The following is a 67906-nucleotide window of genomic DNA, read 5'->3' on the forward strand; positions in this document are numbered from 1 at the left end:
CTAAAATACAGCTAGGCTGGAAGCTTGGCCTCGCCCACTTATGAGGCACGCGCACAGCTAGCAAGACCATATCAGACTACTAACCTCTAGCCAGTAATTTCGACATAGTTGCAGTTTCATCTATCAGTGGACCTCTTCCATTTTGAGTAACAGAAAGTAATCGACTTCTTTTGGTTATATTAGAGGTTCAGTTTGAATTACAGAGAAGGATCCGGTTCTTCTAAAGTTAAACTAACTGAATTCTACTTTGTCGCGATTGATGGCTTCCTACATATTCCTTTCCGTAAGTACGGTTCTAAAGACAAATTACCGATCAGTAATACCATGCCCTACAATGTGAGTACGTACTGCTGTACTCATTGCATTTCGCTTGGCCTTTAAGCCTGCTGGAAAATGAAGAAAGTATGTAACAATACCAAGCAACAGAATGGTGGGGTCACGGTATTTGTATACAAGCTACAATTACAAGTATGTTGCCATCATCTCCATGTTAAATATTAAGCACCTAATCGCATGATAATCACCCGTCTCTGGAAATTATTGCCTCCTTGGCTCGGTTTAGGGCGAAATATGTACGCCCTAAACCAAAGCCAAGTTACTATACTGTGTAACTGTAAGTGTTTGAAAGTTGAAAACGAAGCCGAGTTACCATACTAACTTAGAGTGTTTGAAAGTTGAAAACGTAGCCAAGTTACCATACTAACTTAAGTGTTTGAAAGTTGAAATGTAACTGGATATAATTGAACCTTTTTTCTGAAGTGTCCAGCTATGGAATCGGAAATGATCATTTGAACCGAGGGACCAAATGCTCAGCCACTCAGGACCGCAGCAAAGTGCATGTGACTGTTGCCTTCCATCATGGCAACATAGAGATCAACAGAGTGATGCTAAAATATTATTGCAACAGAAATGTAATGATGCTGAGCTCAAAACCAGAAGCTATAATGTATCAGAATTTGGTGGTCACGAGGCTTAGTCTCCAAGACTCGTCCTGTTTCCATAAAACTAATACAAGTATGCCAAAATTTGTTTGAGAAGACTTATCACTTGCCTTATCAAATAACAAACAGGTGAGGTGGGGGTGTCGTTTCTCATCATCACCCACAAAATAGACCTTCCACCAGTGCCATTTCTATACCTCAATTAATTTCAATACAGAAATTAAACAGTTCATTCCTATACAGATGAAGGAAAATAAATCAAATTAGAACACAAAAGAACTAGGAAGAAGGGATGGAACTGGAAATGGTAACATGGCGAAAACTATGTGCCAGCCGAGCTGTTTTGTTCCTGGGGTGTGTTATCTTCTGTATTTTCTTTTCTGAAAACAGGGTAGTAAGACTCAAGTTCAAGCAGCTCCAAGATCTGTTTCGTCTTCCAAAGATAGGATGAGTGGCCTTCTACAAATTGCGTTACATCAACCTGCAAAGCCAATGGGAAAGTAATGATCAGTTTAAGAGTAAAAATACAAAACCACAATTGCAAATATAAAAAGGGATTTGGAATTAGAGGACTTGCATTTTCGATGCCAGGAACATTGACAGCTTGAATTCCAGCCAAACCTTGAGATAGCAAACTGTACATGGTAAACCACTTAGTTCTATCAGATTCATATCTAGCTTAATCATTTTATGGCCATAAGTAGCAACCTGATTACATATCTTTAATGCAGAACATTTTATGAATCAATAACGTTAATACCTTGCACGAAAGGCAACTCCTAGTGTCCAATCATTTGTAGAAAAAGCATTCACAAATCTCCCTGCCACCATCTGTGAATAAACCTTTAGTTACTTGTAAAAGTAGTACCAAAGAAGATTTGCATAGAAAACCAATCAAAAGTTGGAAAAGAATACAAAAAGTGAAACAGAAATAGGTATAGTGGTATTTGTAAGAATAGTACTATAGTATCAGCACAGACACAACTTACAGCAGAAACCAACTAAAATCTGGAAACATAAAAACAGATAAGTCTACCTTCCGTGCATCTTCCCAATTTTCATCTTCAATTGACACTGGTGCTCCAAGCAGGACAACCCTTTCTACCAGACCAGCTGCAGAAGTGCAGAATCAAAAGTATATTTAAATACACACCAACTAAAATTGCACACAGTAACATGAAGTCATGAATCAGATGGTGATGGTTACCATTGTTCCCTTCTGATTCAGCTAAACATTCTAGACATTTAAAAATCACTCTGCCCCCAAGTGAGAATCCTATGAGCGTCACAGGCCTGGACCAACAATGGGGAATCTAAGTGAAATGATACATATAATGTCTCAATGAGAGATGGGACATATCTTTTACCTGTTGCCTTGCAGTCCCTTCAACAATACTTCAGCAAGCATCTTCCCAGCTTTATCTGATCTGGCCAGAAAAAAGGAAACAAAAATTTAATATTTTTGTCTCCCGCTCCAAGTACTAAAAGCTCAAATTGACAATTTCAAGTGCATGATATGAATCCCACGGTCTCACCTTGGAAGCTGATTATATACTGATTATATAAGAAACACAAGATAACCATAACAACTTAAGCTAAACAAAAATTTGCAAAGGGACAGATAGCACCAGGAAGAATTTGGCACTTAAATTTATTGTGAAACTGAAACTGGAAAAGGAAAAATTACCTGTCAACTGCAATCGCCCATTTGCTATCTATAAGATCAGATGCAGTAACCAAGGTTGCTGGCATAGCGAACGCTGCTACTAGTGTGTTTAATACAGTCAGCATGGCACCTTCTTTCATCAACTCGAGGGCAATTCCTGCGACAGGATGCAATAGTATTGGTGGTGGATATGCTGATAGTCAGTTAAAAAAGGTACAGATATGAGGTTATGGAAGTACTTGAAGTAAGCCAGTCTTGAATTGCAGTGCTCAATGCAACCAAATTCTTAGACTCCCACCACAGTGCATACCTAAAAGTTCACTACATCAATACCAATTACTTAGCCAGCGATGATAACTCAGATCCTAAGGCTTCAAAAGGACAAGACACTTTCAAGTGAAAAATCAGCTAATTAATAGAAGGGTCAATTATAGCATTGGCCGTCAACCTTCCAATAGTCAGCTAGAAAAGATGACTTTTATAAGGTTATGAAAGTACATGAGGTAAGCCAGTCTTGCATTGCAGTGCCCAGTGCAACAATACTCTTACACATCGACCATATAAATACCTATATATTCACTACATTAATGTCAATGACACTGTGCACACTGTCTAAGCCATCCCAAAAGCATCCACTTTAAAGTACAACAGCCATATAAAAGGTTGGACTAAGAATGATTTAATGTATACGCCCCACTGGTATGAGCATGTCCAGTATATCAAGTTGCATTATTGAGAGTCTAAACATAACCAAGCATTAGACATGAGAAGAGACCACTATTATAGACAAAAATGAGCTCACTTAAAATATAGTTTCAACTAAAAAGCACCAGCCAAAACCTACTTCTGGATACATGATTCACAGTCTCCTTGAGGAATGAAAGATACAGAAAAATAACTATACTAAGGTTTATCATGGTCCTTGATGCACATAATATGATACATTTCTTACCTCTCCAAGTGGTCATTGTAGCCTTCCCAAGGCCTCATAAAATCTTCATCCTCAAAAACAAGTCCTGAAACCACTATTCCCACTGCTAGCCGCTGAACAGGTTTACTGAAATCGGTAAGCATTTCATTCATAGAAGAAGAGGTTATGCCGTATAAAACTCTCAATTTATTTTTACAATATCATACGAATCCCTCACAACTCCCTGGCCCCCAAAAATTTCAAAGTAATTGATAAAATGACTTGAACTCACTCCTTGGTTATAAGTTCCTTCAACTGCTTTGAACTCAAATTCTTCAATGTTGCCGATTCTTCTAGCCATTTTAGTTCCCGTAAGTCCAGCCCCAGCAGCTGAGATTACCAAAAAAAAAAAAGTAAGGTAAGTATCAATTCCATGCCTTTTCGTTTTATTTTTATTTCTTTAGATGAAAGATATAGAATCTCTCCATTGCCGCCCCAAAAGCTTGAATTATGTGTAAAAAAGACCAAGCTTTATACAAACATCAAAACCTAAGACAAAAGGTACTCGCTAACACAAACGTTGAGATAACATATCCATAACCTGCCAATCTTCAAAGGGCTGGTTGCTCTAACAATGGACAGGAATTTTCTAATCTGAAATTTAGTGTAGAGTGTCCCTATGCCTAGCTTGCATTTCAGGCAGACACGACTCACTAAGAACAAGCTGGAAAAAAGAGATCCAAGATCTTCCAATAAAGTGAAAAAAAACAAAAACAAAAAAAAACAAAATCACTTTTGCACCTCCAAATGATGCAGCAACAGCAAGAGAACCAGTAACAGACCCCGTGGCAGTTGCTGCAGCAGCGAAGCCAGTTGCTCCTATTGCAGGAACAATGCCACCCAATACAGGAGCTAGAGCACTCAATCCCTGCGCAATTGCAGGAGCAGCTAGACCTGTGAAATGATCAAAGACAAAAACAGAATAAGTCTACTGCTTCTGTCCTAAGATTGGATCGCAAGAGAGCTCTGAGATCATTACAGATTGACAGATCTCATACCACCAGTGATAGCCATCAAAGTTCCTCCTGTTAAAGCAGCTGCACCAATTAGACCTCCCCGTTTCCATTTTTCCACTGAGGTATCATCATTTTGTTTTTTCTCTCCATCAACACCTTCTGTCTTCTCTTTATTAACAACCTCTTTTAACGAAGCCATGAAAGAACAAGCAACCATCGTCTCCATAACTTCCTGCAAAATAAGAATATTCATCATAAATGACTCAATTCACACAGAAATGAATGACCACTAAAAAAGAAGAAGAAGAAGAAGAAGAAGAAGAGAACTTCTTAGTTCATATAGAGACGCACCACTTTCAGCCATTCAACCCCAAGCCAAGTTGCCAGCAACCTCAATGCGACGCGGTGTCGAGCATCATAACCGTTCCTTACTTTATCGCCACTTTCACTATTGTGTGCCACACAGGCTGACAGAATTGCATAAAGAACTGTTATTTTCTTCTCATAACTGAGCCGCCTTCCCTCTTCAACAGGCACCTCAAGGCGTTTAGATTCATTTGGATCTTTTATTTCAGTGGATATCACAGAAACTGTCCTCTTTGGGGCCTCATAAGCCTTGTCAGAGACCTCAGACGCTATTTCCGTTTCAGTATTGGAAAATTTTTCACGACATTTAGCTTCATATTCATAATTCTCACTCCTATCCACTGCATGAGCATCGGCGCTTTCCTCACTACGAACCATGGTATCAACAGTTTTTGTCAGAGCAACTTCCTTCTCAGTTTTCTCAGCAGAAGCCACCTCATCAGCTCCCTCCTTTAGTAAGGTCAAGAACTGAACAAAAATAGCTAAATTAATACAACACCACATAAAAAGTGGTGGTGGAAGCAAAATGAAACTTGTGAGCCAAAAAGTCAATAAAATCCGTATTCCTCTTCCAAGCAAACAATTGAAATCAAATAAACAGCGGCAACCTTCAAGCTGCAATACATTAATCATACTAATGCCAACAATATTCTTATTACCAGTTTCAATAGTTCGAAATTCAAAGAAAAAAAAAAACGAGGAGGGAAGAAGAAAACTCACCGCTCCTACATGATGCCTAACTTGTGAAGAAGATCCTGCAGTTTCCTTCAGCCCCTTCCACGATTTGTCCTCCACTCCTAGAAACCTAAAATTCAACCAAAACGTACAACTACGAAATCAAAACTGTCCAATCCGCATTAACTAAAACCAATTACAAGCGTAACTTAAATACCTGAGAACAGGATAAAGCAAACCAGAACTCTCGTGGATCCAATTGCCGGGATCATCCGAAACCGAAATGGTCCTGCCAACGCTGGCACCATCCCCGATCGTCTCCTCCTCAAGAGGGAGCAAAGCATTCAACGGCCGAGTCTGGTGGATCTGAGTCTGGTGAAGCGCCAGCGCAAACAGAGCTCCGGCGGCGTATCTCTGAGTCTGTGTGAGTACTCCCTTGGCCTCCATAACCGGCGCTGCTTCGGGTTTAACGGTCACACAGCATCGAAAACGCAAGAGGTTAGAATTCGGTAACGGAAGTAGGGGTTTCAATTTAGCGAACCTATAGATTTTCATTCAGAATTGAAGTGACATGAACTCCACAAGTTTACCCAAAACGAAGTCTCATCATGTAACTAATTCTCCCGCCCCGCCTATATTTGTGAGCTTGAGACTCGTTAAGGCGGCCTTTACCTTTTCAACCAGACACCCGCATTCGCCACGTGGCATTAATAGTGAAAAGCCTGTAACTGCTACGTGTAGAAGTGGTAATGCCGACCTCTAAAATTGATATTTGGACCTGAAAAAAGTTCAATTATTAATAGACTCTGTCAAGTTATATGAAAAAGACACACCCCTAATTACTTAATACACCACCCATTTAATTTCTCATTCTAATAATTTACTAAATACACAACCCAAAGTACCTAAAATACCTTTAATCTCAAAAATCATGAAATATCCTACTTTTTAACTATGTTAAGGTTTACTATTTAATAGGGCCATTAAGTTTTTTTTTTCCAAGAAAGTAAGGAAAAGGAGACCTAGGGTTTTTTCCAGTTTTCCATCTCTGCGTCTCGTCCGGCGGCTCCCGTCCGAGGCAAGCCTCTGGCCTTGTCGAGGTATGGTGAGTGCAGCCGGACGGGGCTTCTCTTGAGGCTATGGCTCTGCAGGTTTTCGTGGGAAGGTTGCTGCTCTATCTCTCGGCATGGTGGTTGGGGCGGAGTTCTTGACACCTAATCTCTGATGCGCGGGGCTGTGGTGTACGGTGGTGGAGCTTCGGCGCTAGTATTCAAGACTCGTTGGCGATGAGATTTGGATCTGGCAGGTCGTGAAGACGATGAGCATGACGGTGCAAATGGCGGCGCAGGAGTGGCGGCGCGGTCGTGTCGGCATGGTCGTGGGGCCTTGATTGATCGGAAGTGATGAGGCGGCTGTGCGTACAATCGTCGTGCAGAGGAGCTTGGTTTCTGGGCTTGGGTCAGACCATGCTTATTGGGCTGGGATGGTGACTTTTCTGGGGTCTGTTTTGTTGGGCTTTTCTAATAGTTAGTTTTTACTTTCTAATAATTTCCTTTGTTTTAGGAAGCTATGCTTCTAGGTTTTTAGTAGTGTCATCGAGTCTTGTTTACTCTGTCTATTTACTATGTAGTAGTTAATAGTCTATAGGCTCCCTTTCTGAGCATGGAACCGTCAAATTATTGGACCTAATCTATGTATCACTGTGCTACTACCACAAACTCTTTATCTACCCCATGTTGGTAGAGGGAGGATATGTAATGGCCCTTTCTGGCTTTCGATGAATGACAGTCACCCTATTTGGGTTTATTCAAAAAAAAAAAGGTTTACTATTTAATATGATTAGTATATTGACATTTATTACTTGTGTTAGTTATTGAGAAATCCATAAAGATTTATTATTGTTCCCTTTAAATAGATGCATATAAATAGGCTTTGTGTTATTTGAGCTCTCATCCACCAAACACTATGTTAATCAAGTATAAAATTATGAGTTGAACATTCAACCAAAACTATACCATTAGTTTCTCCATAGTGACGGAAATAAATAGTTGTCATTAGAGGGGTCAAACAAATTAACAATTACAAAGTTATTTCACCTGTGATGTTTTATATTAGAAAATAAATTGATTAATCATAACTCTTAGAATTTTTCAACGGCAACTTACAACAAGCTCCAAAAAACTCGGACGGCTTGGGTCTAGGGTTTGCAAATTCCTCCTCGTCCGGCGGCGCTCCTATTCGGCGTGGGTCTGCCTCGTCGTCAATGGATTGCTGCCGGACGGGTGTTTGAACACTAGTTGCCTGACAGTCTCTTGGTTTTGGCTTACGGTTTGGCTGGATGGTGTGACAAGAGCTCCGAACGAAGTCTTTAGCACAGTGGACGGTGGTTCAACGCTGGTCGCGCTTCGTCGAGGCACCTTCAAGATCGGCGACGTGATAGCGGGGGCTGGATCGGCTGCATCTTGGGAGGCTAGTTTCGACGCGGCGTGGCTCAGTCGTGCCTTGACGATGGATTGCGGTGGTCTGGTCCGACGTGGGCGTGTGAAGGCAAGGTCGGCGTTTGGATTGGCGGTGTGGTCTGGCGTTAACTTGGGGCGCGAAATCCGGTGATGAGTTTTGGCGACGAGATCCTGCGATGGGTTTCGGCAGCAAGATCTGGCGCTGGGGGCGGTGGTCGACGACCAGTGTGATGAAGATAGACTTTAGGCTTGGGTCAAGCTTTCTTTGTTGGGCCTGAGTTGGATCTTTCTTAGGGCTGTGGGGCTGCGATTTTGGGCTGGCTACTTTTAGTTTGTCTTTTGTTCAATTTTCCCTTTGTTTAGGGAACTCTATTTCCTTTGTTTTTAGGGTAGCTATAAGTTTTTATCTTTAGGCTTGCTTATTTACTATGTTACTTCATAGTCTATAGGCTTGCTTGAATAAGTGAGCATGGGTACCGTCAAATGATCGGACCTAATCTATGTATCGCTGTGGTTTTCCACAAACTCTTTATCTACCCAGAGATGGTAGAGGGAGGATATGTAATGGTCCTTTCTGGCCTGAGTATTATTATATATCGACATGATATTCTTCAAAAAAAAATCATAACTCTTAGAACAAAAAAGGAAATTAACTAAAAAATGGGAGTAAAGCGATATGTTTTAAAAATATGTAATGCCATTGATTTTGAAATTCTAAATATTATGGTCTCTAACCTCATCTAATTACAATTTAATAAATTAGATAGTTTCTAACTTTATTCTTGTATTAAATTGGGACGCCATGTATATAAATTTGTTGTGTTTATCTAACTATTTATACATAAATAGAATAATATAAGGAAAATATGACTATTTTTTTCTTCTTCTAATGCATAGATGTCTGTTTTGGTCATTTAACCTACCTACAAAATCTAATTTGAAATAGAAAATAATAGGGATGTGTATTAAGTGATTAGGGGTGTGTATTTAAAATTTCTCTATATGAAAAGACAAATAAGGGCAAAGAGATAAAAATGAGAGAAAAAAAAAAATAAATACTCTTCTTACCTTCCCAAATATAACATTCAATACACATTCTTTAGATTATTTGTGATAACTGAGAAAAGAAGAGTTCTCTCTAGCGACTGCCGTCTTCTTCCAACCTAGGGTTTCATTCCTTTCATCTTAGTCTCGTCCGGCGGCTCCCGCACCGAGCAGGGCCTTTGGTCTCGTCGGAATGCGGTGAGTATTGAGTTTGTCAATGGAGCTGAGTGACTCTTGCAAGCTTGAGTTTCTCTAGGATTGTCGGGATTGGGGTTTCCGGTGGGAGGTCGGTGTCGGATTCTAGATTGCAGCTTTGAGGCTATGGAGGTCGCGGCACATGTCCCATACGGCGGCGGCGTGAAGGGGGAGATCGACAGCTTGGGGTGCTGCGGATCCACATCTGGTGGGATTTGGGTTTGTGTTCGGTACGCCGGGTCTCATTCGGATTTCTTGGAGCGTCGTTGAGGTGGCAAAACGATGGAGTATGCTTGGACGGGTGGTGGCGGTTGTGGCAGGGGTGGTGGTCGTGTTTGCAGCTGTGTAGCGTCTGCCTTAGCAGAGGAGGTGGTGTCTGGGCCTGAGATGGGCTGTTCCTTTTGGACCTTGGGCTGGCTTTTCTTTTGGGCTCAACTATTGCTTTATGGTTTATGTTTTTACTTTTCCAATAACTTCCTATTTTTGGGCAGATAGTGGGCTTTGGCCCAAGAAAGGCTGGCTAGGCTTAGTCAGCATAAGTCTGCACGATTATGGTTTCTTTTTACATCAAGTTAATGAATCTTCTGGAGTACCACAATTGAGTGCATTGACGAATGGAGATTCAAGATAGTTTTCTTAGTGTCAGCTGAGATTTGTAGTTGTGTAGGCTCTTGAATATAAGTGAGCTTCATTGTACTAGTGGATGGTACCCGTATTCCCTTAACTGCTTGACCACTGATTTAGGGTACAAGCATATAGGGCTTATTTGTATGTGCCGTTCTGGCTTTGGGATTAAATGAAATCTCTATTACTCTGTCAAAAAAAAAAATATATATATAACATTCAATTAATTTTTTTTCCGGAATTTCCTTATATTGCCTATATAGTTTTATAATTTACCTAAAACAATTAAGTAAAAATAATAATTTTCATTTAATATAAAATTAAACTCAAAACATTCTGATTTGGAATTTCCTTAAACTAAATTTATTGAATATTATGATATAATTATTACTCAACCTTCCAACTTGAAATCCTTCTTTTAGCAAATTTAAAGGGATTCCAGCATAATCAAGATTGAGAACCAACGCTCTGATTAATTTTGGTGGAGGAGAGACCTACTCATAAGAGAGCAATATCATGTGATTTTGATTTATTTTTCTTCTCGTGGTTAAAGATTCAGATAACAGATTGTTGTATCTCATGGTCAAGGGTGTTTTGGTAAAAATAAGGAGGTCTACTTAGCCTTTCAAGTATTCTAAAAAGCAAATTAGAGGTGTACTAAGTATGAGAGGTCCAAATATAAAATTTAGAGGTCTAACTAAAACCGCCCAATTTGGCATTTTTTTGTTTTTTTGAACAATAAAGTTTAGGTTCAGAAAGAAGTTGCTCCCTAACATTGAATCACCACTTGGCACACGATAATACGATATGTAAGAGTCTTAACTTCCAATCTAGCAATTAAGCGCGAGTAAATAATGAGAGTTGACAGGCTCCGTTGGTCCTGAGATTTTCCCATCTTGAAGAACTTGTAAGGCATCCAATGATGACTGCTTCTGGATTGTATTGCTCCATTCTGTTTATCAGCATACTAGTGGATCCATGGATCCCACCGTATTCCCGATGGTGGCTGCACAAATATTGACTCGATTATCTACTAATATGGACTTTTTGAAATTGTTGGGGCTTGAACTTGGGTGAAAATTCCACCCAAGCTCAAGCCTTGCCAATCTTGCCAACCCTTATTGGTAAATTTGGCTATTTTTAGATGATGTTAGTTGGTAGCCTTTATACTACGTTTGATTCAGCTTGTTTTCTTAAATTTTCTAATGTCTCATTCCCTCAAATTCAAGCAATCTCATGACTATATACTAGCTGAACTCAGGGGCGGCCCTGAGGGTGTTCAAATGGAGCAGCCGCACAAGGCCTCCGGTTTTCGAAGGCCTCTGAATTCAATTTTGTAATGGCTTTAGATAAATATATAGGTCAAGAATGTTGAGAGTTATTGAATTATTGTTCAGTTCAGTTGGCCACTTTACCTGAAGTTGTTAGGCTTGATTGGTCTTGGGTTCAAAACCCATGGGTGCTTAGCTCTGTTTAATTTTTTCTTTGCCTATTTTGAGATCTTCTCTATTCTTTTAATACATATTTTTTTTCTTTTCATTCCTAAGGCCTCTCAACTTTCTTCTTCAATCTTCTGTTATGTTTCTTGACTCTCTTTTTTTCTCTATTTTTCCTTGTTGATGTTTTTAGGCGTCCACTATTTTCTTCTTCTATTTATACCAATCATTTTTTCTTAGTTCTTCTAATTGAGATCGTGATTAATAATGCATCATTTAAATTTTCGCACTAGGCCTCTTAATTTTCAGGACCGGCCCTGGCTGAACTTTACGAGCTGAACATATGAGAGTTTAAATTTAACTTGTTTTATTTATGTACCAAACTGAAACAAGCTAAAATCAAACCGATCTTAGTACAAACTCGAGTTTGCATCCCTAAATCTAATTACAACACTACCAATATGGATACATAGTTATGAACTCAGAGGCACTTGTGTTGCGGTTAAGCCCAACTAAATGGGTTTTTTTTTTTTTTTTTTTTTTTTTTTTTTGTGAATTGGGGCTTCGATTTTGTTAGCGAGTTAATAACATACCCACTTAGTCAGTATTTCTAATTGAGATCCATGAGGTATATATCCTAATAAAACCAGACTAATTTTCCATTACAGGCTCACGAGCTTAAAGACCCTTCAAAATTGCTAGCCACAAACTGATGGGAATTGAGACTCGAACACTAGACATGAAAGTTTCGTGTTAGACCGCTCGATCAACCTTACCACATCGGGCGGTTCACGACGAAAAATATTGATTTGAAGAAATAAATAAAAAATGATTTGAAGAAATAAATAAAAAATAAAAAATATTCGTTCGACGACGTCGTTTCGAAGGCTAAGGCTACAAATGTAGGCCTGTAGGGTTCTGTGGGTAAGGGTTCTGTAGCGATTCTTCATCTCTGGTTCTCTCCATCCTCAATATCTATTAGCACCTATTCACAGATTCCTAGGAAACCCTCTCTGATTCATTCATTATGGGGAGAAAGAAGAAGTTCATTGACAAGAAAAAGTCGTCTACTTTCCAATTAGTCGCCCGAGACTCCTCCGACCCCAACTACGACGACTCACCCGGTGGCGACCGTGTCTTCATCCAAGTCTCCGGCCGACCTAACGACGATCCCGATTCTATCTTCGCCGACGCGCCTGAGGACGAAGAAGGTGACCACTATTACGACCAGGCTTTCGGAAACTCTGAGGCGGCGGCTCAGCCCCTGCCTGAGAAACTGAGGAAGGAGATTCTGGACCTCGGGTTTCCCGACGACGGTTACAACTATTTGAACCATTTGAGGGAGATTAAGAACACCGGCGGTGGCTCCGCCTATTACTCCAACCCCAAGGCTAAGCTCGAGCAGCTTCCGCATGACGTCAAGGTGAGCTCATATTCTGTTTGCCAAAATTTTCAGTTATAATAACAAACTTGTTGCTGTACAGTTTAATTAATTGAGTTGTTTTCAGGCATATGATGCTTCAAGATTGCGAATTTCGGAGAATGAGGCTCCGGATGAGAATGCTATTTACAATGTGGCGTCTAAGACAGTCAATGTGAGGGTTAAGAAAGCTGTTGATCCGGAAGTTTCTGCGTTGCTTGATGCTGATAGCGATGCTTCGCGGTTCGGTTCTGATGATGAGGATTTGGAAGAGGATTTTGTGGTTAAGGCTAACCTTGCTGATGGAGATGAAGAGGAGGATGATGGGCCAAGTTTTGTTGAGCAGTCGGAGAACAACAATGCAAGGAATGAAGTTGGTGTGGTTGGAAGAAATTGCGTGGAGAGAGGAAAGGGTGACTTTGTGGTAGATGATCCACGAGCTCGTCGGGATGTGGATGAAGAATTTGATATGGTGAGTTGTTTTTCCTGTTATCTTTTCAGTTATGTCGTCTGCTTAAGCTCTACAGTTTTGAGTTTTATCAAGATATATTTGGGTTAATGTATGTATTATCTCACATTTTGTTTATATAAAAAACAGGTTTTAAGTCGGGAATATGACAATGACGATGATGATGACGACTATGAAGGTGTTGATCATGACGATGATTATTTTTATGGAGATGAAGTGGATGAATCCATTGAGGAGAAGCTCAAGAACGTCAAACTTAATGACTGCGTGAAGGATGACTTTGAGCTTAATGAATATGAGGTTCCGGGAGATGATGAGGAGAAACAGAAAACGAAGCAGCTTGGGAAGATATATGAGGATGAAGATCAAGAGGACAAGGTGGTAATTGTAGAGGAATCTAGTGATGAATCAGAAAAATGGGACTGTGAGACTGTTATTACTACATATTCAAATCTTGAGAACCATCCTGCGAAAATCGGAGCTCCAGAGCTAAGTAGAAAGAAGAAGCAGCTTTCAGAAACCGTTTTTGGAGGCTTGGATGCCTCCAATAATTTGATAAAGCTTGGGGGAAGACAAAGGCTGCCTGTGGACTTCTTGCCTCGTAATAGAAGACCTGCTGCTACAGAGAGGGCGACAGAGAAGGTGGAAGATATAGGTAGCTTGAAAACTGAGCAGCAGAAAAGGAAGCAACATGGTCAGGAGCCAAAGGAGGAGAAGAAAGAGCGGAAGGTATGGGTCTGCTATTTGTTTTAGCTCATCCTGGAGATGATATTTCATTCATCTTGCCTTACCATGAAAGATTAATATGCCCGCTTATGATAATGAAAATCCAGAAACTGTCATTGTAAGAGTAAACTGGGAGCATATAACTTGCATTCAAATATCTCATAGCTTGAGATTTTGGGTAAATTTCTGTTGGTTCTTCGTTGATAACTTGAATATATCTGAGTGCAGGCGGCTGTCAAGGAGGAAAGACGTGAGGCACGGCGCGCTAAAAAGGAATTGAAGGAACTTTACAAGGGTGAAGCGCAGCATGCTCAGAGAGTAGCTGCTATATCTGGTCCTTCTTCCAAACGTCTGATGTGATTGTGCTGATCATCAAATGGTAATTGGAATAGATACACCGTTGCTTTAAAATCAGATTGGTAATTGAATATGCTAGTATGGTATATATTGATTGGCTTGTTTACATGTTTTCTTCTAGGTGAGACTTAAGAATGCACTGGATTTTTGTCAAGACACTGTGGCATCCCCGATGTTTCTGATGTTGTGGACATGTCATAATATATAGGATATGAGTTGAGGTTCTTTGGAAGCTTTCATGGTTTGAAGCACGTATATGTCATCGGTTTTGAGAGAATGGATGCTAGTTGGTTTAAAACAACATATCATCGAGTCATATCGATGTTTCTGATGTTGTGGACATGTCATAATATATAGGATATGAGTTGAGGTTCTTTGGAATCATATGTTATGTGACTGGAGCTTGAAGATAATAAACTGTCTCCAACTTTCCGACATATTTCATTTCTTTTTGTCTGGAAATTTCTAATGTATTCATCAGGTTTTTTTGTTCTCTTTTCGTTTTCACAATGATACTAGTTAAATGACAGTTGGACTTCTATTTCTTTACTCCTGCACTTCTATTCTATGTATTTGCCTCCTCCGTCAAAGTAGGTTGGTGTTTCCTCAGCTTGGATGCTTGCCTTGGTATGAGAAAAGTAGGAACTCCCCGACTATTCCAATATCTATGCTACATGGATATGCATGATGAACCAAACAAATATTCATTGATGATGTGAAACAACTGGTTGTATTTATTTGTTTCCAAGACACCATATTAGAAAGTAATTACAAGAATATTCTGCCTAATGAGGAATTGGAGCCATATTGCCTCTACCAAAACAGGGTGTGGGATTCCAGAGGTCATAGTCTTCCAGAGCTATTTCCGACGGCTGTGTCTTGTAGTCTTCCTTCCGTAACTGTACCTGGTTTTTCAGATGGTGGGAGGGAAGAGATGATGGTGCTGGTGCTGGGGCTGGAGCTGGTGATATCAACGACGGAGGTAAAGTTGTCGCTCTTGGCATAATCCCCAATATAGACATTATCATCATCATGGCGCATAAAATGTGCTTCGCTGAGCTTACTGCTGTTGGCATGATGATTCTGCAGTAGCTATGGTTATGGTTTGAATATCTAATCTCAGAGATGCATTTGGCATTGTCAGCAACAAATCCTTATATTATATATGAAGTATTATTAAGTATGGAAGGAATTCATTCTTTCTTTCTCATACCTGATGGATGACTTACCATGTTTCTTGCATGCGTCAAGTGCTTTCAACAGAATGGATGCTCTGCTCCAAGATTCTCGCCCAAAATTTTAGAAAACCTAATATGAATGCCGTTCTTTACCAAAGACGATATCTAAACTTACCAGCAAGAGCGCTTCAATGCATTTCAACTCCTGTTTATTTATCTTTTAGTATGGGCGGCTTTTCGCGACAAAGCTTTCCTCAGCAAAGGTATTTATACCGATGGAGTTTCGAGGGTAAATGTGTTTATGTCGACGGAATTTCGTTGACAAGTGTGTTTACATTGATGAAATTTTGTCAGCAATTGTGTATTCACCAACGAAATTTAGTCAGTTATTGTGTTTTTATTTTTGATAAACTTTTACTATGGGTGGTTCTTACCGACGAATTATTCATTCGTAAAAGTGTGTTTACTGACGAAATTTTGTAACAAGCATATTTTTCATTTTATTTATTGTTGAATATGAATGAATTTTTACTACGTATAATTCATTGATAAAAGCGTGTTTTTTTTTTTTTTTCCTTGTACTTTTATGGGAGGTTTTTGCTGCTAGCTTTCTTCATGCTCATCATTTCAAAGCTGTACTTGTACTTGATTCCCCCCTGTGGCTTGTAGAGCTCAGAAGTCGCAACCACAGATTTATAACCCTAAATTTGTATCAAATCTTGGAATGATACGAACACTAATAATTCTTGGAAACAATCATGTCCTCTTGTAAAATAATGACATGATTGTGATGTGTAACTAGAGTGAATAAAGATGAACAATAACCAACGTCCTCTTGTCCCAATCAGCAATCATATGGTTTAGTAACGAGCATCCTGTAACACAAGGTCTACAATAGTCATAATTGTAAATACAGAAAACTGAAAGCAGAAATTCATATCTCCAATTCTCCACAAAACACTGATAAACTTCAATCTACAAGAACATGCAACTGGATTAAGCAACGAAAGATCCTCCCAGAAAGTGTTACAAAAGAAAAAGCATCCCCATACAAGTTTGAATTGTACAGATGATATCAGTAGAGAAGGACAACAGAGGCGCAGACAGAATCCATGGAAACAAATGTATTATACAAGGGCATGATTCCCACATAACACATTCATGACATGAGCTATATATTTCACACTGAACAGCTAGAACATCAAGAAGGATTATACAGAATAAACAGAAACAGAAAACTGAATCTAGCTACGGGTCATTATGGGCTTGCAATGTAAAGCACTTGCACTTGTCTTTCATGGCTTCGCCCTCAGTTCCATATTCTCTGAACTTGTACTCTTCCTGCTTATAGGCAGGAGGAACTTTTCCCTCGCTGTAGCATTGATTGCACAAACTGAAATGAGATTTTATCTCCTTAAAGCGAGACCCAATAATTGGATAGCGGCAAACTGAACAGACATGATTACCATGGCGATTCCTGTCCCCAGTTTCAAGCTTCAACAGCGTGGACATGATACCAAAACCCCAATCAGGGTCGTTAAACATGACAAGAAACTCTGTGTAAGACATTGTTGAAGGATCTGTTTCTCCATGGAGTTCCAGCATCTCACTAACCCCATGGGAAGGGACATATATAGCTCTCAACAGTTTGATATATTTAGTGGCGTCATCTTTTCTTATCTGAGAACCACCACCTTCATTCACAGGGCGCCACAAGAGCGCATCAAAAGCAATTCGCTTGCGCTTTTCTGGCGGGCCACTGCAAATAGGGGCTAGAACAGCTAAAAACATGCCCAAGTCCACCCTACCTGCACCTGTATCATCAAAAACAGAGAGTATTCTCTCGTTTATGGCTTTCACAGCTCCTTGAAAAGTCTCAGGCTTTAGGAAATTAAGCAACCTGCGGAGAATTTCTTCCAAGTTAGGCTTGCGTATGGACCTCTGCGGGACACCAGTACCTGAATATGACACTGGTACATCACCATCACTCATCTCCCTTTTAAGGAGATCCACATCACAACGACTCAACCTGGTAATCCTCTGAAAAGCCCTAATCTCAAGTGCAATGGCTAAGTCTTGCCTCAATGTTGTTTTCTCCCCAACGGCCTTAAATTTTGTAGATTCCACAGTGACAAAGGAACCTTCCCCATTGGCACCCCCATTTGGCTTGACCTTCTTCTTCTGCAGCTGCTTCAAATGTGCAATGGCATCATGCAATTCAACCCTGTTGGTCATTTTCAATGCTTCCTTCAAAGCTTTCTTAGCATCCTCAGTTTCCCTAGCTCCCAACAAGGACACAGCCCTGTTAAGCTGAGCGCGCCAATGGTTTGGCCACACAGCTAAAACCCTAGTATACATCTCAGAAGCTCTCTGGAACCTTCCCAAGTCCATATAAAGGCCACCCAAATTGTACAAGGCATCAACATGGCCGGGTTTCAAATCAATGGCTTTCTGAAAAACCTCGATTGCCCTCTCATCCTCACCCAAAGCATGCAGAGCCGAAGCCAAATCACAATGTGCATCGGCATAGTCTGGTTTCATGAAAATGGCCTCTTCCAAGGCCTTAACAGCGGCCCTATATTCCCCAACCCCAAACAAGGCACTCCCCAAAAGTTTCAAGGCTCTAAAATGAGTTGGACAAAGTATAGCAGCTTCCCTATAATACTCACAAGCACTTAAAACCATACCTTCACCTTCAAGAGCAATCCCAAGATTCACATAAATCTGTGGAAGCAAATACGCCCACTGATTCCCACCGGCCTCGGCGGCCTCGAGAGCCAGCAGAAACTCCTCTTTAGACTCTTTGTACCTGGCAAGAACATACAAGCAATTCCCAGCCCTGAAATGTGGCCTAACATCCACCGGTTGCAACTCGCAGGCTCGCTTGAAACTAACCAAAGCTTCCTTAAACAGCTGGTGCTCATACAAAACCCTCCCAATTGCCATGTGTCCATCGAAAGCTTGCTCCCTCGACCTTGCTCCGTCGGCACGGCTCCTGAGCACCCCCAATTCCTTGACAAACAGAGCATAGTCATGCCCAGACTCTTCCCAAAACACCCTCTTCTCCGAAATCTCCGAAGAAGGCCCCAATTCTCTAGACCACCCAGCCTCCGAATACGAGTCCAGATTCTCACCCTTCACCTTGCCATTATTATTCCCCGCCTGCTTCACCTTCAACCTCTTCACCAGAATCTCCAAATCGTCCACAATCTTCCACGTGTCGTCGAACACGATCCCGTGGTTCGGCGACACCGCCCAGGCCGCCGTCCGCTGCTTCTTCTGCGACTCCGCGATGCGCTCGTCCACTATCGACGACGACGACGCCTCGGAGGCCATGGAAGCCCCTCCTCCTCCTCTGGCCTCATCCAGACTCAGCTCCAACCCAAGCGCGTCGAAGTCACGGTCCACGTCGCCGGCTCCGTCGTCATACGTCCGCAACAGGCCCTCATACGTCAGCCCCTTGTCGCCGTCGATGAAGTCGCCGTAGGTCCGAAACACCTCGTCCAAAATGGCATTGATCTGCTCGTCGCTGAACTTGACCCTAGGGTTTACGGCCACCACGAGCGCGGCCATTTCCTCCCGGTTAAGCCCTCCGTCATGGTTGGCGTCAAATTGGTAGAAAATCCTCTTCACCTTCTCTGATCTGCTCCCTCTCGTCGCCATTATTACCCCGTAATTTCTTGGTAGGGTTTTAAAGAAGAAGAAGAAGAAGAGGAAATTGGGACAGGCTGTAATGTGATTGATTGGTATAAATGGAGAAAAAAGGAGTGAGGGACCGAAAAAGGGAAATCTAATTCATCGGGGGGGTTTTAAATTTCTTTGAATATGAAAATTACAGAGGGAGTTGGGTTTTTTCTCATTCCATTATCCATTGGATCTGGGCCATCTGGCTTTCTGGATAAGCCAAAAAAAAAAAAAAAAAGACTCTGACTATTGTTTTCTCTCGTTCTTTTTCTCAATCTCTCTGTCTCTTTATAATTCTTTTTTCAATTTTTTTATATTTATTATCTTGTTCGTTGTTACTTCTGGTGAATGAAATGAGTGAAAGTTATGATGATGATGATGGGAGGCTGTCATTTTATTATTTTTTGTTTCTTTATTGTTTATGTTTATGTGCTGTACTTTGCCCATCGTCTGGGCTGTCGTAGAGCTCTAGGTTTTGTGGCTAGAAGGGGTAATTTTGTATAAAAAAAGAGAAATATGCTGCCGACGGATGATCCAAAATCGAGAAATAGTTCCAAAATTCCAAAATCATCGGTAAAAGACTTAAATCAAGGTCTATGAAAGAGAAAAAAATTAATGATTTTTGTGTTACCAACACAGTAAAGCAACACAGAGATCATAATTCGAACATAAATGAAATGAAAATAAAATGAAGAATTTTCGCGCTAGCGCGAACGAGGATGAATATTGGCGGGGGCGGGAATACAGAAGGCGGCACGTGACTCATTTGCTAATGTTGGCAGTGTCCAAAATGGAAATGAAGAACTGTGGTGGTGCGGGAATGCGGTAACCTAATGCCGTAAGTTTTGATGTTATTTCAAAAGTTTTTTTTGTGTAACTTCTGAAAAGTCCTCGATATGAATAAATTTGATATCTCGATATGAAAATTTTTCATCCAAAAAGTGACAATAGAATCTACAATATATAAGTTAGTCCTAAATCACTTAATGCAATAAAACCTGAATGACCGTTCCTATACGTTGCAAACAACATTAGTGATATACCTATACCAATTTATGTTAGACTACGCTTGTTGTTATTTTTTTTCTTATCCGATGCGCTTATCGTTGTTTAACAAATGATTTATGGTAGAAGATTTAGTTAACCTTCACTAGGGATGAGTGAGTCGCGTGAATTGGGCTTTCTTCGCAGCCCAACGACGGGAGGGGGCATCTACTTCAGTTGTAGCCCACATCTTTAGACATACAACTGTACTGTAGATGCTATCCGAATTGGCGAGCTGGACGTTAAAATAGTAAGTTCGATTTTGGTTTTGGACTTTTTTGTTAGCTTTAGGCGGTTGGTTGTATATCTGGGGTTGTTAGTAACTCAAACTCAAATAGGAGCGTGAGACAGGGAAGCAAAACGGTTATCGGCCACCGTTGCTATTCCTCCTCTCGTTGCCTTCATTTTCAGGCCGGCAGCAACCCCTCTGGTCTTCACGGTTCGGCCAAAACCAACATCTTGCTCTCATTTCCTGATTCCGAGTTTCGTTCTAGAGCGTGTTTTGGCCGTTCCGTCCAGAAACGAAAAGCAAGGATAAAATCAAAGGGGTTCTGTTCTGATACATATCATTTTGTTTTTGTTAGTCTAATCTGCGTGGCTTCGCTGTTAAAAGGCGCTTGACATTCTGTTCCAAACTGCATAGCCGATTTTCAATCTCAAGATGCTTTTATTTTGAAGTTAATTGATCACACAACAAGGAAAGCCTGGAAAATAGAAGAAAAAGAAAAAGAAAAAAGAAGAAGAAACTAGAAGACGATCAGATAAGGATTTCGAATGCGAATTGAAAGTAGAGGACCTGCGCATTGGGAGAAGATCATCTGTTTGAGCATTTTGACTGCTGGGGTTGCATTCTCTCCTACGTCTACCAGGGAGAGGAAAACTGGGAAATCTGAAGCTGCTAGGGCTTTATATACTGTTTCTTGTTTGTTCCGAAAGAAGAACCCGAGAGACAATGGCGACGGAGGAGGCTGTGAATGAAGAGAAGATTCTTGTTTCGGTTAGGGTGAGACCATTGAATGACAAGGAAAAGGCAAAGAATGACGTTTCCGATTGGGAATGCTTCAACAACACCGTCATGTACAGCAGCAACCAACCTGATCGGGCCTCGTCTCCCTCTGCTTATTCCTTTGGTAATTACACACATGCACTTTCTTCCTCATCTGCATTTTGTGAAAGTGAAATTTTTGTTTTTTCATTAACACTGTTTTTCATGTCCCTTCATAGATAGAGTATTTGGTTACGACTCTTCTACGAAGCAGGTGTATGAAGAGGCAGCTAAGGAGGTTGCTCTTTCAGTCGTTAACGGCATCAACTGTCAGTGATCATTTTCTAATCCTTGTTTTCTGATGATACTAAAGTGTAACCAAGCAGAATCTATATAGTTTGACTGAAATATCATCATCTGCAGCAACCATTTTCGCCTATGGACAAACAAGCAGCGGAAAGACGTATACCATGAATGGGGTGACCGAATTTGCTGTTACAGATATATATGATCACATGGAGAGAGTAAGTGTACTGTTTACTAACATTTTAATTGCGTCATATTATCTGACTATGTTTCTAGGACCTGGCATAATTTGAACATCTGTGTTTCAGCAAAGTGACCGTGAATTCGTGTTGAAGTTCTCTGCCATGGAGATATATAATGAAGCTGTCAGAGATCTCCTCAGCTCCGAGAATGTTCAACTTAGGCTGCTAGATGATCCAGAGGTGAGTCATTTATACCTTTGAGTAGACGTAATTCATTGAATGACAAATTCTTTTACTAATACTACTTCAACGTACAGAAAGGTACAGTTGTCGAGAAGCTTTCAGAGGAGGTACTGAGAGACCGGAACCACATGGAGGAGCTTCTTTCCCTCTGCGCAGGTAAAGTCACTTGTGTTAGTTTAGTCTCACTGGATTAAATGGAGTGCATGTTAACCAAGTGAACTCTTAATATGGTAACTTATTCATGCAGCACAAAGGAAGATAGGAGAGACCTCTTTGAATGAAACTAGTTCAAGATCTCATCAAATTTTGCGACTGGTATGCTTGGCTTGTCATTTTTTCAAATAGTTACTTTCGTATTTGGCATGAGAACTTTGTTTTGAAGTCTTTTGTTGGAATTAACAGACAATTGAAAGTACTGCCAAACAATTAGAAGGCCTTCAAAGTTCAGGCACTCTTGCTGCTACTGTGGTATGGAAGTACTTATCTTGCTTCACTAGGAAACTTGTTCAATATTGTTCATATTAATAGGAATGAAAATGAAATTCTTTGTGCAGAATTTTGTTGATCTTGCGGGCAGCGAGCGTGTCGCTCAGGCATTATCAGCTGGTGCAAGATTGAAAGAAGGTTGTCACATAAATAGAAGTTTACTGACCCTGGGAACTGTAATACGCAAATTAAGGTTTAGTTGTTCTTCCATTTACTCAACAAAGTTCTTGGGTCATTTATAAAATCTCTACACGTTTTAACATGCATCTTTATGAATTTAATTTCATTAATGGATGCAGCACGGGAAGAAATGGACACATACCTTACAGAGATTCCAAGCTAACACGCATACTGCAAAATTCTTTGGGAGGTAACGCTAGGACAGCCATCATTTGCACCATGAGCCCTGCACGAAGTCATGTTGAGCAATCAAAAAACACCCTGTTCTTTGCAAGTTGTGCAAAAGAGGTTACTACAAATGCAAAGGTCAATGTGGTAAGGTCAGATAAGGCATTGGTAAAGCAATTGCAGCAACAATTGGCTAAAATGGAAAACGCATTGAAGAGCTTAGCAACAAATTCTATGAAAGAGAAGGAACTTTTGTTGCAACAGGTGAGGGGATGACTTCTGTGACTAACTTTATACATGTACTTCTGTTAGTACCCAGAAAAACTTCAATGTGTATTCTGATAGAGTTTTAAACTTACGACGAGTTTGCTGTTGCGTTGTACTTTCTTCTTTTGGATGCTAATGCTTTTGTTGTTTTTTTTCAATGTTACATTATGCAGATGGACAAAGAAATAAAAGAATTGACTAAGCAACGTGATTTTGCTCAATCTCGGGTTCAAAATTTGCTACAATCAGTTGAAGAAGGCCGGGCTAGAATAGTTGAAAATTCAGGATTGGAGTCATCAGACAAGGGTGTAAAAGCATGCAATCCACTAGATAGTACTGACAGACCTAGTTGTTCCTCGAATTCCAGCAAGCACTTCCAACGGCTTTCTGAGATTTCTGAGGAAAATTTTCTGCTGGATGGTAGCGCTCCAAAGTTTGAAGTTTGGGAGGATATTGCAGAAAGATCTCAAGCAGAAGACAAAGATATTGCACAAAGCTCTCATGCAGAACCTGAAGACAATGCACGAAGATCTCACGTAAAAGCTCAAGATATTGCTTTGTGCAATGACACTGCACAAGAGCATCTTACAGAACCTGAAGATGTCTGCAAGGAGATTAGATGCATTGATCAAATGGAAGAACCAAGCATGGACAAGAGTAAAATGTCAATGGATGAAGAAGCAGGTTCATCATTGCAGCAGAAGGAAGATGCCGAGTTGAGAAATGCTAGTGAAGAGTATGAAGCGTTGCAGAGGAAAATACATGATTTGCAAATGACAATTAACACTCTTGTGACTCTTAATGGCCCTCTGGATCAATCTCCTTGTTCCACTGAATCCAGCCCTGTAAGCTTAAGCTTCTCCAGAAGTAGAAGTGCCAGGGCAGTTCTCCTAAGTTCTCTATCTCCAGGTAAGGAGACGGTACAAAACGAGCCTGCAACGCCTACGTTCAAATCAAAGCATGGTATCAACATTGAAAGGTTACACAGAGAAGATGTTCAAGCTCCTGTCGTGAGAGCTACCACGAATACAGATGAAACTAGAGAACCTGAGGCAGAGGAGGACTTACCTGATAAAACACAAGAAGTCTCTCAGCACAAGGTGTCTAGACCGAAGCATGGAATGCTTACCCAAAAAGATTCTGTCGTGAGAGCTTCCACAAATACAGATGAAACTAGAAAGCCTGAGGTAGAGGACTTACCTGATAAAAGACAAGAAGTCTCTCAGCGCAAGGTGTCTAAACTGAAGCATAGAAAGCTTACCCGAAGAGATTCTGGTCGAGAATCTCTTTTGAGTGTTCAAGTGGAGGCAGAGGACCGAGAGCCTGATGAGGAGGATGTTGTGGAGGAGTTACCTAGAGGTTCAACAGGCTTGCGATGGAAGCTCTTCAAATCAAAGCAGCCTGGTTCTAAATCAGTGATGAGTTCATCAGTGATGAGTTCTAAATCAGCTTCTGTTTTGAGTGCTCCGGTGGCTTGGAAAGTTATCCAGAACTATTCGGAGTCAGATTTGGAGGATAATGTCAGTGTTCTCAATTTTGATGAGGAACATAAGAAAGACAGATATGAAAAGCACGGACAATCATCGAGGAGGCCTGGCCGTATGGATACATCAGTACAACGAGCATTGAGAAACAACTCTGACTGGCGGTCTGAATTTGAAAGACAGAGGGGATTAATAATCGAACTCTGGGATGCTTGCTATGTGCCATTGGTCCACAGATCCCATTTCTTCCTCCTTTACAAAGGAGATCCATCTGACTTTCTGTACTTGGAGGTAGAGCTTAGAAGAATGACCGCTTTAAAGGAGACATTCTCCGATGGAAGTAATCGAAGTACTGTGAGTGATCGTCAGGCTCTCACGCCAGCTTCAAGGTAATCTTTCAGATCTCAACAAACAAACCCACAAGGAACTTAAACTTTGGAACACAACACTTCACACGCGCGAGCGCGCGCACACATAAACACCCATATTTGAATTTTTATACTCTGAGCTTAACCCTTTTCGATATAGACCGTATTCTCGAACTTTGACAGCTAAATCTCATCTTTTTTCTTATATGAAATGGGAAACAGTATGAAGGCTCTTAAGAAAGAGAGGGAAATGTTAAGTAAGAAAGTGCATAAGAGATTCCCAAGAAAAGATAGAGAGAGGCTTTACCAGAAGTGGGGGATTAGACTGAACACGAAGGAAAGGAGCCTACAGTTGACAAACTACCTATGGACGAGCACAATGGACATGAGACACATAAGGGAGAGTGCTGCACTTGTTGCAAAGTTGATTGACCTTGCAGAGCCACTTCAGGCTCCCAAGGAGATACTTGGACTCAGCTTCTTATCCCGACCAGTTCCCAAGAAATCTTCTTTCTGGGACTCCATGTCTACCCTATAGAACTATTTGCTCCACGTAGAACAAGATGACTGTAGACATAGCTCAGCTCGAACAGAGACTCTGATTGTAAACTACATGGCAATCTATAATTTTACTATGATTATTTGATACCTCAACCTCCCTATGTTTGATGTATCTATGCTGCTACATTGGACAAAAAAGACATGTGACCAGAGGTGTATGTTTATGTGATATGCCTATGGACATGCATTAGTGAACTCCATATAGAAGCAAAGAGAGGAGTCAGGGGTCTCTCCGGGCAATGTGGTAAGCTGTATACAAGCGTACAGTCATCTCCACTTATTGCAGACCTACAAAGAACGGTCAATTTCTAGGAGGGTGCCTTGCCGTTTAAAAATAATTATAATAAAAACCAAGAAAAAGAGAGAGGATAAATTGTTGCAATATTTTGACTGATATTCATAATAATTTACTGGTAATTCTTATGTTCTTCCTTTGTCATCTCTACATATTCTCTTCCGAACTACTGTATACAGAAAAAAAAGGAGGGAAAGTGAGGGGGGAGAAGGGATGGAGTGAATATTTATTTATATATATCTTGATACTGACAACGACTCAAATTTTTGACAAAATTACACCTTAGATATATAAACATGTTCAAAACAAAAGATACCATTTACATTAAGCATATCAAATCTTACATCATTGTTCATGATTGGAGGACAGCTCCTTCAGTGATTTTCCATCCTGAGCTTGAACAAGACATCTCATATCTTGTAGTGTATGTTCTGCTATTCGAGGCATCGTGCTCTGGATGGAGCACATCAGTTAATTGGGCTAATTCTTCAAGAGTTGCTTCCACCACAGCACGCTGCCCATCTAGCGACACTGTTACACTGTCAATGCTCAAGTTCAAAAGGGTGTAATCATAGGACCAATTTAACTGTGCAATTTCAGTTGCACGATCTGTCCATATCTTCAACATCTCACCATCCAATACCTGCCAGTTTTTGCAATGTCAGGACAAGCATAAAGACATTGAAACATTTTTTTGCTGATACATCATGATTAATTGGAATTTCATTAGATGTAATTAACAGGCCTTAAATACAGCAAATTAAATCAACAATTGAATTAACAAGTTATCTACATCCTCAGACTCCTGTCTCCCAAACAGCTGTATATAAAAGTAAGTATTGATAGTGTGATGTAGATTGTATGATCAAGAGATTCAGACTTTGATGTGCAATATATAGAACTATGTAGTGATATACCAAATCACTAGATGTTTATAAGAAATCAAAAGAAGTTTTCTGATGAGGCCTTAAATGATTTAAAGATATGGTATTTCATCCACAAAAACTAAGGAATTCTCACCTCTGACAATTTATCCACGGAATGCCCAGGTCCAAAAGCCTGAGATTTTATGTTCTGCCATTTCCGAACTAGACCTTCGGCAATTTGTGCGTCCATTTTGGGTAATTCCTCTGCAGACTTAACATCTACTGGTAACCCTGCATAATTATACAGTAGCTTCTACAGTGAGCTTTTACTTCATATAAATTGGCATATGAAACACCATATGGATCTAAAATGTCATAAACATAAAAAATATACCAAACATCTTTTATCATGTTGGAATTAGGAATAAGGAATTCTGGGTGCATTCGCATCGCTGTGAAAAAGAGGGGTTACAAGGTGTAATTCGAATATGAATAGCTTGTCAGAGAACCAATGGTCAAGGTGTAGGTGTTTGTGATTTGAAGGAGAATTCATCAGCTGTGAAACTGTTTGCTTATGGTGTGAAATCGACTCAGATAGCCCAATCAGAAATCAGCCCTTACTGCTAGCAAGTGGCTATCAAAAGATTCATGTGGATGCTTGTTTTTATCAGTTGGCTGAAATAGCGTGTTTCATTAACTAAATGGAAGCAGAAAGAGTCAAGAGACCAAAAGTATTTATGTTTCAGACCTTAGTAGGTGAAAGCAAGGCTTCGTTAATGGTTTGATTATGCTATAACGCATGATTATAATCATACCTGAACTAGTGACATCAGATGCAGTCACTGAACTAAGTTCTTTACGTAGATTGGATGAGCTATTCCTGCCGGGTAAATACTTCAATCCAACAAAAGTCAGTAGTCCAATTACCACACCAGCACACATAATCTTCACACTTGCATCTTTGATTTGCTCAGTAATTGATTCTTCTTTAAGTGTATCAACAGAACCATCTCTTCCAGAAACCTCAGCAACACGAATAGAATCATCTTCATAGGATTCTTCCAAAGGGTCTCCACTGTCTTCAGGAAGAAGAGAATAATTCACCTCATGATCTTCTTGAGGTGTCATATTCTTATCTCTTTGACCCAGAGGAAACACCTTCCACAGGGCCTGAATTGCACTGGCCTTGACATTATCAAGAACTGCAGTAGCTTCAGCACCGATCCTTACTATGGCTGCTGCTGCAGCTAAGGGTGAGCCATTAGTTCCATCCAGCCTTTCTAAGTATCTCAAGACTGTAGGATCATCATAATAATCACCAAGGCTGAACTCAATATCTTTGGTGTCTCTAAATCTGGGGAATACCACCTCCATCAACCATGTCTCCAACAGCTTACAAAGTCCGGGAAGATCATTGTCATCATCATCCTTAGCATTCTCCAAGACAAAATCGACTACAGATGGATTTCTATACGGTGAATTATTATTGTCTAGGCCCAACCATGAGCGACACTCATCAAGATCCCCCAGAAGAAGTGAACAGAGTCCCCTCTCCAAAGCAAAGTCTATCTCACTATTTTCATTGGTTATATAGGTGTTAACAGAGTGTCCTACAGCTGATACCTTATTCTGCTGAAGTTCCCAGAACAGGTTATCAGCATCTTGAATGTGATTAGGTTTTTTACCAACAAAGGCTTGAGCAACAAGCGCAAGCGCCACTCCATAAACTTCAAAGCTTTCGGCTGGGATGTTTTTTGGTGTTGATACGTATAGTTCCACCTTTCAACAACAACAACAATAAATGGAAACAAAGATAAAAAAAAAAAAAAAAAAGATTAGACAATTTAGCAAGAAGCATATAGATCATGGGAAGAAATTAACAGAGAGAATGAGGCTACCTGTTCAGCTGCAGTCATTCGTAAAAAGACCTCGTTCAGGAAACTGTCACGGGTGAATCCCCCAGCAAGAGCAACTGCTCCGCCTCCTCCAACAGACCACAATATGTTGCGGACACCACGGAGGCCCTCTTCCCTTCTTGATTGGTACTCCTCATCAAGGGGTAAACCTAGAAGTTCCAAAATGCAACGTGGGGTGATCTCTTCCAGTGTCTCGTCAATTTGTGCTTGAAGATCAGGTGCAAGGCTGCTAGCACCTTCCTCCTACATGTTGAATGTGAGTGTTGATCAAGCATCAGACTAGGCAAAACTAGACATTATCATGCATATAAACAAAAACTAAGAGACTTGCAAATGAGGGCTTTACCTGCAAGAGCTTCAAAGCCCTCTCGAGCACTTCACAACCCTGAATAAAATCCGGTGGGGACAATGCCATTGCGTCCCTCGACATGTCGACATAAGCAAGTGCCATCACCAAAACCACATCTTGCTTGAACGATTTCGGCAGCCTCTCCCTCAGCAAACTCTGCCCAATTTGAAGAACCAGCTCCGTCTTTCCAGCTTCTTGCAACACACAAAGAGCTCCAGGAACCTACAAATTAATTTCTTCATTAATTTCACACCGATCAAATGTAATTGAGACACGAGACTGCAATTTACCTTATCAAAAGGAACGTCGGTAAGAATTGTTCCGTCTTCGTCTTCAACGAGGGACTGATTGTACTCTCTTCTGGAGGTAGGGTCGGCTAGGGTTTCGCAGGCGGCCTGGAGAATCTGTCTCCGGCTGACCAAAGCATCTTGGGTGAACCCGTACTGAGGCGGCTTCGAAGCCCTAGCCTCGTAAGCTCGCCTAATCCCGTCGCCGAGGAAATGCGACTGGGTGCCGAGTGCCTGGTAGAAGTCGAGGGGGATGGACACGTGGCGCTCGGGAGGAGCGAGTGGGGGAGGAGGAGGAGGAGGAGGAGCGAGAGTGGCCGTGGTGGAATGGTGGTCTGAGGAGGAGTCGCCGAGGAATTGGAAGTCGGCGAGGAGGCGGTCGGCCCATTTGCTGGCGGAGCATAATGCGGGCCTGAGCTTTTGGGGTTTTCTTCTTGAGTGTGGGAAAGGGGCGGAGAGTCTTGGGGTGTAGAAGCCAATGGCCAAGTGTTTCAAGGTCTCCATTGGTCCCTCCGCCTTAAACCCTCAGCCTCAGGTACCTTCTTTCTGGGTTTGACACTATCATTTCCTCTTGGCTTTTCAATTTTTACTCTTGACATTCATCAATGAGTCACAGTATAACACGTACTATGACCTATAATCCTAAACATTAGTTATTGTTGCTTGATTAATAATCCGTTGTAGTCTAGTTGGTCAGGATATTCGGCTCTCACCCGAAAGACCCGGGTTCAAGTCCCGGCAACGGAAATTGTTTTTCTTCTATGCCACTTTTTTTCAACACATGAATTGGGCTGCCGCTGCTCAGCCCAATTACCTTTGAAAACGGTTTCAATCAAAAGGCTCAGCCTATTTTCTTTTAACAAATGAATTCCAGTTGTACCGCTGCTCAGCCCAATTAACTGAAAATGGTTTCAATCAATAGGCTCCCCCAATTATTATTTTTCTTCAATAGGCTCCCCCAATTATTTTCCAATCGAACGGCTAGCCTCTAGGTTCATAGATATTATTTAGTGGGTTCAGATATATTATTTAGACTTCGCCTTGATAATGCATAATTGGTCTATGTATCTTCTTTTATTACTCTAAGCATGTATGTATCAGCATTTTTGTAACCACGTTACAAAATCTCTGTGTGTATGTATCGACATGCTAATAATCAGGTAACGAACACGTGATAGTTTCACACCACCCAATAATTACTTAAAAATTCGAGATGATCTGAGACTATCAAGATGAAGATGATACAAATCAATAGATCATGAAGCCCCATATTTCCAACATTTCTTCATCAATCAAGTCTCATTTTTTATTTTTCCATAATTTCTTCATCAACAAGGTATAAAAGTCTCATATTTTCAGGAAACTCATTATTTTCAGCGAATTTCATACCAATCTGCTAATAAAATACAACTACGTAAGAAATGGGAGAGATGACACAGCAAATTGCTCTTTTGTCCACTACTTATTGGATAGGTTAACTAGATCTTGCCATCTTGCGGCACTATAAGCGGGGATTGAAGCCTTTGACCTGGTTTAATGTCTGCTGCTTAATTGCGGGTTCCTTCGAATGTCAATTCTACTTTGTAATTCCCATCTTAGGAGTCTGAAGCCTTTGTTTTATAAGTCTTCTGGTGCTCTTGTTGGCCTGCTTTTTTATTTTTATTTTTTTTTGTTGCTCTTTTTGACCATTGAGTTCTGTTTTTGTTTAAGCCAGACACAATTTGTTTTATGATTTGGATTTAGCCCTCAATTATCTACACACTTGGAAATTATCCTTGATATTTTATCTAATGAAATTCAAATATTTTTATGCTACATTAATATATCAATATATTAAATTTAAACCAATTATCTATAACAGTAAATCAGCTATGTACAGTCGTAGTCTCGTAGACTAATCCATCATCATATAATTCATATCAATATACTCTAATACTTATATATCGAGCTAATTTACTTAATATATAATTACATAATATAGTAGAATTTCATCATGAAATTCGAAACATCATGCATGAAGATGAGAAGAAATTTTTTTTTTTCTTCTTCTGTACTGTCTCTCCCTCGGTTGGGCCATTTCTAAGAAGTTGAGGCGTAAGCGCCGAAAGAAAGTGACCTTCTCATTATCACAGGCACACTGAAACGTCCTTTCTCTCTTTCTGTCAAAACAAATACAAAAACAAAAAGAGAGGTTTAAATACGAACTTTTTGGGAAGAGGGAAGCCAAAACCAAAGCCAGAGCTTAACCCAGCCACTTACTTGGGTCGCCCACCCGCGGCGTCGTTTCTCTCTAACCGCTCCTCTTTCCGGTCCCTTCTCTCCTTCCCCAGAAAACCCCACCCTCTGTTTCCACCACCCACACAAAATACCAAAACCCCATTTTCAGTCTCACGCTCTCTAATGGCAACGGCTAGTTTCTTCTTTCTGATCATCCCAATGCTGTACTTCACCGCCGCATTGACCGCCGGTCAACTTTTACTCTCCGAGATCCAAGCCTTAACCTCCTTCAAGCTCAACCTCCACGACCCGCTCGGCGCCCTCAACGGCTGGGACTCCTCCACGCCTTCCGCCCCCTGCGACTGGCGCGGCGTCGTTTGCTTCAACAACCAAGTCCGGGAACTCAGCCTGCCTCGCCTCCACCTCGCGGGTCGACTCGGCGACCAACTCGCCAGCCTCCGTGACCTCCGCAAGCTCAACCTCCACACCAACAACTTCAACGGCTCCATTCCTCCCTCCCTCTCCCAATGCGCCTTGCTACGCACCGTTTACTTGCACGGCAACTCACTCTCCGGCGACCTCCCGCCGGCGCTTCTCAACCTCACCAACCTCCAAATCCTCAACCTCGCTCACAACTCCCTCTCCGGCAGAATCTCCGGCGACATTCCGGCCAGCCTCCGGTACCTTGATCTTTCCTCCAATGCATTCACCGGGGACGTTCCGGTGAACTTCTCCGCCAACTCGCAGCTCCAGCTCGTCAATTTTTCCTTCAATCAGTTCACCGGCGGCGTTCCGCCGACCATCGGCCGGCTCCAGATGCTTGAGTATCTGTGGCTGGACTCGAACCAGCTGACCGGCACGCTTCCTTCGGCTATTTCCAACTGCTCCTCCCTTGTACATTTCAGCGCCGACGACAACGCGCTCCGAGGACTAATTCCGGCGACCATCGGCGCCATTCCGAAGCTTCAGGTGGTTTCTTTAGCTCGGAACAGCTTATCAGGCTCAGTCCCGATAGCTTTATTGTGCAATGGGAATGTTGACTCTTCTTCACTGAGGATAGTAGATCTAGGGTTCAATGCGCTCACGGGAATTGTGCAGCCGCAAAATGGAAGGTGTTGGAGTATTCTGGAGGTTCTGGTTCTTAAAAGCAATCGCATTGGCGGCGCGTTCCCAAATTGGTTGAGTAATGTGACTAGGCTGAGGGTTTTCGATGTTGCTGGAAACTCGTTTTCGGGGGGATTGCCGGCTGAAATCGGCAATCTTTTCCGGTTGGAAGAACTCCGGGTGGGTAATAATTCCCTGAGCGGTGAAATTCCTACGGAGATTGCAAAATGCAGTTTGTTACAGGCTCTTGATCTTGAAGGTAACCGCTTTGAGGGCCAGTTTCCTTTGTTTCTGGGTGGAATGAGGAGTTTAAAGGTGTTGTCTTTGGGTGGGAATTTAATCTCGGGTACCATCCCGTCGAGTTTGGGAGCACTCTCGGGGCTAGAATCCTTGAATCTGAGCGGTAATAATCTGACAGGGGAAGTTCCAGTTGAGCTCATGCAGCTAAGCAACTTGACTAGCTTGAACCTGAGTAATAACAAGTTTTCCGGTGAGGTTCTTGGGAATGTAGGAGCATTGAGGAGCTTGCAGGGTTTGAATTTAAGCAATTGTGGGCTTTCAGGTAGCGTCCCAGCGAGTATTGGAAGTCTGATGAGGCTCGCTACACTGGATTTGAGTAAACAAAAGCTCTCTGGTGAGTTGCCTACTGAGATTTTTGGGCTGCCAAATTTACAAGTGGTTGCTTTGCAAGACAATCAGTTGTCTGGGGCTGTCCCTCAAGGTTTTAGTAGCTTGACTGGTTTAGTGTACCTAAATCTCTCCTCCAATGCCTTTACTGGTGGTATTCCAGCCACGTATGGATATCTACGGTCACTAACCGTTCTATCTCTGTCAAAGAATCGCATTTCCGGTGTGATCCCACCAGAGCTTGGAGATTGTTTGAACCTTCAAGTACTTGAGCTTAGTTCTAATCAACTGGGGGACAAAATTCCAGTTGATATCTCTCGGCTATCTAGTTTGGAAGAGCTGGATTTAGGTCATAACAAATTGACAGGTGAAATACCAGAGGAAATTTCCAAATGCTCTGCTCTGACTTCATTATTGTTAGAGGAAAATCAACTTTCAGGGCCAATACCAAACTCCTTGCCTTTGTTAGTGAACCTTGTGGTGTTAGATCTTTCCTCAAACCAGTTGAGTGGAGCAATCCCGGCAAATATTTCACTCATTCCTCACTTGAAGTCCTTGAATTTGTCTAACAACAACCTATCTGGTAAGATTCCAGAGCTACTGGGTTCTCAATTCAATGGTTCTGTCTTTGCAATGAACCCGAAATTATGTGGGAAACCATTGGACAGAGAATGTGGAGATGCGAAAAGGAGAAGGAGAAACAGGTTGCTTTTATTAATTGGGGTGGCTGCTGGTGGAGCTTTGCTTCTGTTAATGTGTTGTTGTGGCTATGTCTACAGCCTCTTCCGCTGGCGTAAGAAGCTTAGAGAAATGGTAACTGGGGAGAAGAAGCGTCCCAGTCCAGGTCGTGCAAGCTCAGGCGGAGAGAGATCTGGTCGCGGAAGTGGAGACAATGGAGGGCCAAAGCTTGTTATGTTCAATACTAAGATTACATATGCAGAAGCATTAGAAGCAACAAGACAATTTGATGAGGAAAATGTGTTAAGCAGGGGAAAGTACGGACTGGTATTCAAGGCTTCATTCCCAGATGGAATGGTGCTCTCAATTCGACGCCTTCCTGCTTCTTCTCTTGGTGTGCTCGATGAGGAGACGTTCCACAAAGAAGCCGAAGCTCTTGGCAAGGTGAAGCATCGGAACTTAACAGTTCTGCGAGGCTACTATGCCGGTCCTGATGTGAGGCTACTTGTATACGACTACATGCCTAATGGAAACTTAGCCACTCTGCTCCAAGAGGCTTCTCACCAAGATGGTCATGTACTAAATTGGCCAATGCGGCATCTCATTGCACTTGGCATTGCTAGAGGCATAGCTTTCCTGCACTCAGTCTCAATGGTTCATGGTGATGTGAAGCCGCAAAATGTTCTCTTTGACGCTGATTTTGAAGCCCACTTATCGGAATTTGGATTAGACCGGTTAACCATAGTCTCACCAAAAGCCTCCTCATCATCATCTGCCGCAATTGGTACATTAGGCTATGTGTCACCCGAAGCAGCACTGACCGGGCAGGCAACAAAAGAAGCCGATGTGTATAGTTTCGGAATTGTCCTGTTGGAGATCCTAACCGGAAGGAAGCCAGTGATGTTTACTGAAGAGGAAGACATAGTGAAATGGGTGAAGAAGCAACTACAAAGAGGTCAAATCACAGAGCTGCTAGAGCCTGGACTACTTGAGCTAGACCCGGAGTCATCAGAATCAGAAGAGTTCTTATTGGGAGTAAAAGTTGGACTACTCTGCACCGCACCTGATCCACTTGATAGACCCCTCATGGCTGACATTGTGTTCATGCTTGAAGGTTGCCGCGTCGGACCGGACATACCATCGTCGGCTGATCCAACTTCACTACCTTCACCGGCCTAATTTTTTTATTTTTTTTCCTTCTGTTTTTCTATCAAGAAAAACGTCAAATCATTGATCATTGAACTAGTAGGTGTTTTCAAATCTTGTGATTAATTATTAATTCCATTTTCTTCTATTGACCCCGGTTTCATTCCTGCTTTTGCTCAACTACATTAATATTAATTTTAAGTTGTCATGTCATGGTTATGGCGTCACCCCGGTCTTGATACCTTTGAGACAGTGGAAGAATTTCCAGTCATTTGTGCGGTTGATTATTAGAGTTTGGTACCTGTAAATGCTTTCTCTTAAGATTTTGGTCTCTGTCCCCTGAGGCCTGAAATGTATGATTTCAGATTGAATAAAATTTCGTCTCTCTAAAGAAAAAAAATATAATGACCTGACGGCGCCGGAGGACCACTCAATCTCTACGGTCTTTGTTTTTTTTTTGGGTCTGACAATCTCTACGGTCACGTTCAAAGATTTTCCGTTATTCTCGTAAGAGAGAGGAAGAAAGGGACCCGAAAAGGGTGTCTTCCCTTTAATACTATTTTCCCGCCAAATAAGTGGCAACTTAATCCGTGCCACGTGGCAGGTTTGGGAGGAGAGCGGAGAAAGTAGCCGTTAATGTGACAGAGGCGCCCTTATCGGAAAGGGTGATGGGGTCCTCCTTATTTCATCGGGAAAGTGTTGACCGTCACGTGGTCCCTGACCGGACCTACGTAAAGCCATTGCCACTTTATACGTGAAGCAATTATACGAGACCCATCTTTGGGGCCCAACTGTATCAGAGTAGCTGAGTAGAGAAGACAGATTTTTATGAGTAAGAAAATCCTTGTGATTTGAATAGAACAAGAAGTGAAACAGAGCAACTCACATTCATTTCTGATTTCTGCGTCACGAAGATGAACAGAGCAGCATCACTCAACTGTCCACGACATGTCGTTCTCAGTTCTCACCTTCACTCTGGCGGCCCTACTCTAGTGGCCTCTGAGTTGGGGGCTGACACCGGGTCGCTATGGTAGCTCATCAGTAATTACACACAGGCACACAGCATGTGTCAATTTAAATATTTCACCTGCCAATCTGCCATAGTGACTCTTCCCAACTTCTACCCCATGTTTGGAGTATCTCATGCTCCGGGTTTTGAATCGTCACAACTTGGTTTATAACTGAATCTAAACTTGGAGCATCACAAGCTCTCAAGAACCGTAGTTTTCAGCAGTTCTTGTTTAGTGAATTTCAGATGCGGATGAGAGCCATGCCAGACTAACGCAGTTCCAAAGGATTTACTTACTAATCGTCAGTGAGATGAAATCATGACAGCGAACAAAATAGTCCTTGAAAATGAAACAGAATGGATGCTTTAAATTACAACTGCCACTTGTTTTTCCTTGATAAATATCATAGATGTACAGACACCAAACAATCCATTGTTGGTTGGTATTTATGCATATAATGGGAGTATAGCAAATACAGATACTCGAAAGAATATAAAGATTTAATCAGTGGAATTTGAACGAATCTTCTTAAATAAGGAGATTGTTTAATATATATACACAAAGGAAATGAGAAAGCAACTAAGTATTCATTTCAAGCAGCTGTCAAACTTTCAGGCAAAGATTCATTGTCTGGGTTAGGTGACAGAAATCTACGGCAAGCGTACATAACAGCTGAATGGAAACCCTCGGGATTGTCTATGAATACAAAGTGTCCCGCCTGCAATTATTTATGGGAAAACTTTTATTGAGATACAAACCAATCCATCATATTCACTAATTATTGAGAAGCAATATAAGCATACACAATGGAGGGAGGGAGAGAGACTGACCTCAGGAACTCTAATAATCTCACATGGGACCTTCATATCCTTGCGAGCTTCTTGAGCCCCTTGATAATTCATCCAATCTTGATAGCCATAAAGAAAAGTAGTTGGCACTTTCCACTCTGATGCACTGGACATAAAAGGGAAAATGTAAACACAGATTGACCCCCCAGAAAAGAAACATACCAAGACAAGAAAAAAATCAGTAGAATCAACAGACCTCTGAAGAAGAGGCTTCCGAGCAAACGCTCCGAAAGAAAATATATATTTCAAGCACAATTCTCCACTTGCTTTGGCAGCTAAAGTATGGTACACGTAATCTTCAATTGAAAAAGCAACTATTAGAGATCTTAAAACTATGATGAGTGCTATACAGAAATAACTTGATATATATCAACCTGTTAGCAGTTGTGATTCATGTTCATTTAGGGTGGTCCCTGCTGCACGAGCGCCAAATCTAGTATTTGTGTAACCCCGAACAATCTTTGGACCCCAAGGCCCTAACCCTCTGCAAAATAAATAAACAGCTGAATAAGATAACCACATCTTTCTCTGTTACACCACTAAATGCAGTAGATTCCAACTTGCACCAAGACCAAAAGCATAATGAGAAGAAGTACCATATGCTCAAACTAGCAATTTGGGACAAGAAGCAACACATTAATCGAGAATGCAAAAGTAAGATTGAAAAGAAAGGTAGATGCAACTAGTCCTCCATACTTGATAAAAGATCAGTGTGAATGCCTCCATACTGAATCTCAGCCCACATATGGGAAGGGGACTGGAAGGATTGGATGGTGGAATCATGGGAAAGCACTATGAGTGGAAGAGAGAAGCTAAAAGTTGTTTCAAGTAAATGCCAGAAAATTCTTTGGATAACCAAGGATACCAATAACCAGAGAGGAATCAAATGATCCCCCAGACAAATATGGTAAAAGGTTCAAAGAAAATAGACAATATGAAACGGTATCCAGAATCATAAGCAGAGAGAAACACTATAAACTAGCTGCAAATGTAATCATTATCTCAAGACATGAAACTCTGAGATGCCTTTAGACCACCCAAAGTAAGCTAGGCATGCATACGAGTGTGACTTCGTGCTATGTAATGCAATTATGCATGCACCATAGGCACATGTAATTGCTAAGAAACCTAAACAACACAAAATGCAATGTATAGCTTAAATCATGGAAATGGATATATCACCATGCTTAAATCATGTTAGTTACCTGATTAGCTTCTGAGGAGTAAAATTAGACTCCCATAAATGGTTAATAATTGCTCCTTTCCATGTTGTTTTAAACTGCATAATCCACTCATTCCTTGCATCTTCCGCTGACGAGAAGCCAGCAGAACCCACTAAAACTAAATGCTTAACGTGCTCCGGATGCTATTAATTACATAAAATCAACATCAGTGACAAAAAAATGCCAGGTGGTGCCTAGATTCAAAAATCAATCTGGAATGACAAATACCTTTAGCGCATACTTAGCTGCAACATACCCACCAAATGAATGTCCAAGTAATATAAAGTTGCTGAGATTTTTGGCTTTCCGCCATTCTTCCAAAGAATCAATAAACCATGCTTCGGTTTCTGCATTGCCAATTCCAAATTTAAATAAAAGACAAAGATACTTTATTCTTATTGTCAACATTTGTCAAGAGTTACGTCACTCATCCATATACAGTGATATTGAAAGTTAAGTTTTTTTTGACATAGTAGACCTACCTTCAGTGCTTTTGCATGTAAAATCAGGTCTGCTTGATCCACCCCAGCTGCAAAGAAGACCAAAACAAGAATTTGAGCACACAATGTCTCATAAAGAAAGACCCCTAATAGCACTTGGGTACATTGAGAATCCAAAAGTCAAAAGATTTCACCATAAATTAGGGAACTAATGCTTCCAACATCAGTTGTAAAAGAAAAGGTTTCAATCTTTCAGTACTTTTGTAGTAGAAACTCCAAAATAAAAGTCTCTGAATGAATATATATATATATACCCTACTTGGCAACCTAATGTTACACAATCTCACATAACTATAGACTTGCAACAAGTAATTAAGAAACAATTTTAGTTCAGGAGAATGAGGAGGGTCAGAAACCACAACCCACCACCCACAAAAGGCCTTCTTTGTCAGGACGATCAAGAATATAGAGAAAAACACTAGTACTTGTAGCATCAAGTTACATTATCTATGCAAGGTTTATGGAATGAAATTGAAGCATGTGAAGATTGCATTGAAGCAGAAAAATAGCTCTCACCCAAGTTGATCAATAGCAATGACCCTGAACCGACTTGCAAGGGCATCAAAATTTCTAAAGAAGAAACCTTGAGAAGCACCGTAGCCGTGAACCATTACAAGAGTAGGAGAATCCTCTTTGCTGTCAAAAGTAACCGTGTTGATAAACCTTTCCTCATTGCTTGCCGACCGAAACCACCTCACCTTCGACCCGGGCGGGCCGGATCCAATATTCACCCGCTCCTGAACATATGGGGTCCTGCAAAACCCAACCCCAATTCACAATTCATAAGAAATTAGCCAAATTCAGCCTTCAATTACGGTTCTTTAGTAGGAAATGAAATTCGTAACACATAAAAGGTGGATTGGATTGGTTAGTTAGTTACGCGACAAGAGAGAGGAGGCGCTTCTCGGCGGCGATGATGTGATCGGTGGAGGTGGGGATCCAACGGAGGAGGGAGGGCCAGAGCGATTTTGACTTTGCCTTTGTGGCGGTGGCCGTGGAGGTGGAAACAGAGGGTCGGAGCTCGGCGGCGGCGGACCTACTAATTTCTTCGGCCATTCTGGACGAGAGTCTACGCAGGTTCATACACTTTTCAAAGCTTCGTAAGTGGTTTGGAATAACCGACGCGTCGCTTAAGTTTATAGACGACGACGACGCTTCACCGCCGATGTGCGCGCCTTTTTGACCAGGACGGGGATGAGCTTCGAATCTAAGGCGACTATTCTGGCCACGTGCGAAATTGTGTATCGTGTGGTGTGGGCAGCACATAATCCCCTCGCTTACGTGATCAGTGACTGCTAACGTTGAGCTTTGGCGACAAATAAAAAGCGTTGGCAATGACGTAACAAGAAAAACCTTATTATGGTTCTGGTTGGAATCCAATCATAACCTAGGGCACGTTTACTTACTTGTTGGAATGGGAGGGAATGATTACGGGGTAAAACTATTCGTACGTTTACTAACACATAAAGGAATCAGGATAAAAGTATTCATGCGTTTACTAACACATGAAGGAATCGGAATAAGCGTAGGTCTCACCTCTTTATAAGGAATCGATTCCTGAATACTCAGGAATTTAATTACGAAGGGGGGAGATGTGTTTATGAATCAACTCCTCCGGAATCAATACCGATTCCTTTCTTCTTCCATTCCAGTTGTCTCCGATTCATGATTATGTTTCATTCAAAGTAAGTAAACGTGACACTAGTTGATTATATTCTCCTTCTCTAATTATCTAACTTCAATCACCCTCCCGCCTCTATCTACCTCTGTGACTTTATGTTTATGTTTTGGAACATATTGATAACTTGTAGAGTTGTCGGGTCCATGTAGAAAACTTGAAGCGACACTTGCTTTCGAATGTGTAGAATTTTGACAGTAGTTTTCCACATTTTGCGTTCTATTGACCAAAATAAATGCTTTGCAATCCTTTACTTGGAGAGGAAGAAATAAAAACCGAGAGTTTCAACCATGGTGGCCGATTTGCGGAGAATGGTTTCTTTTGCCCTTTTCCACTTTGTTTCTTTTTGAAACGCATTGGTTTAATATCCAATCATTTCAAAGGCATGCATGAGAAACTGAGAACCGGTTAAAGTGATTGGGATGCTTTTAAATCTCATGATTGGGTTAGAGCAACTCCAACAACTTCCTCATATTTTGATTTTTCTCCACTTTAGGGAAAAAAGAGCCTCTTTTGCTCCAACAGATTCCCTATAACTTTCCCTATTTTAGGGAAAGTGAGGAAAGAGAAAACCAAATTCCCTATATTTGTAGCAATCTCTAAAATTTTAAGGAAGAATATGGAGATTTTAGAGATTGTTGTAAAATAGGGAATCTGTTGCAGTTGAAGAAGAAAAAGATGCTAAAGCTTTAACTTTTGCTTCTTTATTATACAGAAATTATAGAAAAGTTGTTGGAGTTGCTCTTAGTTGTTCTTGTTTCACTCACCCTGCAGATTATGGAGACTGTTACTATGACAATCTGGGATAAAAAAAAAGTGATTCATATGTGATATTTCACTCCATTACTCATACTAGATTAGCAACATTGAGCTACATGTTGGTTTAGATCCCAAATGGATTGAGATTTGAAATATGATGGTCATTCTGAGACCTCATATCATGTTCCAAAGTATTTCCTTTTTCCATAGATCTGCCATATCACTGGATCCAACAGTACAGAAACCAGAATATACCATGCTCCAGACTATCCTTTTCTTTTCGAGTCTGTTTGATTTACCCAACTCGAGATATACAATCTTATCATGCCAAGTCCATCACTTGGAATATTATATAACTGACATGACAATATTCCATCTATGGCCAGCCAACCAATTGAAAGGTAGAATATGATGAATATAGCTAACATAATGCTACAAGAAATAATTTTGGACAAAGTAGTGTTAATTTGACCCAAAAAAAATACAGCCCGGTCTAATGAAAATTGAAAAAGGATGCAAATTTATTCAGAAGTAAAACTAATTGCTAATTCTATTTTCTACCTTTGGCACATAAATACTACCAATCCATCTGGTAGACATCGATCACAACAAACAAGAATCTGCAGTACACTTCCAAAACGAAACTAGAACTAATACCAAAACATAGAGCTTGTTTAATAGCAGCAATCGAGAAATCCACCCAGCACAGCTTTCTAGTCGGCTCTTGACTGACCTGCTCGGGAGGAAAGAATGATGCCAACAATGAGACCATACAGAGCAAGGGCTTCAGCAAAAATGAGAATGAGGATCATCCCAACAAAAAGCTTTGGCTGTTGGGCATTAGCTCTGCAAAGTAAGAAAAATACAATCAGAGGAGATTTTAAACCAAGTGCAATAAGACACTAAAACTAGTAATTACGATCTTTCATCTACATTATGAAGTCACAACCAGATATGAAAGAAAGCAGTGAATGATTTAGTACTTCTTTAATGGTGTTAACAAATGCTGCAGATGTACTGTATACTACAAATTTGGAAAACAATTATATGAAAGAATATAGTTTCTGCCATATCTAAGCTAACCTAAAAACTTATAATGTGCATTTCCAAGATCACTTAGAAAACTAAACCATGTGCAAAACCAGCTCAACAAACTCCGTAAGACAAAATCTATTTATTACATTGTCATCATATTCATCAAATGAGTTACAGTTTGCTCTATTGTTAGTTTGTTACACATAGCTAGAACTCAGATTGTAATCTCAAATGTTTATGTGTTTAAACTTAAACAAGCACAGATTAAAATCGCAACTAGGAAATCGTAACCTATACAAACCCCCTCAAGAAACAAATCAATCAAACAGATACATAACAGCATAATTGCAAAGAGTTTATACGCGGCAAGTATGTAGAGCTAAGAAGCCATACCTAACACCAGCATCACCAACAATGCCAATAGCCATACCAGCTGAGAGCCCAGCAAGGCCACAGGCTAGACCAGACGAGAGATGAGCATAACCATCAAACAGGTAATAGGATTTGGCCTTAGGGTTGATACCGGTACTAATGATGACGGCGATAATAAGGCCGTAAATTCCCAACACTCCGGCCATGACCACCGGAACGATCGACTTCATGACCAGCTCCGGCCGCATCACTCCCATCGACGCCACTCCTACTCCACTCTTCGCCGTTCCGTACGCAGCTCCCATACCTGTGACAACAAACAAAAACCGATCAAAATCCCTAATCGAAGAAACGGCGTCGTCTAGCTTAGATCTGAAAACCGAACAGAAACGTACAGGAGAAGACGAGGGCCGCGGCGGCGCCGAGAAAGCCGAAGAACGGTGCCGTTTCATCGCCGCTGAACGTTGAAGAAGCCATTCTTCTCGATGTTACGGACAAGATCTGAATTCTGAGGGATTTTTCTGACTCTCTCCACAAGTGTGCTTAGAAGAGCTTTATTTTATGCGTCTGTGTTTCGATCTCAGCCTCAAACAGGATGGTCCTGATTTTACGATTATGCCCCCGATTTTAGAGGACTCACGGGCGACGTGGGGAGATTAGTATCATCATGGGCTACGTTCCAAATGGGGCCATTTCTTAGGCCTTGCCCAATTTCTTGTGAATCAGACCCGACCCGAAACGTCAAAATAAGTTAGTACTTGACTATATCTCATATTTTCTACTTCTATATCTATCGAGCTAGTATACTCTTTATATCAAAATAGTCTACTTAATGTATCGATACATTAATATACCATAAATAAACCATTTCTTTTTTTTGAAATGGGGCTGGTGCGACTGCCCTCAAGCCTTGATTAACGAAATTGCAGAATACATGGGGGGGACGTAGAGCCTGAACCCCAGATTACAAGAAGCATAAAGAGAATATCCTGAAATAATACCAAGATTCTCCACAAAGTCTATGTATTCTAACAAGCACCAATTAGCAAAGAGTGCACGAATGGCAACTCCATTTGCTTTGACATAGCGGTGACATACCGGAAATATAACTCTATAACGAAGAAGCATCATTACAAATAGCACAGCTTTCCCACTATGTTGCCGCACGGAAATAAATCCGGCGGCACTCAATTTCATCCTGCCACTAGAAGGTTGCGTCCATTTGACCAAACAAACAGCTCGCCGCCTCGCTAGGCCAGACAAGGCACACAGAGTGTGCATACCGGGACCAAGCCCACGTCGCCCTACCAAAGAGTGGTAGGGACTTATTGCCGGCATCAAGCCACGTATTACTAAACTGCAATAAGACATAATAAAGTAATAAAGCATAAAAGAAACAAAATTTTGGACCAGAGACCAAACCAAGGCCCAGGCCCAACAGTCACCGAGCCCAAGCCCAGAAAGAAGGCTGCCAACGTCACCCCTCCTCCCGATCGCGCACAGAGATCCTGCCGTCTGGCCATGTGCGGCACACCCATCGCATCGAGCAATCTTGGAAATATGCTCCACCCCGCCGCCCTCCCCATCATGCCGGTCAGCATAGCCGCTGGAGACAGACCCGATCCAACCAGGTAGGTGGTTGCAGACGCAAGAGGCTCCAAACAACCCAATCCGGATCGGATAATTCCGATCAGATCTGACTCCTTCGGAACCCGCTGTCGCCGCCACCAGCTCGTCGCCACCAGGCGGCCACACCTTCCGCCATCCACCCTTCGCTCTTGCCGACAACAGCCCACGCTGCTCACCCCCGCCGCAACCTCTGCGCGATCTAAAAGAAGAAGCCACCGTGAAGTCTTCCCTCCGACTGGACAACCATCTATCACCGGACACTCGGTCCACTATCACCCGTCCGACGACGCCGCCACGAGGGCGTGCCGTCGGACCAGGCATACGTCTGAATCGAAACTGGCCAAGCGCGTGCGGCGCGTTCTACTGTTTACTGTCTTCGTTTTTTTTATTTAAATAAACCATTTCTAAGGAAGAGAAAAAAGAGCTTTTAACATTCTTTTTGTAGGGTGAATTTTTGCAGATACACATTCAAGCCATTAACCTTAAAAAAAATTTTCTCATATAATAATGAAAAGAAAAACATTCATATTTTAGAAAGCTCCATTTTTTTTTTTTTTTTTTTTTTTTTTGGCAATTTGCGGTCGTTTTGCAAGATGATTCCTCTATTACAAGGCTATTGTAAGACTCGCATGCATAGCATAAGCATCCATACAGACTTATCCCACAAAATCAGCCATCCATTAGTGGAGAGCAGCACAGATTGTGATACGCAGAAAAGAGCAAGGAATTTATGACTTCAAAATTAACAGTAAACCATTTAAAGATTGGCATGATTTCCAGCATATGTGAATTTTGGACACTTCTTTTGTAGCCAAAAGCTTCTTTGGGTTACATTCACCAAAAAAAGAAAAAGCAGAAAAGAATGAGTAGCAAGGTAAAACACACAAGCATGCCTCACCGGTAGCCAGTGGTATGAGATTACATAACACAATACACCGCATAGATCTCTCTTTTCATATGACAGCATACATCTTCAAATCCTATAACATCTTTGTGCAATAGAATGACAAATTTCAAATGCCAAGACAAGCATTTAAACCTGTAGAGTGGTAGCAAATGCAAGAGGAAAAAAATACCTGAAATTGATAACAACAAATAAATTAAACGTAAAAAACTAAAAACTCTTGAGGTTATTCAAGAGAGCTTATGCTAATTCTTAAAATAACATAGTAGAAACCATGACTTCTGCAAGCATATAATATCACAAAGTCTATTACAGTAAATGCCATCGCATATAAAATATTACAACTTGGAACACTAACTGAAGGTCAGCGAAACAACACCCAAGTAAAATGAACACATATTTTCCAACTCCAGTAAAGAATCATCTGAACAGCTAGCTATGTCAAATATGAGCCACAACACAAACGCAGTTTTAAAAAACAGTTGACTAAGAAATACATACCTCCTGCCCTCAGAACAGCCAAAAATAGCTTTCCCAGCCTAGCAACAATAAAAAAGAAGGATGATCAGAGAGCTGGACAGTAAAACGGATCAAGGAGAAAGGATGATCAATTAGCTTCTGATTGTGACATGTTCAAGCAAAAGATCAAGTCCTGCATTTCATTCTGCAACCCCAACCTAAATACACAGTTTCAGATGTATAAGATGAACATCAATTACAACAGATCTACATATTCACTTTCTGGATCAAAATATACAATATCACACACACACAAAAATTCATTAGTGGTTGGAAGCTGGACATGGTTGAAACTAATAGAGCAAGACAAGCCTCCTCACCCAAGGCATGCACTCAAATAGGACAAAATCCAGTAAGCAGAAACTGCAGCCCTCACAAGGCTGCTAATAATGCGAGATGGAAATTTAACTTTGGGGAACAAAAGTAAATTAGTGACTGAGGTTAAATAAAAAAAAGTAAACATGACATATTACTTTGGCCATCGAAAACTGTTCTGTATTCTTCTTGTTACTAGTCACTAACACAATCCTACGCTGTACACATTGAAGACCATCATAAAAAGTCAATGATTATTAGTTTCTCCTCCATGAGGATCCCTGAATAAAAATTAGGGTCTGATGTCTTAATTTTTCGCCGGTACATCCTTGATGGATGACAAGCCAATTTCTAAGAGCAATCCGCCATCATCCCCATACCCTATTGATGCCTGTAATTGGAATGAGAAAGCAACTTGTTTTGCGCTTACTCCCGCTTGCATCTGGAAATGCTCATTCCTGGCGCTTACTCGACCAGTTCTAATTGCAGTTCAAGATGCCCACCAAATATGAATCAGCCGATGGCAGCAAACCATGCCCCTTGTTCCACAGCACCTTCACAGTCATTAAGAGCTTATTGGCAGTTTAACCAAGAATCCGATCTGATATATCTGTACCCCAACACCGCCAGCTTAAGCTGTGAATTCATCCCCGAACAACATGTCGACTTCTGTGCAGTGCTGTACAGTAGTGCATGGGAAACCCAGATCAATGATCCAGTATCAAGATTTCACAACAGGCTTCACTGCCATGTGCTTCTCAATCAATTTATCCACAAAGGCACGAATCTGCAAATTAGAAGAACTTGGTAAGATGAAACTAAACATCACAGCATAACATGGAACTGATGGAAGGATAATAACAATAACACTGCTCATGGAAAATTCAAGATAGCAAATACAAAATTCCAATGAACGTTTAAGGTGCCAACAATTTATTGTCTGTTCTTTTATGAGTACTCAAGCAAGCCAATTTCAGTCGATAAAAAATGAAATAAGTGCAGATATTTCACATATACATAGATAGATCTCATGAAAGAATACCTTGTTCTTGCGCTTGAAATCAAGAAACTCGGATACAGCCATTGCTTTCTCTGCATCAGTGGCTAGCTCCATGACCTGACAATTGAATTACCAAAAGAAAAACTGAGACTAATAGATTAAGGGGAACAATTGTAGACACCAGTTTAACAAAATTGCAACAAATCGTTACGTGCAAGTCAGTTTTCTAATTACTACACAAGAAGGAAAGGGATGCGATAGAAAATAACTAACCTTGGTAGCACTTTTCTTCATGATTGACTTGTATCCCTCTCTATCAATCTTTTTAGCTTTATAGAGGGGCATAAGCAATGATGCCACATAATCAACAACTGCATGTTTAATTTGGTCTGCTCCTCGACGATGATTTTTCGACGACCCCTTGTTTACAGTAACTTGTGAAACAGAGCTCTCATTTACTAGTCCTTCATGCTTCCAGCTTAGTCCTTTAGAAGTTGTATTTGAATCTTCCTCATCCTTTACATACGGATCAGGATGGAAGAAATCAGGGTCAGCTGCCGCTGCTTGAGATTGCCACATCTCAATGGCATGATAGTCTTTTACCCCAACACTACCAGCTGTATCAACCCATGCTTTTGTATAGATACTACTGTCAACAGCAGCACTCTCCCCTGAGTGCTCTCGGAAATTCAACTGACTAGTGATCTCATTGGGATGGCTCCGCTCTGAGAGGTTATCAACTGACCTTCTTGAACTGTCAAGATTGACACAAGCAGCGGAGAAATCAACAGACCAGTTCCTTACTTTGCAGTTCCTAGAGTCAATTTCAGATATGCAATCTTCTCTACCCAAAACACCACCAGACCACTTCCTCCTAAAATCATACTCATCCATTTGAGCGTACTGCTCCCGTCGAGCAAATTTATGAAACGAGGGAATCTTAGGAAGCTGAAGCAACGAACTGCTCTTGGCTTCTGAAGATGCATATGCCTACAAAATACAACAATAAGAAATGTGAGAGAGAGAGAGGGAGGGGGGGAGATGACAAAGGAAAGCAGTAGTATATCCCATTACATTGAGTTGAGTAACAAGAAAACAAACCTTAGCAGCTGCAAGTGCTGCAGCTCGCGCTGCTTCAGCAGCAGCAATGGCAGCTCTTTCTTCTTCAGTCATAGCAAAGTCATCATTATGTGGTCTGCCTGTTGAATCTCCAAATCTTGAGGAATTTGCTGTTTCAAGTTTAATGCCTTTGCCATTCAATTTCTTCACATTTGGATTCGGAGGCAATTGGCTTCCCGTGGATGCAGAATCCTGTAAACTTCCTTTGTGCTCAAAAGCACCATGATACATGTGTAGTGGCGGCTTTCCAGAAGATGGGTCTCTGACTGTTTTTCTCTTCAATGAATCTACACCATTGGCTTGCCTTGACAATTTCAATCCTCCATTAGAAGCTTTTTCTCTGCGGAAGACTTCAAGCCACACACTAACTAGCTGACTTGCAATGGCACGTATATCACGGCTAGTATGTACACAAACTTTCTCTCTTACGGTTTTCCCAATGCCTACACCACACAAACAGAGAGATTAACTAACTTGAAAGAAACACATTTTACTGATAACGATTTTAAACCTCCCGTTCAACAAGATAAAAGTTGGGAAAAATATCTATATGCAAATGATTATGAGTTCCATATGTTATTGAACTTCAAGAACGCTAGAAAGAGATTCCGCAGTTTGAAAATGAAGTGCAAACAATTAAAAGAAAAACAAATCAGTTGAAACAGCTAAGAAATACACAGTTCATAAGCATAAAGAGGATGAAAATAATTTTCATTATTATTTTCAATACCCACATCTCTGTACACATACATTACATACATTTACACTAAACATAAATCACAGGAAAGAAAACAACATATAAGGAGACAATACCAGACAAGCGCACAGCCAGTAGGTCTGTTGACACAAGAACAAGAAGACGAACACAATGCCGCAAGAGTTGAGTCCCCGCTTTCCCCATTGAGTCCTGTTATAATTACAAAATATATACCTTCAGAAATTTATCTAAGAAACAGAAAATCCAGTGAAAACCCAAAGCAATATGCATGAACAAAGTTTAAATCCGATAATGATTGAACAAAAGATAATATGCGTGCAAATTACCAGTATCCACAAGTTAAGTGTGGTTAGCCCCTCTTTGGTGCCAGCAAAGGACTTCAACGTTTCAGCAGGAAGACTCAATAACTCTTTGGCCAGATGCAACCTTCCTTTGGTGGTTTTTGCACTAAAGAACAAGTCCTGGAGTAAGGCTTCCCTGTTCTTGTAAAGGACATCGGAAAGTTCAACTGCATCAAGTCTCCTTGTTATGTCCCAAACTTCATCCTTTTCAGAGGCTGACTGTCTCTGTATGGACTCCATTGCTTCTGCTTCTGCTGTGTAATCATTTCCAGTTGTCAGTATGTCAATTATACGCACCGACTCTCGAAGCCCACTCATCATTGCACCACCAACAGTGTCGGGATGCTCCTTGCAGGTAGCTTCACCAGCAAAAAATAGGCAGTTATCAACAGGTCTCCCTAGTATGTCATAGTCTTTTCCAGAAGCTCCGACAGCAACATATGAGTATGCACCATAGCTGAAAGGATCCCTGCCCCAATCTGTCACAACTGATGCAACTGGATCAGGTACTGATGCCTCTCCAAACAATTTACGGAGAGCCACTAATGCATGGTTAACATGATCAGAAGAGCTCATATTTTGGCCTTCTATAGCTGCCTTACCAACCACTAAAGCTATAAGAACGGGAGCCCCAACAGTTTTCTTGATATTCCAGAACATAAAGCACTGACCCCTCAGGTCTGTTTCTTCAGCAGTTGCTCCAAAGTAGTCCACAGTGTCATCCCAAAAGACATCTGGAAATTCCAAAACTACTTTATTAAGAACACCAAATCCAAGCCGCGTGATAGAAGAATGTTTCCACTGGGGCAATGGTGGAGAAAACTTTATGGTTTCTGCTTTTAAGCACCCAAGAGGCACTGTAATCAAGACTGCATCTCCACAAAAGATACTCCCATTTGATGTGGAAACTTTGACTTTGTTACACTGGTTATTATTCAATTCACCATCCTCAGCGCCATACGAAATATCAGTGACTACATGATTCAAGTGAATGCGCAGTCCTTCTCCAAGAGACTCAACAACAGTGCTGTAACCCCCTTTAATCATACAATGAGCTCCCCCAAAGCCACCATATACATCATCTTGGTTCCAATGGGGTAGAGATACCTCCTTAAGCGGAGCTGCACAACCATACTCCAAATTAGCAAAATGCCAATCCATAACCCTCCTCTCAAGAGGACTCAAGAGCTCTTGCTTACAATAACTTTTATCAGCAACTCTACCATCAATATTTGTTCTAGCATTAATCAAACCATCCCTTGAACCATGCAATTCTTTTTCTTTAGCACTCCCTGATTGTGCCATACGTCGCCTCTTAAGGACATATTCAAAACCTTCCTCAAGAGACATTCTTGCTGCACGTTCTCCCTTCTGTGCTACAAGCAATACCATGTCATCAAGAAGGCTGTTGAACTCTGCTTCCAATGCCTCATCCAGATCTGCAGGAACTTTTTGACCTGTTTCAATATCATAAAGAGGGCAATCACTGTTTAATACAGTCAACTCAAGGCCCAACTGAGCACAAACCAATGAGGAGGGATCGGGTCTTCTTTCAGTTGCCCAATCAGCCTCGACACCGGTAATAATGCTAGCACCAAGATCCACTGCAACTGATAGGGATGACCGGTCTGTATAAACACGACCTCCTATTCGACTCCTAGCTTCAAGTACATTGACTGAAAACCCCTGACGCTGCAAGTGGCGTGCAGCAGTTAAGCCAGCAGGACCAGCACCTATGACAATGATCTCCTTTCTAACTTCTGGACCACATTGCAGGGTATCATTACTCGGTACATGATCATGTGGTGTTGACTGAATACTCTGTGATTCATTCTTTATCTCTGGAGTTACAACAGGGATGACTCCACCATCCAATGTCTCACCAGAGGGATCACTACTAGAAACATCCATATTGTCCAATCGACTTTGGAACCTTGCATCAGCACTACAGTTTTCCAGGTAATCAGTTTGGCATTCTTCAGGATGTTTCGCATCAAATAATTCCAATGCCACTGCCTCAACATGCCCATTGTCTTTTGTGGCTCCCTCAGTCAAGTTTTCGCTATTAAATGTAATTCCATTCTTAGCATCGGTGGAAGTTTTTGAATTCTTAACCTGGCCAATGATGAAGGAAACCCCATCCTCTGAGTCAGCAATTGAAACCCCAGAAATTTCCTCAAAAGGTTTTTCTCTGACTATTTTATAGTCATGCTTAGAACCAGGTTCTGCTTTATCCTTCTCGGCAGCAATTCCAACATTTATATAACCCTGTAAAATTGTTTTACATTAATTCAAAAAAGAATGAAGATGCAGCCCTTCCCTAAGAACTGCAAGAGTTACAAGTTATGGGAAAAGGACTAGGGAAAGAATAAGTAGACTGATCAATCTTGGTAAGGAACAAGTAAGAAAAGACACTGATTACTTTACTTACACTGAGATCTAGAAATGCATAAATATCCCTAATTAGGGAGGCACGCCCAGGTTCATTCACACAAGCAGGCTCTGTGACCCCACAGTCGGTGAGAGGCAAAATTCGACTAACATCTTTGCTCCACAGAGCTAAGATCTGATTCCTGGATTGCACCCAAGCAAATTAATTTTACTGAACATGGTACAGCTCATCCAGGCAGACAAATAAACCACAGGAAATAAATTGACAGCTTCAAGAAAAGTCTCAAAGATGTTCATTCAAAGAGAACAGACAACCAGAACTTGCAAACTGGATGAGTCACAAGACCACTTAAAGAGGGAACAAAATCAAGAAAAGAGAAATCAGACATCAAAGGTGAAACAGGATTTTAGCATTTGTAGTGATAAAATATCATCTAGCATTGGTATACTTGCAGAAAGATGCAATGCATGCCAGAAAGCTTATCAAAAATTCACAATATTTCAACGGGTTTCAGAATTAATAACAAACCTGCATTCCAAGTAATCCTGAAGCCCGCCTCTGCGCTTCAAGATCTCCTTGAATTTAATCTTCTCAACAGGACCAACTGCGTGAGCTTTTAGACCAGCAGACACTGCTGCAGCCCCACCACTTTCAGCTTCTGTGCCAATACTTGAAGAGGAATCAAACTTCACTTTCGCTCTAATTGAATTGTCACTATCCAATCCTTGATCAGTCACTGAGATCTCCCAATCAACATCCCCCTCATAAGCCATGTCTCCATGCCTGCGTTTCCTAGCATTCCGTGGTATGCGCTGGAGAGCGGATAGCTTACCGTCTCTGTTTTCAATATCAGGTAGAGATACTGTGTCTTCTGGGAAACTCTCATTCTCATCTACTGTTGCATATAAAGGAGGAGAAGCTCCATCAACCTCCTCATTACTAGTAATATAATCATGTTTTGGAATAATTCTCTCTTTTGATGCTTCATCAGAAGATAAATCTTCACAATAGCTCCCCTTCTGAACTGAGGCAGTTTGCAAGGCTTTCGCTTGATGACTCACCTGGATTGAAGATATCTGACAATCAGTTATCATGGCATTCTCTTCATGCAAAGGACTGGAAGCAAGATCTTGCCCCTCAGTGTAAGCAATTACTCGATTACAAGGAGTTTCTTCCCTCTTTAGTGTATCTGGGGCAAAGTTAGATTTGTTCAGTAACTCATCATTATAATGAGGCATCGGAATTTCTTTTCCAGTTGAAGAAGATATTTCACAGTCTGCACCTGATGTACATCTAGCTAGAACATCCGTGGACTGAATGGACAAAGCATCAGGAAAGCCCCCTTTGGAGTCACTGGTACCGACCCCAAGCATTTCCCCCTTCTGTTCACAAATCGTTAGAGTGTTTGAGTTTGTCACAGAGCAGTGCCTCAGTTGGTTCTCAGAAGTTTGAATTTTCTGTAAGTGCTGGCTATCTCCGCCATTAGATCTATCCAAGCTACATAGTTCCTCTTGAACATTTAAACCAGAATGATCCACTGTGGGTTCATTCTTTCTATCCTCAAGTCTCGTCATGTCATCTGGAATAGAATAAAGTCCTTGAGATCTCTCTTGATTCTGTCTGTTGCAGTCAGAATCTTGGCAAAATCTGTTTTGTTCCTCTATCTTATACTGATCATTGACTGAATCCAACGAATTAAAACCAGAATCGAAGAGCAAACTATCTTCAAATCTTGGATTTTCCTGGTTCAGTTTTGAAACAGAACTATGTCTCCGCACAGCCACAGGCATGCTATTTCCTCCAACACCTTCTGGACTAGGGCTCAGTCCATCCTCCAAATCCAGAGAACCACTCTTCTCTCTAAGACTCGGAGAGGGATGAGACTTCTTAGTAACACCAGACTGTGCCTTCTGAAAAAATGCCGATAACGAATCTTGCGAATGATGATCCAAAGAGCTATTAGAACCCTCCCCAGATACCAGACCTGAAACCTTGGGTCTCTTTCCCTTTCCCTTAAGCCTGTTTTCCACCTCTACATCCATAATCACATCGGTTCCATCATCATCGATGACCGGACCTTTCTCCATACTCCTCGACACTGATTTTGCATCCGACCCCCCATCCTGATCCGAAGACTGCACAACATCCAAACTAGAACTCCTTCCCCTCCCGGTTCCGGCCCCAGAATCCCTCTTAGGACCCTTGAGCTTCTTCCTAAAACTTGCCAAGGTATCATCCAGTCCCCCCAAATCCTCCTCTCCAGCCTCAAACTTCTTGCCCCTTTCGCCCTCCAACCCTGGCTTAACCTTCTTAGGGTTTCGCTGCCTCTTCTTCAGCAGTGACCCAATCGGCTCATCGTCATCCGAATTGTGATTAACCTCCATTAACTTCGATCTCTTCTTAAACCCCGACCTCTTCTCGTCTCCATCCATCTTGTCAACCCCAAGTTTCAAGAGAATACACCCTCTCTTAACCCTAACCAAGCTTCAGTGCCCAAATCAGGAAAGCCAAGCATCACCTTCCACTTCTCTATTGTCAGAAAATCAAACCACATGTTTAATCCAGCTACAATATCAAAAATCCGAACCCGCACCAAGAAATCCCAACACCCATGGAATCGCAGATATTCACAAACACAATACACAACCAAATCCTTGACGAACTTTATCAATTTCTCTCTGAAACTCGTAAACCCTGGCCTGCCTCTATCTTAATCGAGAAAATCTAACATTGAAAAAAAAAAAAAAAAACGAAACGAAAAACGAATTAAGAACACAAAGTCTGCCTAGGGTTTATGATTCAGTTACTAAGCCCTAAGGAATGGAAGAGAGAGGTGAGGTTGGGAGGTCTGACCTGTACGTGCGAGCTGAAAAGCTCCGGTACGGCGGCGGTGGTGGATTTGCCGGAGGGAGTGAGGAGGTGCGCACGTTAGCGTCGGGGTGTGGAATTGAGAAGGGGGAGTGTATAAAGTGCGCCGCGAGTAGAAATTAAAAAAAGGGAAATAAAAAGAAGGGGAAATAATAGAAAGGAGGGAACGTAGAGTGATGAGGGATTTTTGGCCCGACACGATTTGTGCGTGTGAGACGAAATCCGGAGACCGCGTTTGGACTTGGGAATAAACCTGTTCTGTGACTTAGTAACTGGTCATTATCGGATCGGATAATTAACCGATTATACCGTGATAATAATAATTCAAAGTCGAAACTACACAACTTTACAGTAGCTTTCATCGAACCAAACCAAATATGAGCGCTCGCCGACTTAGTAACTATAGCACAGTATTTGCGTCGATGTTATAATAAGCACTACATATAGCAGAAATTTATATTGTAAATCTATTCCTCTATATGATAATATGATATTAGTTCTTGTGTTGCGTGTGATTTATTTACTGGTGTGTAATAAATGTGTTTATCTTGTAGATGGTATGTGTGTTATTATTTTTCTTTAGTTTTATGATCTCGTTAATGACGGTTATTTTTTTTCGTTTTATGATCTCGTTAATGACATATCTTTCATTTTTTATAAGAGTTATAGTCCTACTTCATCTAACAAAATTTCTAACAATTATATAACTGTGGACTCTTTAAAAATTTGGACATTGTTAATTATGGGAAAGATATCAAGTTCGACTATTCCCTCTCTCAATGTGATATAAAAACTTGTCCTGCTTGTTCTCGAAGCTACTAAATCTTTAAGTTTTAATATTTTGAAATTATGACCATTAAAAAAACAACGTAGCTCCAAACTCGATCCGCTCCAACTCCCAGCTTTAAAGTAAATACTCTCTCTCTCTCTCTCTCTCTCTCTCTCTCTCTCTCTCTCTCTCTCTCTCTCTCTCTCTCTCTCTCTCTCTCTCTCTCTCTCTCTCTCTCTCTCTCCATTTCAATCCACTTCCATTGTTCCTCTTCACAATTCCACATCTTCAACACCACTATGTTCCTTCACATGTACAATAGTTTTATCCGCCTTCATAGTAGGTTAATCGTCAATCTCTCATTGAATTTTTAGTCTTCATTTTCAAATTATTATCTCTAATGATGATGATTATGTTTCTCTGTTGCGATCGGTGTTAGTGGAAGCTTAGGTCTCTCGAATTGCGCCGAATTGCTTCAACTCTGGTGTTTCTGTTTCTCTACTGGATTTAGAGGTGCCCCCTCTTTTCTTTCATGTTCTGTCATATTTGCATTGTCTTTGATTGCTTAAGAAGGTTTGGGGAAAATTAAATTGACCGGAAAAGTTTGAAGTGGTCGGGACGAAGCTTGATAATGCTCATTTTAGTTGCTCACATTCCGCAAAGAATAGGAATGAAATTGGGAGTTACAATTTTTTTTTGTTCTGCATAGAAGAAGATAAAAGGTCAGCTCATAAAAGTAGCATTGCATTTGTTAATTTGTTTTGGAGTGTTGTTAAAAGGTCTGATTTTTTTTAGATTTCATTTAAACTTGAAAGCAAGAAGTAGCATATTTTTTCGCATATAGGTTCTTTGTTGGATACAAAACAAAATGTTTTAGAAGGTTTGAGTTATTCATTATTTGCTGTATAGTTCACTACTGTGGCCATCTTGTTATGTTTTTGGTTAAATTGACCGATTTTGATCCTGTCATTGGATATTTTGACATGTCAATCTTTTCTCTCTTGAGTGAGTATAAATGTATAATTACTTATATTTTTGGTGGAATAAACCCTAAACCCTAAACCCTATTACACACCATCAAGGGTGGGAATGGGGTGGGGTTTAAAAAAAAAAAAAAAAAAAAAAAAACTTTACTTTGATCAAAAGGAAGTTTTTTTTTTTTTTTTGAAGGGTTTGGGGTTTAACAAAACTATTGTAATTATTATAGAGGAGATGAGAGGACCTCCGGTTTGTGCGGAGCGACCCGGAAGAGCGAAACCTCGGTTTCGTGATGGCTTTGCGGAGCGTCGTGGTTTCCAAACCAGACAAAGGGGAGTGAAGGGCGGCGTGGAATTGGAGAGGCCATGGTCTCTTTTGCAATGGCGTCGGGATCTCGAACGAGTTTTTCAAAGGCTCCGGTTGAGTACATGCTCGGCTGAGGGTGGTTCTGTGAACATGGGTTGCTGGATCGGGTCGGAGCCAAGGCGTTGCTGTCGATACCTTCAGATTTCGGAGCGACTGGGATCTAGATCGATGTGGCGGCCTCCACTGACCAAGGTTGGGCTCAAGGCGGGGCTACTGGAGATGATGGCTCCGGTGCCGTCGGGCTATGGGGCTGTGCTACGCTTCGTGGAGGTGGTAGGGGGCCGGCGATGACCGGACCGGTGGCTTGGACTGGTATGCTGGAGATCTGTGCGGCGGTAGGTCACAGGCAAGAAGACGATCCAACAAACTCACCGGTTTACCCTAGTTTTGAATTAGGGTTGACTGGGCTGCTTTCTGGGCCCATGATGACTGGGCCTAGGGCACGAACTGGGCTGAAGGCAGGGACTAGGCCTGAGCTCAAGCTCACGTTTGGACTGTTTGAGTCTGTTGCAGAGGAATTCGACAGGAAGAGCAAGACCAACCTGTTGCCGACGTTGTTGGCTCCTGAAGAGGCTGAGGATGGTGTTAGTTCCAACCCTACGGGGATGGAGCTAGCATTTTCTTAAGTCTCTCTGCTATTAGACATCTGGATCCAAGCCTTCTAAAGTTGGAGTAATCTCTATGAGTTATTTTAAGATGTTTCTAGTTGTTATTTGTACCACAAGTGCGTGCTGGCAGATTAGACTAGATGAATGATTTTTTCCTTAGAATAGCGATGTTGTTCTTGCTTGTTTAGGCTTGCATTCCAGCGAGCGTCCATTTAGACTTTAATGAGTTTAGTATTGGCTTAGATAGGTTTATCTGGTTTCACCGGATTTCTTATGTAAGTTCTGTTAGACTCTGGCCTGTTTTCATGGCTTTGATATCTAATAACATCAAATCCTATTCAAAAAAAAAATATATAAAAGAATTAACAAAAGAAAAATCCCTCGACTCCCTTGTAAGGGTAAAAACGAAGATCCAAACAGTCCCTTGATCCCTCGTAAGTCACAAAGAATCGCGGTAAGCTCGGTACGAATATTACGGCGAGACTTTCAACCCCACTCGAGTGCTAAGTGACATAACGCCGGAACGGCGCCGTCCCCACTTTACGGTCATCGCAAAAGCAATGAACAAACAGAGACGGCCACCGCCGGACCCAGTGGCTGTGCTTAGAGGTCACCGTGCCTCTGTTTCCATCCATCTCAACCTCTCCTATACACTGGGTACCATTTTAATCGATTCCCAACCTTATCATTATTATTCTTCTGCTCCAAATTGTTACCTATTTGATCTTTTTTTTTTTCAGTTCCGCAGACGGTGAGTTGCGGATTTGGGACACTCTGCAGAATCGGACGATAGTATCAGCAGGGTACTGATATATAGTGGCATTTTGTTTCATGATGTTATGCTATTAGTTTTCGAGAATTATAGAATGAGATTTGTATATGCAGGGTGCATAGTGCAGCACATGGGGTTGCTTCTGTTGCTTGTAGCTCGTCGATTGGAGCTGAAAAAGTTATCAGGTGCCTTTTGTTTTCCTATGTGTGTTCATTCATTTACTGGCTGTTGATAGTAGTTTTAGAGCAAGAAATGAAAATTGAGAATGTTTTTGTAGCCAGGGTAGGGATGGAACTGTTAAGTGCTGGGATATTGGAGATGGAGGTCTATCCAGGTTGGTAGCTAATTCTCGTGGTTTTCGTCTATAGCTATTGGAAATTGTTGTCTTCTGTTAAAAATATTTGATTGTTTTACACGCTTTGTTTGCCTTGCAGGACTCCCTCTCTGACGATCGCGACGAATGCTCACCACTTCTGTAAGCTTTCGTTGGTGAAGAGACCTCATTCTTGTTCTACACAAGTTGACGGGCCAAAGCATCATGACGGAGGTGAGCGGGAGACTACTGGTGCAGATACTCTGGATGATAATGAAGAAAAGGTCCAAGGGTATCTGTCTGAGCAGTCTAGAACCAATGAAGGCTTGTTAAGATTAGTAGTCTGATACAACAAGTTGTAAATGCACTTTAGTAGTTTCTTCCAGGGTGCGAGAGCTTAGGCTTGTATATACATGTGCACGCATATATATAATGCATATCTATTAGAATTGAAGTTTGTACCTGTGGATTATAGTATTAAACATTTATTGTCTTCATTGCCCTTAGATGGTTAGAAGTTTGAACACTAACGGACAATATTTCTTGAAACAGAAAATACTCAAGTTGGAGGATCTAAATACATTGCTATAGCAGGAGAGCAGTCTTCTGAGGTTTATTCGCAACCTTGTTTATGTTTACTTTTTTCCTCATTACTTAGGCTCAATTGTTCATAATCTTCATGTGGTTGATGTGCCAAGGTTGAGATTTGGGATCTTAATACTGCAGAAAGGTGTATGCGACTACCTCAAAGCTGTTCTGCTGGCTCCTCAGCTATTTCTACCAAGGAAAGAGGTCAGTTACTAATTCCATTTTGAATAACTAATGACTGGGTAGAAATGGACTTAAATCAACAAAGATAGGGCCATCATATGTTTACCTTCATAAATCAAATCATTTAAGTTGAAAGGATTATTGGTTCAGAAACATGTTTATTTAAAGTGTCCGGCATGCACAATTTATTGTCTCCTATAAAGGTCATATGTTAGTTTTGTATAAAGGTCTCTAAACGGTCATTTTAGTGGGAGGATTTTCCTTGTTCAAGTAGCCCAATTTGTTAGTTTTGTATGTGTACAATAGGCAGGTGGTTCAACTATGATCATATGTTTAATGGATCCAACAATCGTTTCAAGTGTGATGCATTTGTTAAACACAAATTATGTTTAATTGTTGAAGACTACCTTGGACTATCACTTTTCTGTTCTATCTTTCCTGTCATTTCATCCTACTTTTGACATTGTAGTCATTGTGTCTTGGTAGGAATGTGCATGGCAGTTCAAGTATTTTTACCATTGGAATCACGGGGATTCCTAAATGTTGTGGCTGGGTATATTTTTCTATTCTCATTAGCAATCTAGTACGTCTATTACTGCGGTGGAGACAGTACAATATCATAGTATGCAAAGCTCTATCAGTATATTGTAATAATGACATTGATACTAATTTGATATATTGGATTCATCACCTCTGAATGTGGTACCAGTAGATTTGTGACGTCTCATATTTTTGTCATGTGCATCCATATGCAAAAGAAGTAAAGAACTACAATCAATATAGCAATAACATTCTGCATCTGGTTTTGGGACTTGAAATTTGTGGCAAATTTTGTGTTTGATTTATGAAATGTGATTGGGTTTGCTTATTCTAGAATTTATGTGATATTATTGTGGTTTTTTTTTTTCTACATAATGCAGTTATGAGGATGGCTCCATGCTTTGGTGGGATATTAGAAATCCAGGTGTTCCAGTTACATCTGTCAAGTTTCATTCAGAGCCAGGTGTGGGAATCAGAATCCAAAGAACTCGATCGCACCTTCTCCTTTTATTCTTTTTATGTTCTTCATATATCTTTTTCTACAGTTTTAAGCCTATGCATTGATGGTTCATGCAATGGTGGTATCTCAGGAGCTGCAGATGAAAAAATTATGCTCTACAGTTTGGATAATTCCATGGTAACTTTCCCATCTTTGTAAGTTTGTATTACTAGATTTATTGCATCTCAGGCCTCTTAACTTTTTAGATGGGTGGCAGATGTTTAACTTGAACAAACAGATAGAATATCACACCTTCATACGTAAATCTGATGTCATTCTTTCCATTTCCTGTTGTGTCTTCTCCATCCTAGGGTACATGTGTGATAAAAAAAGAAATTGATTTGGAGCGACCTGGCATATCAAGCACCTCTATTCGACCTGATGGTAAAATATTTGCAACAGCTGGCTGGGATCACAGGTCGTGAATTAATCTTTCTCTGTTTGAGTTCTGAATGATATATTCTAGTCATGTAATTAATTGTCGTAATTTTCAAGGACATGCAATTCAGTTATAGACACTGCCAAATATAACATTAAGTAAAGAACATACAAAACGAAAACGAAAAATTCAGAATTCCTGTTAAGAAAGGCCTAACAGTGATTCTTTTTTAGTCACCTTTGTTGCATTAAGGCCATATTATCTCCCATTTTCTGCATTCTCACGTCTCTTTTTCCTTTTTACCTCTTGATGGCAGAGTGAGCGTATATAACTATCGCAAAGGAAATGCTTTGGCAATATTGAAGTACCACCATGCAACGGTATAGTATTACTCTTGGCAGATGATATCTATCGAAAGATTCTTAGTTCGGGCATTTTTGCATTTCTATTTCTCTCATTTGAGTTATTATTTATTATATGTTCTGAAAAATAAGTGTCCATTTGTTCTTTTCTTCAAATAACTAGAAAAAGTAACCCAAGAAAGAAAAGTTCTTATTGCACTGTCTATATAACCAAGGCTGCTTCAAAATTCTAACGCCGAACACCTGATTTTGTGTATATTATATGGGATACTCTCTGATTTCGGTGCTTTACACACTATTGAGGGCATGATTATTGCATATTCTTTGGTCTTTTACAGTGTAATGCAGTCTCTTATTCAACAGATTGTAAGCTAATGGCCTCTGCATCAGAGGACACAGTGGTGGCACTTTGGAAACTCTATACTCCTCAAACCTGGGAGTGATATTAGAATCACATCAAGAATCAGTAAATGTTTCTGTTTCTGTACATAAATTTTAGCCAATATGTCAAATATTGTTAGAGCCTATTCTACATCCGTATATGACATCTAGAAGATACCCCGACATTTGCATAACGATCCCATTCTATGTATCAAACTTTTTACTAGTGTGACTAACATTAGTCTTTAAACATCTTTTGATATTACTGAATGGGAGTACTTACAGCCAGGGAAGAAGTAGTTGCACACTTGCACATAATCTTTGAATTTCATAACCATAGACTTCGATGATTTATTGCAAGATTAGGTTTCCGTTTCTTTCAATATTTCATTGAGGGAAGTGTTTATACTACTTATTACAATCTAGTGGGTCTACTAAATGTATGCAATCTATTCGGTCGTGACTTGTGAGTTGTGACAGCTTGTTGGGTCTGAATCATGCATTCCTTTCAAAATGAATCAGCAATGCCTGAGGACTAAGGTCACAAATCCGTTGTCATTCAAAGGTGTCATTCCACAAGGCACCCAAAAATCCATGAGCTGCCTCTTCCTTTCACTCAAAGCACATAGTCCATGTTTAATGCTTGTATTCAAGGTCCCCGTAGAATGTGTTTGGCTGGTTTTGTTGCTTTGTAACATCGATAGTAGATTGGTCGAACAGATGGTTTATTAGCGTAATAGAACTTGCCTCATCAATTGTACGTTGATCGAATAGATGGTTCATTGGCGTAATAAAACTTGCCTCATCAATAGCTTACTATGATTGAGAAGGGCCAGCGTATCAACCCCACTAACATCAATGCAATTCGTAGGAGTACCAAACCTGATAGCGAGCCAAGTTTTATTACGCCAATGAACCATCTGTTCGATCAACGTACTATTGATGAGGCAAGAATTATATAAGAGGAGGCAAGTTCTATTTACGCTAATAAAACTTGCCTTGCAGGCCTCCAGCCATAGCTTATTATGATTGAAAACCCCAACTTTGTCTTCGTGGGCCAAAAGAGAAGAAACTTATGGAGGAAGAATAATTTTAAACCCCGGATCATTTTCAATCGTTTTGCTTCTAGGCATCATGATGTTCTTTGGTAGTTCTTTATTTGTTTGTTTTCACAAGGTTTTACGACACATGATTGGCATGGAGAAGAGCTTCTGTACACACGCTGGAGTATTATTGTGTGTGAGATTTAGTGCGTAATAACGTTTTTAGAGTATTAATAACATTTCTTGACTTTCAGTATTAACCCTAGTTAGTAAAAAACGGGACGCGTATAATTCGGCAAAGAAACGTACGTGTATTATTCGGTTTACCTAGTCTAACGATATGGTCAAATATTCGGTCAAAAAAACGCGATACGGCAAATTTATAAGTTTGAATTATACGTGTATAATTCGGCAAGTAATAGAAAAAACGGATTCAAAAATACGGATATATAAAACACTATTTTTGTAAGAAAATAACTAATAATCTACTCTAAACTCTTGCTTTATTTTATATCATTTATGATATGTGATAAAACATGAAAAAAAGGATATGGCACCCAAGTAAAATATAATCAGGCGCTTGAATTACAATAAGCTATACAGAAGTTTTTCTTTAATTATACGCATACTGAAGTTTTATACGCGTTTTAATTAACTAGCGCTTTAATTTTTTTTTCAAATTCCAAGTATTTTTACTCCGTATAAAACGGATACGTGTATAAAACATGTTTTAAAATGTCGAACTCAATAATACGCGAAAAAACCCGAGTCTACAATTTCAATACGCCGTACTGAAGTTTTTTTCAATTATAAGCGTATTGAAGTTTTATACGCGTTTTTAAACGCGTATTAACGCAGTTTAGTTTAATAGTAGCCTTAATTCATGTATCTTTTGCGAGATTAAGAGCACTCATGTACGTTTTTCCTTGCTTTAAGTCTATTTTGATTGAGAAGTAAATGATTTTAACCAAGCAATTACTTCAACTTTAATCGGTCATAGGTCGTTTCAATATATTTCAATGTACAGTCACAAAAGGCCTTTACTCCAACACAACAACTTTCAAACAAACACTAGTTGAACTAGTCATGCATATCCATGCAGAATTCAAAAAGAGTTTTTCTATTGAAACCTCTAAATTTACTTATTGGACCTCCTATACTTTTGACACCTCCTACTAAATTTTTAAATATTAAATTTACTTACTAAACCTCACCCAAGTTCCTTAAATAACCTCACTCATATAATTTGCAAACAAACTATTATCTTTAAAATAAAATAAAAATTAGCCATTTCAATGATTTAATAATTACTCTATAAATCTTAATTACATATCCATTCCTTAATCAAACAACATAAATCTCTTATCCAAAATTAATTTCTAATCAAGAGATTCTTTTTTTTCTTTTCTTTTTTCTCTCTTTTAGATGTGCAAAAAAAATGAAAAGTAATCATTTTTTCTTAATGTTTATTTATTTTTCTCTATTTTCTGTACCTCATGATTAATTATGCAATAGTTTTTTTATTTATTTAATTGCTAGCTCTTTATTTTTTTTTTATTTTTTTTTTCAAATATAATGGATAGACTTAGATTTAGGTCATAATAGGATTTCTTTTGTTCTCCCTCATCAATATGGGTTCATCATGTATGATGATAGAAATTTTTATGTCACATGATCTTAATCATAGTTTTAATTCTTGTTAAATATATATAAATGCTTTAATCAGTATGTAGTGAAATTGGAAATGAACTCTTTTGTTCTTTTAAGGAAATGCGGTCCCCAAACCCTAGCCGCTGGAGCTCTACGTTTCTTCAATGGCGGTCGTCACTGGCCTCCCTCCAAAGCCATCTACTGATGGCTCTCCAACGCCAATCTTGTGTGGCGACCACCAAACCTAGTCCCATCATCATTTTTGCTCCTAGTAAAAGTGTATCAAAAATTGTGGGTGAGAGGAATAGATGGGCTGATATGAGAAAATCATCTAATGGAGCACGAGAATTCTGGATTCGCCCTTGTAGGGCTCGACTCAAACCAAATCATTGTCTCCATGATCGATTTCTGGCGACGACGGAGAACTGCGATGCGTATCAAAGGCTGATCACTCTTGATTGGCTGCCCAATCCACCTCAGACTCCTGGTGGTAAGTGGTTGAAGGATCCGGGAGGGCTTTCAAATCGATGCTTCTTTGTTTGTCTGCATTTCAAATGGGCTAGTGGCGGTACGAGAGGAAAGAGACGGATGATCAGCTCTGGCCGATTGTGGGATGCGGCGGAGGATCGTTTTTGTCCCCATAACAAGACGACGACGATTTGTTATTCAAGCACCGCGGTGGTCCGTCTCCGATTTGCAGATGTGGGGATAAATTCTAGCCTGGATGGAGCAACGAGATTCCTAACTCATCGACTTGGGACGGCGGTGCTCACAAAGGCAGGTGCCGGAGACAAAACGGGTTGGAAGCCCAAATGCTTTGGGAGGCCCAAACCTTGTTGGGTGCCCAATTTGTTTTGGGTCTCTAAAACGTTGTGGGTGTCCAGAGTAATCCGAAATTGGATTTGGACCCAAGTATGGACCAGGCTGACGGGCTCAGGCTCTTTAGGGTTTCGTATTTAGGATCCAGGAGAAGAGAGTCTTTATTTTGCTAATCTCTCTAAGTGTCCTAGCCCTACTATGAAGGGCAAGAAAAATTTAAGTTTTGTATTTTGTTTAGAACTTAGCCTATTTACTATTTTATAGTGTGTAGGCTCGCTTTTGAATAAGTGAGCACTGATTGTCTAATGGGTGGTGCTAGCATACCACGTCTTAAACTTGCCCTAGAGTTGGCAAGGGAAGGTATGTATCTGTGCCATTCTGGCTTGAGATGAATGAATGATTATTTGGATAAAAAAAAAATGTAGTGAAATTGGAAAATTAAAGTAGATAAGAAATTGGAAAAAATATAGTTTTAGTCACTCAACTTTCGCTTGATTGACACTTTGGTCACTCATGTTTATAAAATCTCACTTTAGTCACTCAAATTTAACTCTGACTATCACCTTAGTCCACCGGTGAATTTTTCCAATAAAAAAAGTCACATGACGCCTCTCATGCCATTTTTCAAGGGTTATTTTAAGATGTTGAAGAGATGTGAGACCTTTGGTTTGAATATAGGTTGAAATTTTCTGAAATTATAGGACAAAATAACTCTTACAAAATGGCTTGTTAGGCGTCATGTGACTTTTTTTATCGAAAAATTCACTGGCGGACTAAAGTGATAGTCGGAGTTAAAGTTTGGTGACTAAAGTGAGATTTTATAAACATGACTAAAGTGAGATTTTATAAACATGAGTGACCAAAGTGTCAATCAAGCGAAAGTTGAGTGACTAAAACGATATTTTTTCCTAAGAAATATAATAAAGAATGCAATCTAATATTATGGAATTGGAAAGTAAATAAAATTTTTTTTTGGTATAATTATTGTCCTTATTCATCATTTTATTTGAGGCTATATATATATGTAATTTAATAATTCATAATAAAGTGAGGTCAAATGAGCAAATTTGGAGGTACTAATAGAAACACTCATTCAAATAAGATACGCTAGAGCTAAAGGTAAGATGATAATCATCCAACAAATAATAATTATATTCTTAATTTCTTCATCAAGTTGAGCATCCAATGGTTGGGCGGAAATATTGTGCAGACCTAATCAATTCTAGTTCTAGCTAATCCCCAAAACATACTAATCCTCCTGAAGCACCAATTTTTCAAAGCGAAAAGTAAAGAGAACCAAGCAGAAAACCTAAACAAGGAAAAAAAAAAAAAGACTGACTTTTCTTTATTTTCTAATTTTCTTTTGGTTTTATGGAAAATTGTTAACTTGTACATTTTGTGAAAATGATGCACTTGATTGAGATGTTATATAATAACTCGATCAAATTGAGTAGAAAGATAAGCTTTATCATCTAGGAAACGTGTTCCATCTATATTTGAAATTAAGAAATCAAACGTTTATGGATCCTCGAATCCTCATATAAAATACATATTAGTTTGTTGCAGTATTATTTAGCTATTTCGTTTCAACATTGGTTTGTATTTTCCTCATCCAAATGGTTAAGTGCCCATAGCTTCATGAATCATATGTTTTGACTTGCACGTATGGTTTAGAATATTACAACACCAATAAGAACAATGATTAGCAAAAAATTAAAAGAGGTATGTAGCTAGTGATGAAGTCATCAAAGAAAGAATAATGAGACGACGAAGTCATGGACTAATAATTTCATAGATCGCCTATCAACAAATAATATGCGTGTATAATAATCCTATATATATATATATACACACACACACATATTAAATTGACCAGAAGAGTTATATACTGTATAATATTATCCAGAAGACGTGTAGGTTTTATTTCCACGCCTCCAAATTTTGACATAATTGGCCATATCGACTGTTTATGATTGCAAGAATAAGATCAGAAGGAAAAAATATATATAAATTGTAAACTGATTTGAAAATATTGATGTGACTCATGTAACCAATATATATATATATATATATGAAAAAAATATAGTTTTAGTCACTCAACTTTCGCTTGATTGACACTTTGATCACTCATGTTTATAAAATCTTACTTTAGTCACTCAAATTTAACTCCGACTATCACTTTAGTCCACCGGTGAATTTTTCCATAAAAAAAAGTCACATGACGCCTCTCATGCCATTTTTCAAGGGTTATTTTAAGATGTTGAAGAGATGTGAGACCTTTAGTTTGAATATAGGTTGAAATTTTCTGAAATTATAGGATGAAAATAACCCTTAAAAAATGCCATGTGACTTTTTTTATCGAAAAAATTCACTGGCGGACTAAAGTGATAGTCGGAGTTGAAGTTGAGTGACTAAAGTGAGATTTTATAAACATGAATGACCAAAGTATCAATCAAGCGAAAGTTGAGTGACTAAAACGATATTTTTTCCTATATATATATATGGAGGATCAAGAGAGAATGTCCTTAAACTCTTAAAATGAAGATGTTTTTATTTGGGTTTTTGTCCATTTACCCCATTTCTAGAGATTTTTTTTCCATTTACCCCATTAAGTTTTTTTAATTCCCTCTTATCCAAAACACTCTAAGGAGGTCTTCCCTAATACCCCATTAAGATTTCTTTTTTGTTTTTATTTTTTTTTAATACTATTTTACCCTCACATTTGTTACTTAGAGAGAGAGAGAGAGAAAATGGAAGAGAGAGAAACCATAGGGGACTTCGCCGGAGCCCGGTCACCGGTCACCGACCACCGCCTACTGGATTTTTATGAAAACCTCTATTGCCCCCAATAGACATCTATTTTCCCCCAATAGACGTTTATTGCCCTAATAGGCGTATATTGCCCTCCAATAGACGTATATTGCCTCCCAATAGAACTTTCAGTCTATTGCCCCCCAATAGACGTCTATTGTCCCCCAATAGACGTTTCGATCACCGAAATGAGAACTAATTTTTCTAAAATTACACAAATAAAACTTTGATTAAAGAAAAAACGAGGAGATTATATCAATTTAAAAACGTATATTGCCCCCCAATAGACCTCTATTGCCTCCTAAAAGAAATATTTTTCAGATTCTACTCCTATCCAAAGGGAACCATAAAATTGCTAATAATGTATCACAAACTAAATGCAACAGATACAAAGCAGTCACATCAATCAATTTAACTACTCAAATCCTTTCATTTCTAACACAAATCTTCCCTGCAACAGAAACAAAATGGGCCTAACCATCAGTAGCCTTGACTTCAGTTGGGACTTGGGAGAGCAACCAAGTAGCTCTGTCCTTCTTCGTCCTTCACACCAAATACATAACAGGAAGGGCCTGAGCTCGTCTCCAGAGCATGAAGGCCGCGCACTCACCCATCTCCTTTTTCATTTTCCTTCCATTTTGGGCTTCTGCCCCATTTTACCGCAAAAAAAAAAAAAGAGAGAGAGTCAGA

General features: G+C 40.4%; 9 protein-coding genes, 1 non-coding gene and 1 pseudogene across 17 annotated transcripts; 5 read left to right on the forward strand and 6 right to left on the reverse strand.

Moving 5' to 3' along the window:
- Window positions 1-799: 799 nt before the first annotated feature.
- Window positions 800-6230, reverse strand: LOC133735853 (uncharacterized). Of its 6 annotated transcripts, XM_062163282.1 has the most exons (16): window positions 6165-6230; window positions 5792-6029; window positions 5620-5704; window positions 4885-5367; window positions 4576-4765; window positions 4319-4471; window positions 3810-3907; window positions 3560-3651; window positions 2847-2917; window positions 2629-2764; window positions 2309-2368; window positions 2149-2234; window positions 1978-2054; window positions 1702-1772; window positions 1519-1576; window positions 800-1422 (listed from the first exon to the last, which is right to left on the reverse strand). In XM_062163282.1, exons 2-16 carry the CDS (start codon window positions 6019-6021, stop codon window positions 1264-1266), a joined length of 2049 nt encoding a protein of 682 aa, XP_062019266.1. In that variant the 5' UTR covers window positions 6022-6029; window positions 6165-6230; the 3' UTR covers window positions 800-1263. The 6 variants fall into 6 exon arrangements, 2 of the variants coding, with proteins under 2 accessions (XP_062019266.1, XP_062019265.1); XM_062163281.1 differs by having other exon boundaries at window positions 5792-6224; XR_009859287.1 differs by having other exon boundaries at window positions 1341-1422; window positions 1702-1762; window positions 5792-6225.
- A 6020-nt stretch (window positions 6231-12250) lies between these two features.
- On the forward strand, window positions 12251-14853 carry LOC133735854 (uncharacterized). The gene is made up of 5 exons (XM_062163284.1): window positions 12251-12755; window positions 12841-13224; window positions 13351-13950; window positions 14176-14326; window positions 14426-14853. Exons 1-4 carry the CDS (start codon window positions 12360-12362, stop codon window positions 14305-14307), a joined length of 1512 nt encoding a protein of 503 aa, XP_062019268.1. The 5' UTR covers window positions 12251-12359; the 3' UTR covers window positions 14308-14326; window positions 14426-14853.
- Window positions 14854-16458: 1605 nt separating this feature from the next.
- On the reverse strand, window positions 16459-19301 carry LOC133736547 (uncharacterized TPR repeat-containing protein At2g32450-like). Its single transcript, XM_062164089.1, has one exon. The coding sequence runs from the start codon at window positions 19143-19145 to the stop codon at window positions 16731-16733; it is 2415 nt and encodes an 804-aa protein (XP_062020073.1). The 5' UTR covers window positions 19146-19301; the 3' UTR covers window positions 16459-16730.
- A 1212-nt stretch (window positions 19302-20513) lies between these two features.
- On the forward strand, window positions 20514-25533 carry LOC133736007 (kinesin-like protein KIN-7E). The gene is made up of 11 exons (XM_062163441.1): window positions 20514-21340; window positions 21435-21524; window positions 21619-21719; window positions 21810-21923; window positions 22001-22082; window positions 22174-22241; window positions 22329-22394; window positions 22481-22605; window positions 22712-23024; window positions 23201-24900; window positions 25102-25533. The coding sequence occupies exons 1-11, from the start codon at window positions 21163-21165 to the stop codon at window positions 25415-25417; spliced, it is 3153 nt and encodes a 1050-aa protein (XP_062019425.1). The 5' UTR covers window positions 20514-21162; the 3' UTR covers window positions 25418-25533.
- A 390-nt stretch (window positions 25534-25923) lies between these two features.
- Window positions 25924-29749, reverse strand: LOC133736008 (protein ACCUMULATION AND REPLICATION OF CHLOROPLASTS 6, chloroplastic). The gene is made up of 6 exons (XM_062163442.1): window positions 29157-29749; window positions 28864-29088; window positions 28500-28760; window positions 27417-28380; window positions 26756-26892; window positions 25924-26378 (listed from the first exon to the last, which is right to left on the reverse strand). The coding sequence occupies exons 1-6, from the start codon at window positions 29655-29657 to the stop codon at window positions 26088-26090; spliced, it is 2379 nt and encodes a 792-aa protein (XP_062019426.1). The 5' UTR covers window positions 29658-29749; the 3' UTR covers window positions 25924-26087.
- Window positions 29750-29827: 78 nt separating this feature from the next.
- Window positions 29828-29900, forward strand: TRNAE-CUC (transfer RNA glutamic acid (anticodon CUC)). Its single transcript has one exon. It is a non-coding gene; the product is annotated as a tRNA-Glu (tRNA).
- Window positions 29901-31324: 1424 nt separating this feature from the next.
- LOC133735472 (probable LRR receptor-like serine/threonine-protein kinase At4g36180) lies at window positions 31325-35225 on the forward strand. Its single transcript, XM_062162877.1, has one exon. It carries the CDS (start codon window positions 31554-31556, stop codon window positions 34956-34958), a length of 3405 nt encoding a protein of 1134 aa, XP_062018861.1. The 5' UTR covers window positions 31325-31553; the 3' UTR covers window positions 34959-35225.
- A 1050-nt stretch (window positions 35226-36275) lies between these two features.
- On the reverse strand, window positions 36276-39775 carry LOC133739255 (1-acylglycerol-3-phosphate O-acyltransferase). Its single transcript, XM_062167000.1, has 9 exons — window positions 39387-39775; window positions 39023-39259; window positions 38489-38535; window positions 38235-38353; window positions 37989-38149; window positions 37158-37267; window positions 36980-37079; window positions 36766-36889; window positions 36276-36653 (listed from the first exon to the last, which is right to left on the reverse strand). Exons 1-9 carry the CDS (start codon window positions 39770-39772, stop codon window positions 36528-36530), a joined length of 1410 nt encoding a protein of 469 aa, XP_062022984.1. The 5' UTR covers window positions 39773-39775; the 3' UTR covers window positions 36276-36527.
- A 1562-nt stretch (window positions 39776-41337) lies between these two features.
- LOC133736382 (V-type proton ATPase 16 kDa proteolipid subunit) lies at window positions 41338-42917 on the reverse strand. The gene is made up of 3 exons (XM_062163843.1): window positions 42746-42917; window positions 42372-42657; window positions 41338-41789 (listed from the first exon to the last, which is right to left on the reverse strand). The coding sequence occupies exons 1-3, from the start codon at window positions 42825-42827 to the stop codon at window positions 41657-41659; spliced, it is 501 nt and encodes a 166-aa protein (XP_062019827.1). The 5' UTR covers window positions 42828-42917; the 3' UTR covers window positions 41338-41656.
- A 1823-nt stretch (window positions 42918-44740) lies between these two features.
- Window positions 44741-53764, reverse strand: LOC133736381 (lysine-specific histone demethylase 1 homolog 3). Of its 3 annotated transcripts, XR_009859528.1 has the most exons (10): window positions 51816-53513; window positions 51327-51468; window positions 48881-51163; window positions 48650-48743; window positions 47819-48279; window positions 46991-47707; window positions 46760-46834; window positions 46098-46504; window positions 45385-45422; window positions 44741-45055 (listed from the first exon to the last, which is right to left on the reverse strand). XR_009859528.1 is itself a non-coding variant. In XM_062163842.1 (8 exons), exons 1-8 carry the CDS (start codon window positions 53717-53719, stop codon window positions 46439-46441), a joined length of 5742 nt encoding a protein of 1913 aa, XP_062019826.1. In that variant the 5' UTR covers window positions 53720-53764; the 3' UTR covers window positions 45756-46438. The 3 variants fall into 3 exon arrangements, 1 of the variants encoding a protein (XP_062019826.1); XR_009859529.1 differs by lacking the exon at window positions 44741-45055 and having other exon boundaries at window positions 45142-45422; XM_062163842.1 differs by lacking the exons at window positions 44741-45055; window positions 45385-45422 and having other exon boundaries at window positions 45756-46504; window positions 51816-53764.
- Window positions 53765-57277: 3513 nt separating this feature from the next.
- Window positions 57278-61187, forward strand: LOC133739114 (protein DECREASED SIZE EXCLUSION LIMIT 1-like; annotated as a pseudogene).
- The last annotated feature ends 6719 nt before the right edge of the window (window positions 61188-67906 follow it).

This window comes from Rosa rugosa, chromosome 3, assembly GCF_958449725.1.
Source record: "Rosa rugosa chromosome 3, drRosRugo1.1, whole genome shotgun sequence".
Classification (NCBI taxonomy): Eukaryota; Viridiplantae; Streptophyta; class Magnoliopsida; order Rosales; family Rosaceae; genus Rosa; species Rosa rugosa.

Excerpts from the sequence above, each read along its gene's own strand:
- LOC133736008 (XM_062163442.1), bottom strand. The coding sequence starts at position 29,657 with ATGGAGACCTTGAAACACTTGGCCATTGGCTTCTACACCCCAAGACTC. Across the intron at positions 28,761-28,863 it reads GGGCTTTGAAGCTCTTGCAG|GAGGAAGGTGCTAGCAGCCT; the intron begins GTAAAGCCCTCA and ends TTCAACATGTAG. Across the intron at positions 26,893-27,416 it reads ATCTGATGTCACTAGTTCAG|GGTTACCAGTAGATGTTAAG; the intron begins GTATGATTATAA and ends ATAATTATGCAG.
- LOC133735472 (XM_062162877.1), top strand. The coding sequence starts at position 31,554 with ATGGCAACGGCTAGTTTCTTCTTTCTGATCATCCCAATGCTGTACTTC.
- LOC133735854 (XM_062163284.1), top strand. The coding sequence starts at position 12,360 with ATGGGGAGAAAGAAGAAGTTCATTGACAAGAAAAAGTCGTCTACTTTC. Across the intron at positions 13,225-13,350 it reads TGGATGAAGAATTTGATATG|GTTTTAAGTCGGGAATATGA; the intron begins GTGAGTTGTTTT and ends TATAAAAAACAG. Across the intron at positions 13,951-14,175 it reads AGGAGAAGAAAGAGCGGAAG|GCGGCTGTCAAGGAGGAAAG; the intron begins GTATGGGTCTGC and ends ATCTGAGTGCAG.
- LOC133736547 (XM_062164089.1), bottom strand. The coding sequence starts at position 19,145 with ATGGCGACGAGAGGGAGCAGATCAGAGAAGGTGAAGAGGATTTTCTAC.
- LOC133739255 (XM_062167000.1), bottom strand. The coding sequence starts at position 39,772 with ATGTGCTGCCCACACCACACGATACACAATTTCGCACGTGGCCAGAAT. Across the intron at positions 39,260-39,386 it reads CGCCTCCTCTCTCTTGTCGC|GACCCCATATGTTCAGGAGC; the intron begins GTAACTAACTAA and ends TGGGTTTTGCAG. Across the intron at positions 37,080-37,157 it reads TGAATCACAACTGCTAACAG|ATTACGTGTACCATACTTTA; the intron begins GTTGATATATAT and ends TTTCAATTGAAG.
- LOC133736382 (XM_062163843.1), bottom strand. The coding sequence starts at position 42,827 with ATGGCTTCTTCAACGTTCAGCGGCGATGAAACGGCACCGTTCTTCGGC. Across the intron at positions 42,658-42,745 it reads CGCGGCCCTCGTCTTCTCCT|GTATGGGAGCTGCGTACGGA; the intron begins GTACGTTTCTGT and ends TTGTTGTCACAG. Across the intron at positions 41,790-42,371 it reads GTTGGTGATGCTGGTGTTAG|AGCTAATGCCCAACAGCCAA; the intron begins GTATGGCTTCTT and ends CTTACTTTGCAG.
- LOC133735853 (XM_062163281.1), bottom strand. The coding sequence starts at position 6,129 with ATGAAAATCTATAGGTTCGCTAAATTGAAACCCCTACTTCCGTTACCG. Across the intron at positions 4,472-4,575 it reads TTTGATGGCTATCACTGGTG|GTCTAGCTGCTCCTGCAATT; the intron begins GTATGAGATCTG and ends ATCATTTCACAG. Across the intron at positions 1,577-1,701 it reads GGAGTTGCCTTTCGTGCAAG|TTTGCTATCTCAAGGTTTGG; the intron begins GTATTAACGTTA and ends TACCATGTACAG.
- LOC133736007 (XM_062163441.1), top strand. The coding sequence starts at position 21,163 with ATGGCGACGGAGGAGGCTGTGAATGAAGAGAAGATTCTTGTTTCGGTT. Across the intron at positions 21,720-21,809 it reads TATATGATCACATGGAGAGA|CAAAGTGACCGTGAATTCGT; the intron begins GTAAGTGTACTG and ends TCTGTGTTTCAG. Across the intron at positions 21,924-22,000 it reads GGCTGCTAGATGATCCAGAG|AAAGGTACAGTTGTCGAGAA; the intron begins GTGAGTCATTTA and ends TTCAACGTACAG.
- LOC133736381 (XM_062163842.1), bottom strand. The coding sequence starts at position 53,719 with ATGGATGGAGACGAGAAGAGGTCGGGGTTTAAGAAGAGATCGAAGTTA. Across the intron at positions 48,280-48,649 it reads ACTGGCTGTGCGCTTGTCTG|GCATTGGGAAAACCGTAAGA; the intron begins GTATTGTCTCCT and ends TGTGTGGTGTAG. Across the intron at positions 46,835-46,990 it reads TGAAGAAAAGTGCTACCAAG|GTCATGGAGCTAGCCACTGA; the intron begins GTTAGTTATTTT and ends TTCAATTGTCAG.